Source organism: Gallinula chloropus (assembly GCF_964237585.1).
Source record: "Gallinula chloropus genome assembly, chromosome: Z".
In the NCBI taxonomy this organism is placed as follows: domain Eukaryota; kingdom Metazoa; phylum Chordata; class Aves; order Gruiformes; family Rallidae; genus Gallinula; species Gallinula chloropus.
The window spans coordinates 78622540-78688702 of record NC_140089.1 but is presented as its reverse complement, the minus strand read 5'-3'; the positions used below and the strand labels follow the sequence as shown (position 1 = coordinate 78688702).

The window sequence follows — 66163 nt, the reverse complement described above, 5'->3', positions numbered from 1 at the left end:
GGCTCCAGGCGGGCACTCACCTGGGCTGGGTTGGGCCCCATCCCCATCCTGCCCCGCTGGCGCTGGCTGCATGTTCTCGTAGGGGCTCTCTGCCTCGTCCATGCCGAGGGCTGTTGGAGGAAGGCAGGGGAGAACGGCTGAGCCCACAGGGCCAGGCATGGCGGGGGCAGTGGTGGGGGGGGGTCCCGCGGGCTCTCACCTGCCTCCAGTGCCTGGCTGGCCATGCTCCGGCCCCCCATCACCTTGGCAAACCTCAGGTCAGCATAAACCACGCTCTGGGCCATGTGGGCAAGCGCCTGACAAGCTCCCCCCGAGCCCTGCTGGCTCCTGCCCTTGAGGTGCCTTTCTGGGGTGGTTCTGCTCCCCAGCAATGGGTGTGCTGTCTCTCCGGGGTGCAAAGCAGAAGTGCCGCCAACGTCTGCCGAAACAAAGGTTTGGTCTGAGTGGCAGCAGATGGGACCAGCGAAGCACGGCTGTGGGGACCAGCACCCTCTCATTGGTCCCAGCACCACTGGCCCGGCCCCTCCCACGTCCTGAAAGTGCTCACCGGTTCCCCTGGGCATGCAGCAGGGCCAGGGCAGCGTAGCCTGAGGTCAGGGCAGTGGTAGAGGAAGGACACAAACCCCTGGGCTAAGGGAGAGCTGGAGGATAGCAGGGCCAGCCTGGATGCAGGAACAAGTTGTCCTGGGCACAGCGTTGAGGAGGGCTGGATGTCTTCATGGATGCAGATTTCCCCTCCTGGAAAATAGTAATTTCCCTAGGAAACAGCTTCTGTCTCTGCCTCTTGTCTTCTTCCTGGTCCCCTGCTAGAAGGCTCTGGCATCAGCATCACTCTGTTGGCATCCACCCAAGAGATGTGCAATGACACCTGCTTCTCCTTCCTGTTCCCTGACCGCAACAGCAGCACTCGCAGCATCTCCTCCTTGCTCCCAGCCCCTCTGGATCTCAGAGGTCTCCACCAAACCCCACCCAACGAAAGGCACATTTTGATGAAGGACCTGCTGGGCACAGGTGGTCACAGCTGGATCCTGAGTGAGGAGTGCTGCTGGTGGGGCACGGCACTGACAGACCACCCTGCAACAGCAGAAGTCCCCCGTCACCCAAGAAAGCAACCACTGCTGCCAGTGTCACAGGGAGCAGGAGCAAGGTTTGGAAAGCTGACAGTGGAGCAGCTGCCATGCAGTCCGTGGGAAGAATATGGGGCGTGTCAGCCTGTCCATGTAGTAGTAGTCCAGGCCCAGGGAGGACGTGCTGGGGAGCACAGCAGGATTTACCAGGGACAAATGGTGCCTGCCTTCTGCTGTAGGACCACGGGGCTGGTGATGAGGGAATAGTGATGGGGTCATTTACCATGACCCTTTGAAGTTTGGGACATAGCTCCCTGAGGTCTCCTCTCTGGCAAAGTGAGGAGACACGGCCAGGAGAAGGGGAGTAGAGCAAAAGCCCATGATGTAAGGCAGAAACCCCTTTCAGGTATTGGGGCAAACATTTTTGCTCTGCAGTGATACTCAAAGCCCAGAGCACAGCATGGGGAGGGGGAACCTCCATCAGGATGGGGCCAGCCCCAGAGCAACCCGTTCCCACATGGGAACCAGCCCCACTCCCCCATGCCTGAGAGATTTGGGTCACTTCTCAGTAGGCTGAGCCCTACGGTTCTACCCAGCACCCCAACCCCAAGCTGCACTAGCCCACAGCATCCCAGGGGACCCTGAGCAGCTCTGGGGTGTGGAAAGGGGCAGAGTGACAGTGACAGGGCCAATGGCAGAGCGCTGGTTCCTGTGACCGTGCTTTCCTGCTCCCATCCGCTGCTCAGCACAAGAAACTTCTGCTTCTGCAGAAACCACACTTCTCATTTACAGCGCCGAGAGAGGGGGGGGACAGTGCCGGAGCAGGAGCCATCAGGGCCCTTGGGGCAGCCCAAGGCATGGCCCAGAGCGTGGTCTATGCTGACCTGAAGTTTGCTGTGTCCCCGCCGCTCACTGCCCCCACCGGCCCCGCAGCCCCCGATGAGGATGACAGCCCCTACGAGAACGTGCCGCTGGGACCGGTGCCCGTGACACCCGGCCCAGGTGGGACCCCCCTGTCACAAGGTAGGCACCAGCTGCCGGGCAGCAGGAGGTGGTGTCCCCGTGGGAGCACGAGGCGATGCCCATGGCGCTCATCTCTTGCAGGGCGTTGGCCCCGGCGTTGGCTCATCCCCGGGGGGCTGCTGGCAGCCAGCCTGCTGCTGCTGGTGCTGCTGGTGGCCACCGTGGCCCTCGGGGTTTGCTGTGAGTTGGGCCGGGGGTGGCGGGAGAGGGTTTGGGGCTGGGGAAGGGCCTGGTGGTTGCTGGGGGTGGCTGGGCCGGGGGGTGCCGGGGCTGGTGGGCAGGGGGCAGCGCTGGTTCTTGCTTGGCCGCCCTGAGTCGCGCTCCATCTGCCAGCGCTGCCTCCCCATTGCTTCCCCATTGCCTCCCACTGCCTTCCCTTGCCTCCCCTGCCTCACAGAGCCTTCCCGCTGCTCCCGCCGCCCCCCACCACCTCACACTGCTCCCCACTGCCCCTCATTGCCTCCCACTGCCCCCCACCTCCCCCTGTTGCCCCCACTGCCTCCCACTGTCCACCCTTGCCACCCACTGCTCCCACTGCCTCCCACTGCTTCTCACTGCCCCCCACTGCCTTCTCCTTACCTCCGGGCCCTCCCCCCACCCCTTGCCACCACCACCACTTCCTTTCCCTTCCCACAGGCAGCCTGTGGCAGTCTCTGCCCACAGTTGGGCACTTACCCCTCTCCCTCAGCCAGGGCCATGCTCTGAGCAGCCCTGCGCCCACGTCCCCCTGCCCAGGGCATCCAATCCCCGTGCCCCCGCTCACCCAGCCTGTCCCCAGACTGGCAGGTGAGCCGCAGGCTGCAGGACACCTCCCGGGATCACACGGCCGAGCAGGGCCGGCTCTCGCAGGAGGTGAGCGAGCGGGAGCGCAGCCTGGAGCAGGCGCGGCTGGAGCTGGCGTGGGCCCGAGCGGAGCTGCAGCGAGCGTGGCGGGAGGGCAACAGCAGCCAGCTGGAGCTGGGCAGAGTGAACACGGAGCTGGGCAGCGCCAGGCAGGAGCTGGCTGCGCTGCGACAGCAGGTGCAGGACGTGCAGGGGGAGCTCAGGGCCAGCCAGGGCACGGTGAGCAGCCTGCGCGCCTGCGTGAACACAGGTATGGCCGTGGCAGGCTGGGCGGTGGGCAGCCATCGATGCTGCCAGGGATGGCTGGGGGCACATCCCGGCCAGGATGCAGCCCCTGAGCACCCATGGGTGGGTGAGCGCCTGAGCCGTGCCCCTGCCCCCAGAATGCTGCCCCTCGGGCTGGGTGCTCTACAGGAACAAGTGCCTCTTCATCTCGGTGGAGAAGAAGAACTGGTCAGACAGCCGTGATGAGTGCAGAAAGAAAGGCGCTCAGCTGCTGGTCAAAGGCGACTGGGACTTATGGACTGTGCCGGTACGGAGCAGGGGGCTGTGGCACCCCAGGAGGGTGGGGGCATCGGTGGGGCTGGGCAGACCCCCGCAGAGTCAGTGGCAGCTGCACCTGCAGAGGTGCGGAGGTGGCACCGCAAGCCCGGGATTCCCGTCCTGGCAGGTTGTGCATCACAGCTGGCCCCAGGGCTACCAAGCCCCAGGTGGGTCCTGTGCATGAGGACAGGTGGTTGGCAGCTTCTCTCTCCTCAGCATTTTGTAGAAGCGTCTTATACCTCATATTGGGTTGGAGTACAGTTTTCTCGTGATACAAAGAAGACTCCTATATGGCAGGACAGCAAGCAGTCCAGGTGAGTGCAGCAGTCCTCAGCAGAAGCACCTGACCTGCAGGTCTCCCCTTTATCCCTATCACGGTGATGCCATTTCACCCTGTGAGACCCGTTCCTGGCAAATGGGTGCTGCTCCAATGAGCCCCAGGAGAGGGAGTCCTGGGCAGAGTTAAGGTGTAGTGCCAGATCTCCACATGACAGAGCAGGAGGCTATGGGGAGGAGCATGGCCCTTCCTCAGACTGGTCCCAGTGCCATGTGCCCTGCTTGCCCCAGAGCCACTGGCACCTGTGGGAAGGGGTGTCCACCATGAGGATGCTGCCACTGCCCCCTAATTTTTGCCCTCTCTCCTAGGTACAACTACCTTGCAGACTGTGGGCTATTAACTAACAAGAAAATAGAGAGTTCAAAATGCTGGATAAAGTACCAGTGGATCTGTGAGCAGCCACCAAACCTGAGCAGCACACCTGAGACCCTCCATCCCCTCCTCAAGGCCTGATTGCGCTGCCACCCTGCACCATTCTCAGGACCTAGGGGCAAGAGCAGGAGACCTGAGACCACCTTCCCATGCGTGCATCGCCCACATGGCAAAGCTCTGGGAAAAGGTGTTTGTATTTTAAAGCCAGACTTGTGGAAAACAGGCCTTATTTCCCCCTCTTGCACTCAGGCATACACTTACACCACCTTGCACTGGACCTCTGCGTGTGCCTTTGTGCCCTGGCCAGCACGGCTCACGACTCCCAGGCAGAGCCCAGCTCTCACAGGCTGTGCTCCCCAGTGCTGTCAGTGGTGCTGCCTTCCAGGATGTGTCACTTGCATCTTTTTGGAGCTTGGGGATGATGGCACCATCAGTGTCCCTGACCTGTCCTCTCCATAGAATCCTGTGGATTTACTACCTGTCCCTTTCCTCAGCATCAACAGCTCCCATCCTGCCCTTTCTCCTGCCTCCATCACCTGCCCAGGGCTTTGGGCTGGGCCTTGTCTGGGGGGATCGTGTAGACAGTGGTGCCACCAGTATGAGACCCTGCTGGGAAGCCCTGACACTGTGTGGGAAATGGGGAAGCACTGGGGAGCCCTAAGACACTGGGTGAATGAGTGAGCCCTGAGACTACGGGGGAATGGTGGTGCAGTGAAGATCCCCAAGAGCATGGAAGGCAAATGAGAGAGACCTGAGGCCGTGCGAGGAAATGGGGGTGCAGCGAGAAGCCTTAAGACAGTAGGAGATAGGGGGGACACTGAAGAGGCTTGGGAACACTGGAGAAAGGGGAGACCCCTGCTACCACAGGGAAAAGATCCCTAAGACTATGGTGGGACCTGAGCTGTGAGGAGGGTGCTAAGAGAGCCTGTCCTCAAGACACAAGCCCTCACCCAACAAACCTGCTCTGGTGTGAGCCTCTTGCTCATCTCTGTGTCTCTGTCTCTCTCCATGGGTTACAAGTGCTGGCAGAGGCTTGTTCCAATGCAGGTCACAGCGTCTTGTGCGTGTCTCCCCCTGCTCCAGCGTGGGGCCTCTCCACAGGCTGCAGGTGGGGTCTCGGCCTTTTCCATGTTATGCAGGGGGAACCCCGCTCCACCATGGGTTTCTCCATGGGCTGCAGGGGCATCTTTCTCTTGGGCACCAGGGGAGCGTCCTCCCCGCTTTCCCTGGCCTTGGTGCCTGCACAGCTCCTTACATCTTCTCACTCCCTTCTCTGGGGGCAAGAAGTGGCTGCTTGGGATTTTGTTTTTCACCTAAATGTGACTCCCAGAGGCGCTGTGACCGTCACTGATGGGCTCAGCCTTGGTCAGTGCTGGGTCTGGCCTTGAGCCGGCTGGTGTTTGCTGTGTGGGGCCTGCAGAGAGATCCTGGCTGCTTCTTGCAGGAGCCACTCCTGAGCCCCCTTCTCCACCAGAACCCTGCCATGCAGAACTACAAGAGTGGGTGAGACCAGGGATGACACTGATCCTCTCTATCTCCCTCAGAGTTCCTGCAGAGAGGAAGATGAGCTAGGGACCATCTTGCTAAGTTGGATGCAGGGAACTCCTGGTATAGGAGGTGTGGAGAGAAGCTGGTGGAGCCAGCCCTCAGAATGGCAAGGCTGGCAGGTCTGGGGCAGAATTGCCAGAGGTGCCTGCAATCTCAGCTGTTGTGCAAAACAAAGACCTGCTCTGTCTGGCTCGTGCCCTGGGCACTGTCTTCCTGGTACCCACAGGTGGCCCTGAGATCCAGCCACCACTGACCACAGTGTCACTGGGCTCTGCCACCACAAGGACATGCTGCTGACTCCTGTCCAGCCTCTGGTTTGTAGCCCCCACCAAGCCAGTTCATCATGGCCACTTGCTTGTGTATCTTGACATGTAGCTCTCCTTCCTTCCTTCCTTCCTTCCTTCCTTCCTTCCTTCCTTCCTTCCTTCCTTCCTTCCTTCCTTCCTTCCTTCCTTCCTTCCTTCCTTCCTTCCTTCCTTCCTTCCTTCCTTCCTTCCTTCCTTCCTTCCTTCCTTCCTTCCTTCCTTCCTTCCTTCCTTCCTTCCTTCCTTCCTTCCTTCCTTCCTTCCTTCCTTCCTTCCTTCCTTCCTTCCTTCCTTCCTTCCTTCCTTCCTTCCTTCCTTCCTTCCTTCCTTCCTTCCTTCCTTCCTTCCTTCCTTCCTTCCTTCCTTCCTTCCTTCCTTCCTTCCTTCCTTCCTTCCTTCCTTCCTTCCTTCCTTCCTTCCTTCCTTCCTTCCTTCCTTCCTTCCTTCCTTCCTTCCTTCCTTCCTTCCTTCCTTCCTTCCTTCCTTCCTTCCTTCCTTCCTTCCTTCCTTCCTTCCTTCCTTCCTTCCTTCCTTCCTTCCTTCCTTCCTTCCTTCCTTCCTTCCTTCCTTCCTTCCTTCCTTCCTTCCTTCCTTCCTTCCTTCCTTCCTTCCTTCCTTCCTTCCTTCCTTCCTTCCTTCCTTCCTTCCTTCCTTCCTTCCTTCCTTCCTTCCTTCCTTCCTTCCTTCCTTCCTTCCTTCCTTCCTTCCTTCCTTCCTTCCTTCCTTCCTTCCTTCCTTCCTTCCTTCCTTCCTTCCTTCCTTCCTTCCTTCCTTCCTTCCTTCCTTCCTTCCTTCCTTCCTTCCTTCCTTCCTTCCTTCCTTCCTTCCTTCCTTCCTTCCTTCCTTCCTTCCTTCCTTCCTTCCTTCCTTCCTTCCTTCCTTCCTTCCTTCCTTCCTTCCTTCCTTCCTTCCTTCCTTCCTTCCTTCCTTCCTTCCTTCCTTCCTTCCTTCCTTCCTTCCTTCCTTCCTTCCTTCCTTCCTTCCTTCCTTCCTTCCTTCCTTCCTTCCTTCCTTCCTTCCTTCCTTCCTTCCTTCCTTCCTTCCTTCCTTCCTTCCTTCCTTCCTTCCTTCCTTCCTTCCGACTCATCCATCAACAGCAGGCTTCCATCAGCTAGTTTCTCCAGGCGTCCCTAAACATCAGTCCTGCCCCCTGGTATACCCAGTACTACCCAGTTTGGTATTGCCCCCCAGCTGGCTGAGGCCACCCTGCTCCCATCATCCAGGGCACCAGTCAAGTCTTCAAGAAGCAACACCCTACAGGGATGCCACCAGCTCAGTGAAGGCATTGACTGGGAGAACAAAGCTCAGCCTTGGGACAGGCTGTGGCTGAGGGCAGGTAATGGAGGGAGGAGAAAGGGCAGGGCAGGAGCCAGTGGCAGCCAGCAAAACCAAAGGACTCCCTGATGGGGAGCAGCTGGAGACACAAATAGCACCATCATACCCAGCTTCACAATGGGCAAGAGGCACCTCCCAAACCAGCCCCAGTGGAAGGCAGCAGAGGTGAGCAGGGCTGGGTACCAGTGTCCTGTCCCTGAGTCACAGGATCCAGGGCTGGAGGGCAGGAGCTGAGGGTGTAAACATGGGCATGAGCGTGAAACACAGAAATGCAGTTTATTTTCCAAAAGGCTTGGTTTAAAATGCAGGCACCTTCGTTCCCAACCAGTATCCCCAGAGCTTTGCAGTATGGCTGAGGCAAAGGTGTGCAACGACGTAGCTGTGCAGGAGAAGGATGCCTCTTCTCAGCACCCCCAGCTCCTATCAGTCCTCTGATAAAGGTACCGGGAGTGTCTCAGAGTTCACCCCGCGGCTGAGGGAAGAGAGAGGGTCTAGGATGGGCTACTCAGGTCTGGGAACTTCTCACAGACCCACGGTAGACCACGGAGACAGTAGGTGGAGATTATCTCCCCACTGAATGTTGCTGAACATGACCTAAAAGGAAAGGAGCATGAGAGGTGCCACCACCATTCTCCCAGCTCGCTGCCAGCCCCATGGTGGGCCCACGCAGCTGCAGTCCCAGAGACCCTTAGCCTGGGCAGGAAGACCAGAGCACTGCCCATGAAAGAGCATCAGTTCCTTGACTGGGAAAGACACTCAGGCAATGCCCCGCATCACTACCCATGAGTGGTAAAGGTGGGAGAGATGAAGTCCAAGACGGAACAACTTACGTTTTAAAAAAATCCCAGTGCTCCTTAGAATGGTAATCTCCTACCCAGTATGAGAAACGAAGTATCTGCAAAACGAGGAGGGAAGCTGCCAACCACCTGCCCCATGCGCAGGACCCACCTGGTCTGCCCAGCCCCACCGATGCCCCCACCCTCCTGGGGTGCCACAGCCCCCTGCTCCGTACCGGCACAGCCCGTAAGTCCCAGTCGCCTTTGACCAGCAGCTGAGCGCCTTTCTTTCTGCACTCATCACGGCTCTCCTCCCAGCTCTTCTTCTCCACCGAGATGAAGAGGCACTTGTTCCTGTAGAGCACCCAGCCCGAGGGGCAGCACTCTGGGGGCAGGGGCACGGCTCAGGCGCTCACCCACCCATGGGTGCTCAGGGGCTGCATCCCGGCCGGGATGTGCCCCCACCCATCCCCGGCAGCATCGATGGCTGCCCACCGCCCAGCCTGCCACGGCCATACCTGTGTTCACGCAGGCGCGCAGGCTGCTCACTGTGCCCTGGCTGGCCCTGAGCTCCCCCTGCACGTCCTGCACCTGCTGTCGCAGCGCAGCCAGCTCCTGCCTGGCGCTGCCCAGCTCCGTGTTCACTCTGCCCAGCTCCAGCTGGCTGCTGTTGCCCTCCCGCCACGCTCGCTGCAGCTCCGCTCGGGCCCACGCCAGCTCCAGCCGCGCCTGCTCCAGGCTGCGCTCCCGCTCGCTCACCTCCTGCGAGAGCCGGCCCTGCTCGGCCGTGTGATCCCGGGAGGTGTCCTGCAGCCTGCGGCTCACCTGCCAGTCTGGGGACAGGCTGGGTGAGCGGGGGCATGGGGATGGGACAGCCTGGGCAGGGGGACGTGGGTGCAGGGCTGCTCAGGGCATGGCCCTGGCTGAGGGAGAGGGGTAAGTGCCCAACTGTGGGCAGAGACTGCCACAGGCTGCCTGTGGGAAGGGAAAGGAAGTGGTGGTGGTGGCAAGGGGTGGGGGGAGGGCCCGGAGGTAAGGAGAAGGCAGTGGGGGGCAGTGAGAAGCAGTGGGAGGCAGTGGGAGCAGTGGGTGGCAAGGGGGGACAGTGGGAGGCAGTGGGGGCACCAGGGGGCAGTGAGGGGCAGTGGGAGGCAATGAGGGGCAGTGGGGAGCAGTGTGAGGTGGTGGGGGGCAGCGGGAGCAGCGGGAAGGCTCTGTGAGGCAGGGGAGGCAAGGGAAGGCAGTGGGAGGCAATGGGGAAGCAATGGGGAGGCAGCGCTGGCAGATGGAGCGCGACTCAGGGCGGCCAAGCAAGAACCAGCGCTGCCCCCTGCCCACCAGCCCCGGCACCCCCCGGCCCGGCCACCCCCAGCAACCACCAGGCCCTTCCCCAGCCCCAAACCCTCTCCCGCCACCCCCGGCCCAACTCACAGCAAACCCCGAGGGCCACGGTGGCCACCAGCAGCACCAGCAGCAGCAGGCTGGCTGCCAGCAGCCCCCCGGGGATGAGCCAACGCCGGGGCCAACGCCCTGCAAGAGATGAGCGCCATGGGCATCGCCTCGTGCTCCCACGGGGACACCACCTCCTGCTGCCAGGCAGCTGGTGCCTACCTTGTGACAGGGGGGTCCCACCTGGGCCGGGTGTCACGGGCACCGGTCCCAGCGGCACGTTCTCGTAGGGGCTGTCGTCCTCATCGGGGGCTGCGGGGCCGGTGGGGGCAGTGAGCGGCGGGGACACAGCAAACTTCAGGTCAGCATAGACCACGCTCTGGGCCATGCAGGCACACGCTGCTCCAGGCAGCAGCACTGTGGGCACTCAGTGATATCTTTCTCCCCCACAGTCATGTGAGAGACTGTGGTCATGGGCATATGGGGTGGAGCCACCCTTTCATGTGAAGAAAAGCAGAAGTAGTTGCCTTATTTGAAAAAGTGGGTTCTATTTCTGAGGATGCTCTCCTTTCCAGGGGTTGCATGGTGAACACTCTCTGCGGGGAGCCCCGAGGGAACGTGTGTACCAGCCACAGAGCGTCACCCTCTCCATCCCAGCCCCTGCTCAGGAGACAGGACGCAGTGACTGCCGAATCTTGGTCCTTCACGTGTGCCAGGAGGGAATCCAAGGGATGTCCCTGCCAGAGCGTGTGCTGCCCCCACATCAAGGTGGTCTGAATCAAAGGCATAGCAGTGCCCAGGACCAAATCCCTCCAAGCCAAGCCCCAGCAGGCCTTTTAGGCTCTTACACATCACCCGGTTTCAAAGCAATGCGAGGGTGTTTGCTGTGACCTGACAGGGCAGGCACCGGGACATGGGCTGATGTTCAGCCAAAACCCTCCATGGAACCAGTGAGACACTTCTCAGCTTCCCTTCCAAAAAGCACAAACCCCAGGCGAACACTGCCATGAGAAAGCCCAGTGCTTGGGGGGACCAGCTCCACCCTGCACAGGACCTGTGCAGGACCTGGCCTTGAGGATGCGTGGAGCGATGCTGGCTCCCAGACAGTCATGTCAGCACAATGTCACCTGTCACTTCCCACCAGGCAGCGATGCAACTCAGCCTGTGAAATGGAGGATGCGCCTCCATCATGCCACCTTCATCCCCCAAAGCCAGCCACAGCATGCAAGCACAGGAGTTTATTGGCAAAGTGCAGAAATCTGCAGGGGTGGGGTGCTGGGGAGGGGTCTGAAGAGGCCTTGGGGAGCAGGTGGTGATCCCCAGGGATGCCCACGTACTGGCGCTGGGCAGGGATTGGGGTGATGGGGCAGCCAGGCTGGAGGTCCCCGCAGTCACCAGGGCCCCACACAGGTGTAGGTGGTGTTTCTCCAGAGGAAGGCGGGTGGTGAGGACCGGAGCCACTGCAGGGCAGCTGCACTCTGCTCGCAGACCCAGCCAAGGGCTTCCCTGCACAGGCCACTGGACAGTCCCGAGCCTGACACCCTGCCACAGGCCAGGAAGGAGCTGGTGGAGCGCTGGATGGGGAAGAACCTGCGGGGAGAGGGAGCGTGATGAGATGGGATGGGCAGGATGGTCTGGGCTTGCCCCATCAGGAGCTCCCCCAGCCGGGGAACAGAGGCTGCAGGGATGCTGTGGGAGCAAAGCTCACTCTTTCCTGTTTAGGTCACTCACTGTGCTCCCCTCTCACCCTACCCCTGCCTACTTGCCATGCAGCCCCCAGCCCCATCATGCACACAGCATCACTAGGTCCTTTCTGGCAATGCACCAAGCAAAGCCCCATGCTGTGCCCCTGCTTTTGGGCACACCCCCAGGCCCTCGTCCAGGCAGAGTGCAGCAGTAGGTAGTGCCTCTGCAGTCCTTCCCTCCCTAAAATGTCCCACTGCAGCCCTAGGAAGACAAGAACTGTCCACAACATGGAAGCATGTCCCTCCACACCGGTGAGCTGCCTGTCCTTCTGTCACCTCCCTGAGCCCTGGGGCTGAAGCCTCCCTCAGCAGCCTTGGCTGGGAACAAGCTGATCGCCTCACCCCTTCAGCGCGGTGCCATCCAGCCACTTCCAGTCAGACCAGGAGCCGTCCCGCTTCAGCCCCACGTGGAAGGTCTCCGTGTTAGCCGTGCGCACCAGGAAAGCCTAGCGCAGGAGAGGACCTGCATCAGCTCCCCAGGGGGACGCCCCAGCCTCAGCCATGGGGTGAGCGATGGGCACAGCATCACCAGCTCTCTGTCTGGAGGCTTGGATAGGCTTTGGGCCCAGGGGCCAGGGAGCAGAGATGATGATGGTGATGGCTGGGTGACTGCTGAGGGATCTTTAGGTGGTCACAGATGCAGCCCGATGCCCATGGTGGGGGTGGAGGGGCCAGGCTGGGCACACTTACCAGCGTGGTGTTGGCTCGGATGGTGACTAGCTGAGCCCCTCTGGACCTGCAGTCCTCTCTGCTCTGCTCCCAGCTCTTTCTGGCAGAGGAGAAGTAGTAGCACTGTCCTGCTTCCCAGAGCCAGCCGTCCGGGCAGAACTGGCATGGCCCTGCACACCAGAAACACAGCCTGCAAGAGCAGCCAGGACAGGGCAGCAGCAGGGCTGCCCCCAGACCCCAGACAAGGGGGTGACAAGGAGCAGCCAGGGTGCCAACAAACCCAGTGCACACCTATGGCTGCCCTGCAGAGATGACTCTTCTTGCCCTTACTCTGGAGCCCAGGTCGTACATCCCAGTCCCAGGGCTGGGGGATGGGTTGGTTACATGAAGGTGCTGACATTGGGCAGATGGACCAGAGAAGGGAAGTCCAGCTCTGGGGCTGTGACACAAACATCACTTTGTCCCCAGAAGCACTGGGAACGTGGTGGAGATTTCAGCTCCACCACAGACTGGTTGAAAAGGAGTGCCCAATGCTGTCCAGCACATGGATGCTCATGGCAACCATGAGCCTGGTGCTGGTGGTATGCCAAGGTGATGCTGAGCTGCGCTGGGTTCGTCTCTTCCAAAGAGGTCCCAGCACTGCAGCCTGTCCAGCGGCGCTGGGGCAGCTGTCCATGCCATGAGCCAGGGGACAAGCAGCAAGGGAGACTTGGGAGGGGGGCACGTTCTGGAGTAGAGACAGATCCTGCCTCTTGAAAGGAGCATCCAGGCTGTCTCCAGACCTCATCCAGGAGCCTGCCAGGCACTCTTACCTCGCAGTGTCTCTTGTTCATCGCTGGGGCTCTCCTCTAGGCCCTTGGAACCATAGGTGCAGCTCATGTGCTGTCCTACATCTACAGAAGAAGAGCACAGGAGTGTCCCCACCAACCCAGGGCTCCTGCTCCCACCAGTGTCCAGTGCCCGTTCCCACGGGCCAGCCCTCAGCTGTGGCTGAGGGCATCCCCCTCCTTTAGGTGACCTGTCAGCAAAGTCCAAGGAGGTCCCTGTGGCTTTTGCTCTGCTTGGGAGCCCATGACAAAATAGGCTTTCGGGGAAAGTGCTTCTGCATTTCAGTTTCAGTGTCACCGCTCTCCCTCCTGACTTCATGTTGTTGTTACATGACAGGAGTGGGATGCCCCGGTACTGTCCCGAAACCCACGCTATCCCCAGTCTTCCTCTCTCAGACAGGCATGTGATGTCTCGACTCCCCAACCTTCCCGCTTGGCCTTGGCCCCAAGCAGGAGGGCTCAGCTCCCTGAGCAAGCTGCCCACCCTGACCCCAGGACCCCAGCTGAGTGATCCAGGCAGGAGCAGGTACTTACACTGTAAGCTCAAGATGATGAGGGCGACTTGTGCCAGCAGGAGCAGCATGGAGAAGAGAGCCAGGCTGAGGGCTGTCCAGCACCAGGGCAGCCTCATCGGCTGCTGGGGAGCTGAGAAGGGAGTTAACCCAGGTCCTAGAGGTTTGGTGGGAGTAGTGGGGACCCCCCAGCTGGGAAAGGTCTGTGAACCCAGGGCAGGGTCTCAGAAGGCAGGAGGGAAGTGCAGGAAAATGGAGGGAGAACCCATTTGCAGCACGTAGGAGTTGTCTCCCTGCAGACAGCGCTTGGCACAGGATAGGGAGAGCAGAGCAGAGATTGCCAGTGTGACACTGGGGTGCAGGGGGTATCCCCTTCCCTTGACCCTCTCATGCCCCCCACTCCACCCCCCCTCCCCCTCCCCCAAGAGCAAGCAGTCTGCAACAGGGCTGCTTGGGAAAGGATGCCCAGAAGAAGGGAGCAGGGGGAAACAGGGCTGGGGGAACAACTCTGCAGAGGGCAAGGGGATGCGGGGGGGCAGGGGACCCACCTGGATTGCTGGTGTGACAGGCAGGGAGCAGCGTGCCATTACCTGGTGGGGGGGGCAAGCGCAGATCGGCGTATGTGACCCCCTCTTCCATCCTTCCCTCAGCTCTGTGTGCCGCAGGGGAGGCGGCAACCCCTCGTAGCCCCCCTTCAGCAGCTGGGTGTGACGTGAAATGGAAAATGTCACTTCCTGGCAGCGTCCCCAGAGGCACCACCTGGGTCACAGCCCTGGGGGATCCCGGCACTGCTGACAACCAGGGCAAGGGGAAGGCCTGGCTGGGCCAGCACCCAGAGGTTCCCAGCATGAGGGAACCCCTGGCTTTGGGGCAGCAAGCGGGGGGCCATGGTGGCCAGCTCAGATGTGGAGTCAGGGCTGGACTGCACGGCCATGCCCAGGCTGTTTTCACAGAACTGTAGGGGCTGGAAGGGACCTCAAGAGATCATTCTGTCCAACCCCCCTGCCAAAGCAGGTAACCTAGGACAGGTAGCACAGGGACTGGACTACTCCAGAGAAGGAGACTCCACACCCTCCTGGACAGCCTATTGCGTTCAACAGGTCTGTCCTATGGACTGTGCAAGGGACCTGAGCTTCCCTGGGAAACTGGGCATCCCTGGGGAGCTGGGACATCCCTGGGGAGCTGGGACATCCCTGGGGAGCTGGGCACAGGGCCCTGTCCGGGCTCCGCGCTCTCACAGCAGCGAGGCCATGGGGTGTTTGCTCAAAATGTGGGTCCTGGTGTCTTTTTTTTTTTTTTGCATGAGGCTGCAGCTGCACCTCAGGCCTGGAAAGCAAAGAGGGCCAGGGTCCTCCTTCCCCTCCCAAAGCCTTGACGATTGCCATGACGTCTATCCCTGCTGTGTGCTGGGGGATGGAGCCCTCCCCGCCACGGGTCGGTTCTGTCCCGGGCTCCCAGCCGCACAGGCCGGGCCGGCTGGCGGGGGGCTGCCTGCGGGCAGCCCTCCCCCTCTCCTCCCAGCTGCCGGGCGATGGGGGATGGCGCGGCCAGGACTACGTTTCCCAGCGGCTCCTCCCGGGCCCGCACATGCTCGGTGCGGCTCCGGCGATTCCCGGCAGCTCCCGGCGCGGCGCCCGATGCGGCGCAGGGCCGGCCGGTGCGGTTCGTGCTGCGGCCGCCGCCGCAGCTCCCGCCGGCCCCCGCTGCGGCCCGGTGCGGGTCCCGGTCCGAGTCCCGGCGGCTCCCCGCGCAGCTCCCGGGGAGGCTCCCGGTCTAGCTCCCGGGGTGGATCCGGGCGCAGCTGCGGGCGGCTCTCAGCGCGGCTCCCGGTCCGGTTCGCAGCGCGGCGCGACAAGCTCTCGGAGCTCCCCTCGGGAGCGCACGGCCGAGCTCCGAGGCTGAGCCCCACGCCTCCCAGCCTCCCCGCCGGCCCCGGGGCTGAGCTTCCCCCCGCGGCCGGCAGCATGCCCCGCGGGCGAGCCTGGACGCAGGCGGAGGTCAGCAGCCTCCTGGCGCTGGTGGGGGGCTCCGGGGAGGCCGCCCTGCTCATGGCCTCCACGTCGCGACCCAACGAGGCCCTGTGGCGAGAGATCTCCCAGGGGCTGGCGGCGGCCGGCTACGGGCGCAGCGTGGCCCAGTGTCGCTCCAAGTGGAAGGCGCTCAAGCAGGCTTTCCACTCGGAGCGGGAGACGCGCCGGAGGGCCGGCTGCCACTCGCCCCGCCTGCCCCCGCACTACCGAGCCATGAAGAGCATCTGGAAGGCGGCTGGGCGGCCCGTCTTCGGCGAGCGGAGGATGCCAGGTGGGTGCCAGGGGCGGGCAGGTGGGCTCGGCAGGGTGGCTGGATGTGGGATGCTGGATGCTGTGCTGCCACCCAGGGCCCCTCGGTGATCTCCTTCTTTCCCTCTAGACCTGGTGAAGTTGCCCTCCAGGAAGCGCAGGTCAGCCCATGCCGCCCGCTCGCCAACCTCACCAGAGCCACCAGGTACCCGTGGGCTCTGGCAGCCAGAGAGGAGCTTGTCCTGGCTGTGGGGTGGCTGGTACCCCTCGTCTCCGGTTATTGAAACTCTTTTCTGCATCCCCTCGCCCTCCTTCCTTAGAGCAAGACATTCGCAGGGACACCCCAGGCATGCTGCTGTCCCCGCTGCCGCAGCGTGCAAAGGATGAGCCAGAGAGCTGTAAGTACCAGTCTGCCCCGCTGCACCGGGCTGCATGGCCATGGCTCCAGCCCACACCCTGCCAGCATGATGGGAATGAGGGTCTTAGAGGGTTGGGGGGGGGCCCTGACAAGTGTCCTGGCAGGGATGCTCACCAGTGGGGTTGTTGCGACTTCTCTCTCCAGAGGCTTTGGCTCCAAACCAGCCCCAGAGCGTCAGGGGATAGAGATGACCAGGGTGGGACAGGAGGGGATCCCTGGCTCTGACCCAGCCTGGGGGCATGGCAAGGCTGCTGGCAGCCTCCGTTGTGAGTCTCAAGGTCTCTAAGGGACTGTGGCCCCGACATGCCCCAGGGAGCTCTCGTGGCTACGCAGCACTGCAGGGCATGTGACTCCCCTTCCCTCAGCAGGCCCTGGCTCATGCCTTCCCCAGTAACGCCACAAAGCTTTGGGTGAGATAGGACCGGGTATGAGGGCCAGAGGTGCCTGCAGCTCCCCTGCCCTGCAGTGCTCCCCGGGGCAGGTCCTGTGCCCCCCTTGCTATACACAGGCATTTGGCACTGCAGTGACACAGGAGACGTGAGTGTGGGCGCCCCAGCCAGCATCCGCAGTGGGTAATTACCTTCTATCTCCCTAAATTCCCCCTGCAGTTACAAGTGGATGTGGGATTCTCCTTCACTTCCAGTCCTAATCTGTTGTGTAGCGTTGCTGCGCGCTGCTATGCCGCTGCTGCCTTCCAGCCCAGAGGTGGCTGCATTGCAGCGGTGGGGTGAGTGACTCCTGCTTTCGTACCTAGCTCATGAGATGCTTTGGGGCCCAGCAGGGCGCTGTGGAGCTGTGGCTAGGGCATGTCGGGCTGTGGGGCTGGCCGGGGCAAAGCCAGGCAGACCCTGGGCTTGGTGGTGATCCCATCAGACAGAGCATCTCTCCTCTTCGCTCTCTCCCCAGCAGCTGGTGGGGACCACGTCGCTGGAGTGCTGCCTGCTCCCCTGACCCTGCCACGTAAGGCTTTCCTTGCCCTTCTCAGCTCAGTAAACCCCCTCGGCTCCACGAGCAGGGTCTGATACGGTTCTCATTGCAGACACCGGCCACTGCTTCCCTAACCTTCCCCTCCTGGGTAAGTACCCCAGGCCACTGTGCTTGTGCAGCCCAGGGCAGGAGGCAGCCACAGCTCATGGTCTGTGTCTGCTGTCGTTCCAGACTGTCACACCACCCTGAAGCAAGAAAGTGGTGACCAAAAGGCTGGTAAGAGTCTGCAGCTTCGAGCAAGTCCGCCCTGCTCTGCAGTGTGGGGGGGAGCACAGCTTTGTCCTGCCCATGGGGACGGAGGACAGAGGTTCCCCCAGGCAGTGCCTGCCCAGGGCTCTGTGGCCAGGTCAGGCTGAGCATGGGGCTTGAGTGACTCCAGTACACTGGTTGTTCCCTCTGTGCCGAACCATTGTGTCGGGGAAGGCAGCAGGCCTGCTGGTGGCCTAGGTCTTCTCACCAAAGGCATAGGCCCTGACAATATCCTCGAGTTCCCGTGAGGCAGGAAAGCTACTCATGCTGACAGGATTTTGGTAATCACATTCTCAAAACACAGCAGCCTTGATGACAGGGGTACAGACTGCCCTAACCCAAAAAGGAGTTGTGGGAAGGTACTTGGGAGTAATGCAACATGTTAAGAAACAGCTATAGTAAGATGGTTCTTAACCATAATAACCAATCAGTGTGGTGTGAACACTGTATGTAACCAATTAGCAGTCTTTTAGCTTGCCACGGTGCAGTAAGAAATGTATATAATCTGTGTGATTTCACCCAATAAGCACCTTCACCTAAAATTCATATCGAATTGTGTATTGCCCATGGCTGATCTCCGCACCATTGTCACAGGTTTCCCTGCTGAACCATCCCTGGGGATGGGAAGAGGAAACAGGATGTTGCCAGTGGCCACCACAGCCCCCGGCTCCCCTGGGACGGCTGCTGCGAGCGAGCAGCCAGCCACAGGTGAAGAGGCGTCAGACTCAAGCCTGCACGGTGGGTCCCCCCTCACAGCACCCCAGCAAGCCTCCTGGGAGGCTCTCAGAGCTGTGGTGAGGTTTCACTGCCGCTGACCCCCCCCCCACTTCTCGCTGCAGGCTCCGGCGTGGCGAGCTTGCTCCAGAGCGTCCAGCAGCTGCTGGTGCAGATCCTGCAGACCTCACGGCAGCAGCAGGCGCTGCTGGAGAGCCTGGCCAGCGACACCGTCTCCCACCTCCACCTTCTCTCCCACAGCCTGGTGCAAGTGGGCGAGACCCTGCACCAGCTCCTGCTCCGACCGCAGATCAACCCCGGCCCCCTGGGCCACTACGGCCCCCACGTGCCCCTGTACGAGGGCGGCCCTGGGGTGCCCTGTTCCGCCGGCTCCCCCCACACCTCTCCGGATCACAAAGAGGAGCCTCGGGTGTCTCCCGCTGCCGGCTGCACCCCCCCGTGAGTGCCACCATCCCTCCTCGCCCCAGGGTCAGCAGCTTCGCTATGCAGCCGCAGCAGGAGCCTGTATAGCAGAGGCCACAGATATTTTGGAAGTTTATAGAAGAGAGACGTTTTAATAAAACTAAAAATAGCTTTTGTACCAGTGATGACAAGCGACCAATTTTTTCCTCCCCGGGGGATGTTCCCCTTCTCAGTTTCGAGATGAGCAGAAGGGGAACTCGGCTATTTACGGCCTCTGAGAAATTCCCAGGCTGCACAGCACGGGGTAGATGTACTTTCTCTGCCCCTGCCCACTTCCCGGAGGCTTCCAGGTGTGCTTAGGGCCAGCAGGACCCCGACCTGGAGGGTGTGCTGCCGTGCTGTGGAGGGGAGCAGGGCTGCCACTGAGGCTGGAGCGGGCAGAGAGCCCAACTGGGGCACAGGCTACGTCCTTCTGCAAGGGAGGGGGCTGGGGTTGGGGGGGTGATACTGGGCAGCACTGGGGCTAGGGAGGCAGCACATCCTGCAGCCGTGGTCCCTCTGTCATGGGGTCCCTGGCCGGCCCCTTGCAGTGGGTGAGCTGGGGGGCTTGCAGTGTGCTGCTGTGCGTCCGGTCCTGCCCCGTAGCTCAGGGTATGGATCGCTGCAGATACACCATGGCACGCTGTGCTTGGCAAAGCAGTTACTGGCTCCTACCAGGATCCACCCCCCCAGCTCCACCAGGATGCCCATATCCTCCATGGGGCTGGGACAGAAGTGTCCATTACCTCCAGAATCTCCTGGCCATGTCCAGGGTAAGGATGTAGCTGATGCTGCTGGCGTGGGGCAGGTAGGTGTCAGGACAGTAGTGCTGACTTGTGCTGCTTGCCAGAGGGCTGTCGGATGACCTGGTGCACCAGGTCAAGCCCAGCCAAGAAGGCGGGCAAGCAGTCCATCTTGAAGCAGTCATCATCTCTTTTGAGGTTGTAGCAGGCCTGGCACTGCTCAGGTGCCATTCATGGCCTTCAGGGTGAAGTTGCAGCACATGTCCCTGTAGCTCCCCAGGAAGATGTTCCCAAACTCCTGCCCTTCCTGCTGCCTGCCCTGCCCCACTGCTGCCTGCAATGCCTGTCCCACCAGAAACACTCCCTGCCAGGGTGTCTTTCCAGGACACCCCACACCTTGCAGATCACATGCCAAGCCTCTGCATGGACCACCATGGATGCCACCGGGGTGAGCACCCCATCTGCAGCCAAGCAATGGAGAGGGGCCAAGGGGCATGGCCAGTGGGGCCACCAGCGAGGTGGCCAGGGATGGCAGATGCTAGGACACCAGTGATCAGCGACGTTGCAGCCCAGCTGGCATCTGTCAGGGGAGCAGCATGGGTGAGCAGTGCTGGGAAAGCCCATTACCCCTCACAGCATCACCCCTCGTCCCACACAGCTACACGCACAGAGAGGAGGGCCATGCTGCAGAGCTCTGCCAGCCCCGCGGGCAGAGAGCAGGGACACGAAACCCAGGGGGATGCCGAGAGCAGGGCCAGCCCCCTAGGTGAGGACAGTGTTCCCACAGCTGCTCTCAGACTCTTTGTCTTCCCAGACAAGGGGCGGGATGTGGCCGGCTGCTGGGCAACACCCCTGGCCACAAGCCCCACATTGTGAGCCACTGTCTGCGAACAGCCTTGCCCTGGCTTTCGGTGCTGACCAGGCTGCCTGAGGGTCAGAGAAAGGTGCTGCCTCCCTCCCTGAGCCCTGCCCCTCCCAACCAGCGAGGGGAGGGCGCCTTTGGGTTGCCCTTGCCCATCATCACTCCTCCACACCCCCCATCACCCTTCCCTGCTTCCCACGACCCTGCCACGATCCCCTGAGCTCCCCACCACCCTGCCTTAGTCCAGGTCATGCTGCCACACTCTCCAGGGGGGATGCTGCAGCCTCCTCCCTCCAGCCCTAGGACGTCACGGCATCCCCCCCCCCCACCCCACCACCACCACCCCGAGCCCTGGGGGTGCCGGGGCGCCGGGTCAGGCTCTTGCCCTGCGCCGCGGGGGGCAGGGCCCTGGCAGAGGACGAGGCGCAGCGCGGGAGGGGTGCCCTGGGATGGGGTGCGGAGGAGGGCGGGTGCCCTGGGGGCAGCAAAGCGGGGGTCGCGGGGGGTGCAGCGGGACACGGGGGCGTGCCCGAGCCCGGGGTGGGGTGTGGGGTGTGCAGGGAGGTGCGGGGAGGATGCGGGGAGGTCACCGCGCCAGCGCACCGGTGCGCAGCAGGGGGCCGGGGAGGCTGCGGGGTGGGCGCGGCAGGGCCGGGCCGCGGGCTCCGGCGCGGAGAGACGGCCGTGCGGACACGACCAGGCTAGAGTGACAGCCCCACAGCCAATAGCAACCCAGAGAGGGGAGTTGGGGGCGGGGCCAAGGCGGAGCCCGCCTCTTCCCTCTGCGGCGTCTGCGGCGGGGCAGCGGCGCTGCGGCCAATCACGTGGTGGGACGGGGACAGGGCAGGGGCTTCCCCGTGACGTCACGGGAGGGGTTTCCCCACCCCCCCCCCACGCCTGGCGGGACGGTCCCCGGGGCTGCTGCGGGGCCCAGCCCGGTCCGGGCTGCGCGGGGCCAGGGGCCATCGCCACCCCTTGCAGAAGCGGGGCCGCAGCCGGGCTGCGCCTCTGCCATCAGCCGGCTGCGTGCCCGGGGCGAGGGGCCGGTGGGGTCCTGGGGCACCGTAACGGGAGCGTCGTGATCCGCCCCCCGCCTCTGCTCTGCCCTGGTCAGGCCCCACCTGGAGTATTGTGTCCAGTTCTGGGCTCCCTGGTACAAAAAAGACAGGGATCTCCTGGAGAGAGAGTCCAGAGGAGGGTTATGAAGATGACTAAAGGTCTGGAGCATCTCCCCTGTGAGGAAAGGCTGAGTGAGCTGGGGCTGTTCAGCCTGGAGACAAGAGACTGAGAGGGGATCTGATCAATGTTTATCAATATCTGAAGGGTGGGACACAGAGGGAAATGGGCAGCCTCTTCTCAGTGCTCTGTGGGGACAGGACAAGGGGCAGTGGCCTCAAGTTGGAGCACAGAAGTTCCACACCAATATGCAGAAGAACTTCCTGGTGAGGGTGACAGAGCCCTGGGACAGGCTGCCCAGGGGGGTTTGGAGTCTCCTTCTCTGGAGAGATTCAAGACCCGTCTGGACACCTCCCTGTGTGACCTGTCCTGGGGAACCTGCTTTGGCAGAGGAGTTGGACTTGATGGTCTCTGGAGGTCCCTTCCAACCCCTACAGCTCTGTGACTCTGTGATTCATCCCCTTCCAGGGCAGGGGTGCATAGCGCAGGCTGCTGGGCCAGTGTGGGGTGTCCTGCCAGAGACATGGGAACCACAGCCTGCTTTGGGCTGGAAGGGACCTTAGTGACTATCCAGTCCCACCCCCTGCCATGTGCAGGGACACCTGCCACCAGACCAGGTTGCCCAAAGCCCCATCCAGCCTGGCCTTGAGCCCTGCCAGGGATCCAGGGGCAGCCACAGCTTCTCTGGCAGCCTGTGCCAGGGCTGCACTGCCTTCACAGGCAAGAATTCTATGCCAAGTGTCCAAGTCTCTCCTCCATCAATTTAAACCCATTACCCCTCATTTTATCACTGTGGTCCCTGGTAACCAGCCCCTCCCCAGCTTTCCTGTAGCCCCTTCAGGTACTGGAAGGCTGCTGTAGGGTCTCCCCGGAGCCTTCTCCTCTCCAGGCCAAACAAGCCCAACTCCCTCAGCCTGTCTTCATAGCAGAGGTGCTCCAGCCCTCTGATCATCTCCATGTCCTTACTCCAACAGGTCCATGAGCTGGATGCAGTACACAGGTGGGGTCCCACAGAGTGGAGTAGAGGGGCAGAATCCCCTCCCTCAACCTGCTGGTCACAGAATATGACCCATGCACTGGCACACAAGCTGCACCCCCTGCCCCACCCCAAAAGCACTGCATGCTGCACCGATTGGGATGACTCCTGCCCCCAGTCCCCAGCTTGAGCACAGGGGGGTGACAGAAGGGCTGTGAGGAAGGGATGGACCCCAGCCGCCTTCTCATTTTCCCCTGGCCCCGAGAGGCACTAGGAGGCTTCAGCAAGGAGAACCTGAGCAGTCACAGAAAGGACGCTGGTGGGGAAGGGTGTGGGACAGCCAGAGCTGTTTCCTGTCCCTGGAGGTGCCTGTCTGAAATAAATTTTGTGACCCATGAGATTCCCTCTGCTCCAGACACAGACAATGTGCCAGTGCAGGCAGGGCTGGGGCAGCAGCCAGGAGAGCACAGGCCAAGCCTGGGAATGGGAGAGAAAGCTCCTTTTGGAGCCTTCCTGCTGGAAATGGAGGTGAAAGCACAAGATCTCAGCTGGGTTTCAGTGCTGCGGTCTGGTCATTCAGGGACCATAAGGGTCCTGCTCTGTGAAGCCAGGACATCCAGGCCCATCTCAGGAAACAGCCAGCAACAGGCGAGTCAAGGCACAGCTACCCTGCACCCCAAAAGCCATGTAACACTGAGGGTGGCTGGAACAGATCCCTGGGGTGGCGAGGGGTTTGTTTCTCCACTTTTATCCCACTCTGGAACAAGTTAATCATGCACCACTCTCCTCATCCTGCACAGCCTGTCCCAGTCTGGAGCCTGGAGGCTCTGGAGGAAACAATGTCCAGAGGAAATGAAATACTGAAAGGCTTTTACCTGCTGGTTCCATCCTGCAAAGCAGAGGCACCTGCAGTGTGACTCAAATACCTGCCCTGAGGGCAGCTTTGGGCTGTGGTTGGGTGCTCCTGCTGCTCAGCCCTGCGGCTTCCCCACTGCACTAGATTATCCTCTCTCCTCCCCTGCCCCAAAGGGTGCCCAGAACCTTGGGGTGGCCCCCTAACCATGACTCACCCCGCAGCACAGGTCTGTTTGGCCACACCGCCAAAGCCCCCAGCCATGGTGAACGCACTGGGTGTTGGCACTGTGAACAGAACCACACACACACACACGCACCCTTGAGCCTTGCCAAATCCTCCCCACAAGCTCCAGATGGAAAGGTTTTCCATGGGGTAGACTGGGTGCAGCATGCTTCCCGTGGGCATTTCTCCTGGGCTGGGGCACAGAGGCACCCCCAATGGCCCTTGGGAACTCCTCTATGGCACTTTCTTCTAAAAACATGATGTTTTTCAATGGGGAATGGAGGGACTTTAAGCAGCAGCCTTTAACTCTTTGTAAGAGGACCAGGAGGCAGTGCCAGAGCATTTGGGTTCGGGTTCATGCCCTGAAGGTCTCACACACTGCAAAGCAGCTCCCAGGATGTCCCCTCACTCAACCAACCACCCAGCTGGGATACAGGGCAGGACGGATTAGCCAGAAGTATAACTCCATAATCCAGAACTGAGCGAAACGCGAGAGGGTGTCTAAGGACAAGGAGAGGAAGCTGCTTTGAAGTGTATCAGGATGTTTATCTTAATGTCAAAAGCCCTAGTTCCTTTCCTAATGAAGCGGCTTCCCGCTTTGAAGTGGATCCTCCTTGCACTGCTCCTGGCTGTGGCTCAGGGAGCTCCTGTGCAGACTTCACCCTCGTCAGACGTTAATTTTTATCATGTAATTTGCCTGGGAAGAAAAAAACCCAAAAAAACAAACAAACAACAAAAAAACCCAACAAAAATCCCTCCAGATCGCAGCAAAGAGAAGGAGACCAAAGGGAAATCTCAGGGACGAGAGCAGCCAAGCTGCCTTCAGACCCACTGGGTAGGGGACAGGGTTGGGTGGGTTTTTGAAGGCATCCCTGGACTAGAGCACACCCAGGCTCTGAGGTTGGGTTTCAGCTGAAGGCAGCATGCAGGGAAATGCTCAGTGCCTGGGAGCACTCAGCACCTCCCCGCAGCAAAGCCTGCATCCCAGTCCTTGGGGTGCCTGAATGCTCGAGAGGAGCTGGGTGTCACTCCCAGTGTCCCCACAAACAGGCAGGAAGCCTCCAGCTCAGATTACCCATCTTCCCCACAGGAGATGCCTTCATTAGTTAATTAAAACAACAGTCCTCATGGGCTCGTCTGGGGTCTGTAGCTGCTGCTGGCAGGAGATGTGCTGACCGCAGGCAAGCCGTGGGGCGAAGCTCCACGGGAGGATGCGATGCCCAGAGCCCGCCAGGATTCACCTCCCCTCCTGCTGAAGCAGGAGCATTCAGATTGTTACAAGCCCGTTTAATTTTGGCCAAAACACTCCTCCTTGAAATGTGTCACCCGGGGTTTTATCCCTGAAGGTGAGGAAGCATCTTTATATCAAGCAAGAGTAAGCTCTAATGTCCCTCCTGGCGCAGGCACCGCTCGTGACCCAACGGGAAGGCTCAATGTGGGTTCTCTAATGCAGCTCCCACTGAGAGCACGGCTCATACTTGCCGACAAACTGCCTAGTGCTTGGCTGTCTCAAGGGAAATTTTGGTGGTGGTATTGGGGGGAGGGGAGGGGTGTTTTTATGAGAAAACTTTAATCTGAGAGCCGCAAAGGGAACAGTGGCTCTGCATTCCATGGAAAATGCTTTTCAGACTCCACTAACGCGGTTTTATCTTGCTTTTATCTTCCTCTGCAGGCTTGTTTTCTCGGATAAATTCATCCAGGATTGTGTTTGGTGCAACAGCCTGATTCCTGTGGGTGCCAGGCTGGTTTCTCAGGGGGGTGACTGCCTCAATTTCCCAGTGCTCCACAGCAAGCACAGCCACACTTGGTACTCACAGGCTTTGCTCTGTCAGTCACAGCCCACAGGAGGTCCTTCCCCTGCTCCCTGGCTGCGAGGCACCGGGGCTGCTTCCTCATAGCATCCCTGTTCTGCTACGTGGGCACAGGATGTCTGCTCCAGGGCTTCAAACTCTCAACCTTCTTGTACTAACAGAGGGCAAAGGCTTGCAGGAGACACAGGTCCTACCCCAAGATTGACCCTAAGAGATGCTCTGGTCCAGGTCACAGCACTCCAGCGTGCCCCTGGACACCCCCAAAGTGCCGTTGCCACAGCAGCACCTCAGAGTTGCCATTACAGAGTTATTTGCGGTTCTATGCTGTTGCCAACATCTCCCTCAAAGCCTTCTTTGGGGGGGGTCGCTTTGCTCTGCTGCTTTTTTATCCGTGTAATTTCATCCCCTTTCCCTGTGCCCTTCATTTTGACAGCCTCCCCTCCTGGAGGAATGCCCTTTCCCACACGTTCGCCTGCTCCTCAGCAGTGCTGGCCCTGCAAATCTCATTAAGGGACACGTTCATTTACTGGAAGTCTCCAGCATGGTTCCCTGAGCAATTCTCGTGCTGTCTGCAGGCGCTCTGCCCTCCTGGCTGCTCTGTTAATTTATTTTAGCGAGCTCCCTGGTTTCCTTGCAGTTCCCTTGATGAAGTTGAGCACGACTCGAGTGGCTTTTCCGCTCGGCGGGGCAGCTCTTCATCAGCCCTCTTCTAAACTGCCAGGGATAGAGTCCTGAGTCTGCCTACCCCCCATGGGTCACCCCCCCACCAGCATCCCAAAAAAACTCAGTTACCAATGGCCACAAATTTTAGCAGTACCACATTTGCCTGGTCTCCTGTGTCACAGCATTCCCTTTCCCTGACCACCACTCCCCTCCAGCCACACGACCACAGCAGCAGCTCCTTGTCCCTTGACACAGCCCCCCACCCCCGTGATGCTCCAGTCACTGTGGGTTCAGCCAAGATATTTGTCCCTCATCTTCATGGTCACTGCACCCATACCCTTGTGCAAACAGGGCATGCCCTGCCACCCTGCTTCTTCTTCACACCTCCAGGTGTTGCATCACAGGATGCTGCTGGGGCAATGCTGGCTCCTGAGGCCCTCAGTCCATCACCAAGTCCCTTGTCTCTGTTCTAGGCTGGTTTCGCCATGCTCAGCTCAGTCCCAGTTTCATGGGACAGGTACCCATGTAACAGTCGTACCCTGGAGCCGGGATCTGGAGAGATGCCCCACAGCAGGAGCAATGCAGGAGCATGCACTGGGGCTGGGCTTGCTCCATCCATGGCTGTATTTCCCTCTTGCAGGCACCTGGCTCCCACCTGGCCCTCAACCAGCACTCTGCAGGCTAGTGATGAAGCTTTGAGGGGTTCCCGATATGGGATGAAGGTTGGGGATGACAGTGGGGAGGATGAGACCTGCAGCTAGGGGATGGGGAAGAAGGAGGGCTGAGCAAGCAGGCATCTCATGGGTTGCTCCACAGGGAGCACAGTCCCTTGGGGTGCTCAGACCTGCTCCCCTGGGCTGTTTGAGGCTGAGGGGTGGCCAGGGACAGAGCAGGATTGGTGGTTCCAGCTCCTGCAGTCTGTGCAGCAGTGCTAACCAAGGGTGATGGATGGGCCTGTGTGGGGAGGGCAGTTGAGGCTTGATGAGAAAATCATCGAGCGGTTGTGGGGCGCGCCGGGCAAACTGCAAACGAAGAGAGCAGCCAGGCCAGTCTGCCAGCCTTTTATCATCCCCAGGGCAGCATGGTGACGGCCATCCCTGGCCAGGGAGCACGCTCTGGCTGCACCCACAGCATGATTTACGTTGGCTGCCTTGCTGGGGCCTGCCAGCAAAGTGAGCAAGAGCAGGGCAGGGACCTCCTAGGGCAGCCGTGTGGGATCTGTTGTCCCCAGCCATGGGGCTGCATGAGGCTTCAGGGAGAAAATCCCAAGGTGAGGACAGAGCAGGGTTGCACATCCCTTCCTACACGCCCGTCCCTGCACCCATGCTTAGAGATAATGCCATGCTTGGAGACCACCAACCTCCAGGTGACCAAGGTGGTGGCAACCTGCAGATCCTGGGGCTGGCAAGGGGCATGAGACCCTCCTGCACCCAGACAGACCCAAAAGGCTGGGACCTCACCCTGTGCACAGACAGGGAGCGGAGCAGGATGAGTCCTGCCCATGCACACATCCCACTGCAGGGCTCAATAATTCAGGCCTGACACATTAAAGTTGCATGGTGTATGATGGCAGTCGGCAGCGACAGACTGCATCAAGGCTCGGGCCTGGTCAGTCCAGCCCAGCAGACAGGGGCCAGCAGTGGTGGGAGGGCCTGGCAGCCCCACCGGGAGGGCAGGCTGGGGGCATCCCTGCCCTGGGAGCTAGGGGTGGGTGCAGGTTGTGGGAAGAAGCACGGTCCTGGCCCTCAGGATACGCATTTCCTGGGAGCATGTGCCAGAGCAGGGAATGCCGACTGAATGGCACTAATGGCCTAAGAGGTAGGACAAGGCAGGGAAGCAGGATGCTGAGCTGGGGCAATGGTGTCCCTGGGGACAGCCCCTTCTCCTGCATCACCTGTGTCCCCTGCAGCATCTCTGGCAGGACAGCGGCCACAAGGGCTTGTGATGCTCCAGCACTTAGCCAAAAGCCATCCCAGCTGTGTCTGTCCCCATATCCCTGCAGCAAGCTGGCCTGATAGGGCTCCAACCACCCCCCACCCCCAGCACTGAGGAAGCGAAGCTCTTCACAGGCTGTTCAGGGAGTCGGTTGCCATGGGGATGTCAGATGTACCTGGTTGTTATAGGGACATTGTTGCCATGGTGATGCAGTTGCTGTGCCTGGCAGAAGCAAGGATGGAGCATTAGGAAGGCTGTTTACACTGGAGGGGGTGGGAGTTGCAGAGACCCCAACCCTCTGAGCAAGGGGAGGAAGGCAGAGTCCAACCTTTACCCCAAACACCTCATTCCCACAGGGATGAGGCTGCAGACCATAGGGAATGCACTGCAAATCTCATCCAACCCTGTGGGGATGGACAGGCCCGTGCTCCTGACTGTGCAACAAGGGGAAGGTGGCTACAGGGATGTGGAGCCTGCCGTGGGGTATCCCAGCAGGCTCCCAGCCAGGCTTGGAGCTGGGTGTCCCACAGGACAGAGAGGCTTTGCCATGCCAGGTGCCAGGAGCACCGAACGAAAACCTCTCAGTCCTGTGAGGCACTGTGATGCCCCCAGGCTGTACCAGCCTCCTAGGCAGGGGGCTGGGTTTCTACCCTGGGGGTGAAATGAGGCTGGGGGGGTGAAATGAGGAGGAGGGTGAGGGGGATTCCCACCTCTCAGCGGGCAGCCTATGGGCCCCGGGGGACAAGCTGGGCTGGCAGAGAGTGCTTGGATCCCCTCCAGCACCGCTTGGCTGAGCTCCCTCCCTGGCAGCACGGTCGGCTGCTGGGCCTGTCCTTGAGATGAAAAATGCAGTTGCAGGTTTAATTAAAACGAGGGGGAGCAGCGAGACACCGCCGGAGCCTGGAGAAGCTGAGTCCATCAGAGCCATTGCCTGGCTCCTCTGGGCTTCCCCGGGCAGCTCCACCTGATAAAACCCCCTCCCACCTCTCTCAGGACCCCCCGGGGATCCAAACCTTCCCATGCCACCCGGTGCTGTCTGAAGTGGGGCGGGCCAGGGGATGGCAAGGGGAATGCACATCCCACCACATGCTCACCAGGCTCTGCTGTTGTAGGGTCTGCAACAGCCTTGGCAAGCAGCAGGTTTGCACTTGAGCCCGGAGGGTGAGAGAGGGGTGAGGATGCTGCACCGACACCTCTGTTAATTTGGGGTGCACTTGTCCAGGGCCACACATGGGGCTGGTGAGCACACTGCAGAGGCACAAGCCCCGTGCTCGGTGTGCACCACATCCAGCACGGTGCTGCTCTCACAGTTACAGCCGAGCTTCTCATTCCCTGGGGGCTGCCGGGGAAGTGATTGGACTTGGTGTAGTGAGTAATGTTTTTAATTAAAAAATTAATCCTTAATCAGCTGCCTGGCTGGACCAGACAGGGCATTTTGTGTGGCAGAGCCAGTGCCAGAGGGTGAGCTCTCAGGGGAAGGAAGGCAGGAGGTGCAGATTTCCCAGCCTCCTTGCACAGTGACCACAGCTCCTGCCCAGCCACCCTGGGCTGCGCAGCACACCTCACAGTCCCCCACAGCCACTGTCCCCTGCAAGGCCCAGAGACTGAGGTAGAGAAGTCCTGAACCCAACCACAGCCACTGTGGCCCTCCCCACCTCACCCCTCCTTCTACTCTGCCCACCCATCCCTGCTGTCCCCACCAGCCCCTGCAGCCCCCCATGCCCACCCTGCCCCAGCCAGCTGGGGCCCAGCTCCCAAGCAGCAGGTTTAATTAGATTGCAATCCTATTACATAGCTGCCTGCCCGCCTGCAGCTGCTAATCCTGTTAGGCATCCAGTAAATCTCCCTGTGCCCAGCTCTATCCCCAGGGTACCGGGAGGGGGTCTGCTGGCGGGTACAGGGGTTTGCCTGGGGACTCACCCCTGAAGGCCCCTGTGGGGCTGGGAAGAGCCCAGGGGATTGGAGCAGTCCCCAAAAGCATGGGATGGGTCAGTGGGGTTTCCCCTCTCTGGTCCACCTTGCCTGCTCTGAGCTGCAGGACCTGGGTGGGAAAACCAGTCCTGGGTGGGAATGCCCTGTCCTGAGCCACACACACAGAGCTGGGGTGGGTGCCACTACACCATGGTCATCTGTGGCTTCAGTGGGTGCTGAGCTCATGGGTCTGACCACGGGGCAGGACACAGAACAGGGCCTGAGACAGGCTCATCCCAACCCCATGGTGGGGTACAGTCCACACAGTGCAAAACAGGGCAGCTGCTCACGGCTGGTGGCAACAACAGGGATGCAGGGGCACGACGTCACTGCTCCTGGGTAGCTGCAGCAGGCGTAGGGCACCCAGGAGAGCTGCTCTGGCCTGGGGGGTCACACCAATGGGCTGTGGGCTCCTGGGGATGTGGCCCACACATGCAGGGCACTCCCACACCTGTGCATCGCCATGGCAGGCAGTATCAGCACCACTCCCTGGTGACAGTCCCCCCAGGGCTACAGGCTCCCCACAGTACTGCCAGATTTGGGGGGAGACTCCCCGACTCCCATGGGTCAGGCATTCAGCCACCCGGTGTGAGTGCAGTGCCGCAGCAAAGTCATCCCAGCCCTGCAGCCTGCCCTGCAGTGAGCTGGAACACTCTTCCCCTGCCCACCCCTTGGCACCTTGCTCTATGCTGTAGCTGCATGAGCCCCTCAGCAGCCCACCACAGCGTGGCAGCAGTTCTGCAGACCCCTGAGTGAGAGTCAGAGACCGTGTCCATTGCCACATCCCCACAGGGCACCTCCACGGCCAGGCAAAGAGAGGACCGTGACCCCAGCTCAGCCTTGAGCTCCCCACCCCCACCCCCAGCTCTGCACCAGACTGAGCTGCAGCAACCCCCAGAGACAAGTTCAACTAGGCTGTAATTGTCAGAACAGGGTGGCACGGGCGGCTGCGCTCCCGCCTGGAGGAGTCCTGGCATTCCCGGGGACAGGCAGCCTGCCAAGAGAGCAGGGGGCTGCCCGAGGGGCTGCTGTCCGTGCCGCAGGAGTCCGGGCTGCCGTCGGCATCAACTGGTACAAATACTGTTGATGGAGGCCACGGCTGGGTCGACCAGCCCCAGCTCCTCCTGTTCGTTGACGCAGAGCTGGTACCCGCAGCCCTTGCGCCGGGGCAGAGGGGGCCCCAGGCGCCCGCTGGGCTTGGCGCGGGGTGGCAGCAGGAAGCCCACGCTGCCAGCGATGAGCAGGTGCCAGATGCTGTGGATGTAGAAGTAGTTCTCCTCCGTCTCCACGAAGGCGTAGAGCAGCACAGCAGCCGCTGCAATCAGGGCTCCTGGGCACAGGTAGAAGGCCCAGCGCTTCCAGGTGGGTGGGTAGCAGTGCCGGCGCCGGATGGTGCGAGCTGTCTGCGATGGGGAAAGGGGGGGGCTGGAAGAGGCAGCCCTGACAGGCACAGGCTTGGCCCCTGCGCCGCAGTGCTGCAGCCCCCAGAAGCTGGGGGTGGGGAATGGGGGGATCATGGGGGAAAGGCAGGAGAGGGGAGATGCTGGATGGCTGGGTGGGATGTTGAACACAGCCAGGATGGGAACAGAAGAGGACAGGGACAGCATCTCCTTACCCAGGCGATAGCCATGATCCCTAATGCGAAGAGGCTGGGCCCCAGCAAGTTCCAGAGCCCATGGCGGTCCATCTGCAGAGCCATGGAGAGCAGCATGGCCCCCAGCAGGTACAGCACCTGCGAGGCAGCGGTACCCATCAGGATGGGTGCACTCCCCACCTGCCCCACACAGTCCCACACTTGCCTGTTTGACCACAGGCTGGAGCCGAGCCATGGCAATGACAGTGACCCAGACGGACATGAGGGACCCCAGGAAGTCACAGAACTGCAACACGTCGTAGTCCATGATGCAGAACACCACGATGCCTGGCTGGTCACAGGCGTGGTAAAACTGGGGTTGGGGGAAAAGGGGGGGTGAGAGCCACCTTGCATGGTCCCAGACCCTTGTCTGCCCCCCCCAGCTGCCCCCCCACCCCATGCTCACAGTGGAGAAGAACATGGTGAAGATGTAGACGGCAGCTTCCAGGAGATAGTGGCTGCGGACAGCAATGGCCACAGGAGGCACAAACATGACGTTGCTGAGGCACAGCAGCAGTGTGGAGAGGAGCTGGAAGCCATAGGAGAAAGCCTCGGCGTTGTCTGTGCAGCCCCAGCCATTCCAGCCTGTGGCCGGGAGAGCTCCCATCACCCTGCAGCACTCGCAGGGGCTGGGGAGGGAGCAGGGAACCCCTTGTCCAGCACCCTGCAGAGAGCTGGCACGGGGGGACTAACGGGGTGTACAGCCCCCAGGGAGAGGAGTGGGATGCCAGGGGCGGTCCCTGGGCGCAGTGGGTACTATGAGTGCCCCAGGCAGCTCTCACCAGCTTTGCACTCGCAGGCAGCATACAGGTAGTTGTTGGTGCGCAGCAGCTTGCACTGACCATAGATGCCGCAGTCGTTGATGCAGGGAGAGAGGTAGGCGCGCAGGTACACCTCTGCTGTCACGTTGGAGCAGGGCTCAAACCTGCGGTGCAGAGGAAGGGGGTCATCCCTCACCCTGAGTGCCTCCAAGCAGCTTCTGCCCCCCCTGAAGACCCCTGTCACACCCAGGCCTGGCAGGTGCCAGGAGACCCAGGGACCGGGCGACTGCGCAAATGAGCTGCTCTGGTGCTGTGTGTGGCAGCTGGGAGCTGGGTCCTAAGGATGCTGCGCGCTGTGACTGCCCACGCCACACCGGCTGAGCAGGAGGAACGTGGCCACATGTAGACCCACTTGGCCTTTAGCAGTGTGTTCAGCTGGCTCCCACTTCACGGGGACCTGTCTGTGCCAGCGCTGTGCCCTGTGGTGCTGGAGTGTGACCATCTCGCAGCAGGACCGGCTGCAACGGCAGCCGCAGGAACTAGAAGCACAACGGAGTCAGCGCGGGCACAGCAACACACACACAGACACAGACACCCCCACACCCCTCCCCACACACCCCCCTGGGCACACCCAGCACCTCGGCAGCTCCAGCACATAGCAGCACAGGCAGGCCCACAGCCCAGCAGCACACCCCGACTGCAGCCCGCCGGCGCGCAGGCACCCCAACACGCACCAGCACCCCAACAACACGCAGGGTGCTGCCTGCGCAGAGGCAGGGGGCTCCGCTGAGGGGCTGCCTGCTGTCCCTGCGTGGGCTCAGCAGGGCGCACACAGCCCTGTCTGCTGGCACAAACCCGAACGCGGTGCTGTCCGCACCCTTCCGCACCATCCCGACGCACGCACCGAACACCCGGTGCTGTCCGCACGGGTGCGCTGAACGTGCCCGCAGCACCGAGAGCCAGACGGGCTCCTGCGTGTACCCACACACGCACACAACAGCCCCGCTCCTCCCCGGGCGCTCAGGCAGCCACACGGGACGGGGGCAGAGCGGCAGATGAAGGACTGGTCCCTGGAGAGGCTGAGCGGAGCGGTGGCACAGCGGCTGGAGCAGAGATGCCCCCTCGTATGCACAGCCAAGCCCCGTCCGCGCAGTGACAGCCCAGTCCCCTCCCAGCACGGGTACAGATGGGCCAGGCAGGCACCACCAGACGCGCGGCGTTCGCGAGCTGACAGGCGCTTCCTAACCGAGAGACAGAGGGAAGAGCCGCGGGGACCCACAGATGGTCAGGCAGGCGCGAGATGGAGCCGTCCGTGCCCACGCAGGCACACACATGGTGACACCGCAGCCCGTGAAGCCACGTGCACACACGTGAGCGGTGACACGCAGCGCGAGGGCCAGGCACACCCGCAGACCCCCAGCACGCAGAGATGCTGCCCAGGGTGGGGACAGCCCCTCTGGGCATCAGGGCTCTTACCCGTGCTCCATGGCACAGAGCGAGCGCAGGCTCAGGTACCAGCTGCCCGTCTGTGGGTAGGGGATGCGCAGGCGGCTGAGGCTGGCCGTGGCATTGACGGAGAGCAGGAAGCCTGCCAGGGACTCTGTGGGCAGGGAGAGCTCCACGTGAGCAGGGCAGCAGGTAGCCCCTTCTGCTGGGCACAGCAGGGACAGGGTGCCCTGTGCCAGGCTCTGGGGCCAGATTCCCCCCACGGTCTCTGCTCTCTCCCACTCAGCCCCTCACCGGGCTTATGAAGGGGTGCAGCCCCCACGGCCATGGCAGGATGGATAGGCACAGCCCAGCCTACCTGTCTCACAGGTGACCGATGTGTTGTCACTGGACGTCAGTGGGACTTCATGGTTCAGACAGCCAAATACTGTCACATTCTCACCACACAGGGAGCTCTGATGGCAGAGGAGGAGATGGCCCTAAACCAGTGCCGGAGGTGGCTCCTGCTCTGACAGTACCTGGATCACACTACAACACCTAGCAGTGCCCTAACCGCTGCCTACCACCCAAGAGCACCCCAAATCCAAGCCAATATTCTGCCCTTGCAGCACCCTAACCTGTACTCCATCACCCAAGAGCTCCCAAACGATGATGCATGAGCACCCCGAAGCCAGCCCCTCACCCTGCTGCAGCCCTGACACCACCCATCTCCCTGCCTGCCCCCCCCGCCCCCCCCCCAGGCTCCCCTGCCCCATCCAAGGCACAGCATGGCCACCTCACCACGTTGAGCCGCAGCTCCAAGTTAAGCACCCCACCACTGTCCAGCACGGGTAGGAGGTTGATGACAAAGACAGCGGGGCGGTCCGGCGGCACCGAGACGTTGGGCCCGAAGAAGATGTAGAAGTGGACGGAGAAGGTGTCGAGCTCATTGCGCAGCGTGGGGCGGACCGGCCAGCACCGCTCACCGGCGGGCGAGGTGGCGGGAGCAGGGTCCGGGTTCTTGGTGCCGTTGGGACTGGCAGGGGGAGGGCTGTCCCCTAGTGCCAGCCCGCCCGCAGAGCCGAAGGAGTGGGGCATGTTCATGGAGGCACTGGAGGGCAGGAAGGGTGGCCGAGCCAGGCTGGGTCGGGAGCAGTCTGCGGGGCAGAGCTGTCAGCCTGGGCACTGTATGGCCCCTCCAGCCCCCACGTTCTTAGCTCCCACCTCTCCTTCTTGCCCACCTCCATCTGCAGCCCATCCCCAACACCTCCCAGCAGAGCTGAGCATTGCTCTGCACCCAGCTGGGGCCAGATCCTGCGAGCGTCCTTTACCTCCCCCGCCACACCGATCACCCACGCAGAGTGATGACCGTGCCCCCCACCCCTACCTCCCCATGTACCCTCACCTGTGAGCTGCACAGTGACCTGGAAGGAGACAGTGCCCGGCACCCCAGGGTGTTTCTCCACCAGCACGTAGTACCAGTGCTGCCAGAAGGGCAGGTCCAGCGCCAGCTGGCAGGGAGAGTGCTCCCGGCAGTCCAGGGCCGTGGAGTTGTGCAAGGGGGGTGCCTTGGCCCGCACCCGCAGCCAGAGTGGGCAGCCCTCGGCACCGCGGCACCGCAGCACCTCCACCAGCACTCGCGACGTATAGCTGGGCACAAACACCCTGCGGGACAGCCGTGTCAGGTCCTGCCCCTCAGCATGGTCAACAAGGGCTGGGGAGGCAAGCCAGAGGGACGGGGCACCCTAAACTCCCCACCCTGGGGATGCCCTCTGCTTAGGACGCTCTTCTCACACTCACTTGTAGAGGCAGGAGCGGTTGTGGGGGGCCATGCTCTGCTCAGTGACGTGGCCGGGGTACAGCACAGCGATGTTCACCAGGCGCTGCACGATGAGCTGTGGCTGGAAGAGATACTGGCACTCCTCGTAGAGCCCCTGCAGCAGCAGGACTGTCAGCACAGGGCCAGGGGCATGGGGCACTGTCCCCACATGAGACACCTGACCCAGGTGCTGCTAGCCCAGAGGAGTCAGGTGCCAGCAGAGCCCAGCAGTAAGCCCTGCCGCCCCACATTTCCCCCCCCCACACACAAGCCCTTCACCTTGACAGAGATCTTGCCCTCATCTTTGGGCAGGTGGGCAGCCAGGAACCAGTCCCCGGGCAGCGGGCTGGTGACATTGAACACGCCAGTGGTGCGGTTGGGCAGGGTCCAGGTGAGGGTCAGGGCGAAGGAGCCAGGGACAGCCGTGTCCCTGGGGAAGTGGGTGTGCAGCGGGTTAATGACAGAGGGAGCCCCTGAGCGGAAATATCTGCAAGACAGAGAGCAGTTGGTGGGGTGCAGGACGGGCATCCTGTCAGGGCCGGCCTGCCCTGCATGCGGGGCTCTGCTCTCTGTACTATCAGGGAGCTGGGAGACATCGTGGAGAAGCCGCCTGTTAGTTGGGACCTTGCTGGAGACTGAGAGCTTCCCGAGGTGGGGGCTGAAGCAAAACAGCTTGTGTACGAGGTGCACAAAAGAGTGGGGCCTGCAACGGCCCTGGGAAGATGAACCATGAGCAATGAGTGTGCATGTAAGTGTGTGTGCATGTAAGTGTGTCTCTGTGCACACGTGTGCCCATCTGCGTGTGTACACACACATCTGTGCGTGCAGGCAGGCAGCAGGCAAGAGCAGGAGGGCTCCAGGGTACGTCTGGGCAGGGGGCACAGGCAGGGAGGGGACAGGCAGGGCAGGCTGCTTACTCACACAGTGATGCTACGGTCTGGGCATTGATCCCCAAAGGTGCCACCCTGCTCCTTGAAGGTGATGAGGTTCCAGACGGCGATGACGGTGTCCTCAGGGATGTGGAAATGGAAGAGCTCGATGCTGGCAAAGGAGCGGAAGGGGCTCAGCTTGCGTGGCGTGCGAGTGAAGTAGTCGGTCACAAAGAGCCCATCTGCAGGGGAGACCCGAGTGGCTCTCATCAGGGTGGAGGGATGAGGTGGGGGGGGTGCAACACCCCACCCAGACCAAGCCCACCCACCCAGGCTCTGAACATGCCCCAAAAACAGCACCCTAGAGGCAGGAGGAGCTGGGACTGTGCCATTCCAGTGAGTCCCAGCCCTGACACAGTCTGCATGGCACCTGGATGAGCACCTGCCTCAAGCCCGGCTCCCCAAGCTGTGGGCGTTTGTCCTCTGGAGCCCGAGGAGCCCCTGGCCCTGGCTGCTCAGGCTCTGCCCTGGTGCAGCTCACCTCTTTCAACTCACTGTCCTCTCCAGTGCCAACCTGCTCCCTGCATTTTACCAGGGACAAAGGCACCATCCCTCACAGCCCCAGCCCTGCCCCAACAAGTCAGCTCCCACAGAGACACAGATCCCCCCCTTCTCTGCCTGCCAAAGAGGCCAGGCACGGCATCCATCACAAGCCACGGAGCCCCCAGCCTACAGCCACATGCAGGAGCGAGCAGTGCCCTTCCTGCACAGCCTCCCAGCTCCCCCCTGGTTTGTGGAGGAGGAATGGTGCACATATGTGTGCACATATGCACACGTGGGTGCCGTCTGCGTGCACGGCAAAGTGGAGGCGTGCACACCCACATGCACGGGCACACATGACTCTGCACAGCCCCATGTCTGCAAGACACTTCCTGCAAGCCCCCAGCACGCACTGGAGCCCCCTCCCCCTGCCCAGCTGTCTGACAGTTCAACGTCCAGGGATTTCCAGGAGCCCCAGCAGCGGAGGGGCAGCCACTTCCGTGGCGCAGCAGGGACAAGGGAGACCTGATCTCCAGACAGCAGCTGTAACTTCACTCTACCATTGCCACGCTTCCTCAGTGCCAGCCTGGAACACCCATCCATTATTCTCCCCAAGATGCACCAAGGAAGAGCACCACCTCCACACAAGCTGTTGGCAAAGGAGGATGCCAACAGAGGATGAGCTGGGAGCAGGGCTGTGCCCAGGAAGACTCGTCCAGAGGGGAGAGGGGTAGCCAAAAAGAAGGGCTGCTCTGCACAGCAGGGAGCTGACTGGGAGCACGCGCATGTGCTTGTGTGCACGTGTGTTTTTGCTGCGTGTGTGCAGCCCCAGCTGGCTGTACGCTGACATGCATCTGCTCCCTTGTCTGGAACAAAGGCAGCTCCCCCTCCCCTTCGCTGCCAGCTGACACGAGCCGGGCCTGAAATACCTGTCTCAGCGCAAGAGCACCCGATCCCAATTTCCCCACCGTGAGCCATCAAGACACTCCTCAGCTTCCCTCCCCACGTGGAGACAGTGACCTGGCAGCAGACCCCAGGGAGGAGGGTATGTTGAATGCAATTCCAGGAAGATGGCACGGAGGGAAGCACTAGGAGCTTTCCAGCTCCACCACGGTTGCCCATACCCTCGGGCCCGGGGTAAGGTGGGGGGGAGCCAGCTGCAGGCAGAGGGTCAGGGTGAAACCCCGTGGCAACGTAGCCAGAGCTCGGAACGGGGAGCTTGCTGGAGGATGAAGCGGGACTTCCTATCCATGGAGGCGGGGGAAGGAGGAAAGCCAGTCCCAGCCCAGCGGGACCCCCACCCCAGGACTACGGCCCCAGGTCGCGGCCGGAGCTCAGCACTGCGAACAGCTCCCGCGGCCGGCGCTCAGCACCGCGGACAGCTCCCGCGGCCGCCCCACCGCTGCCCTATGGCGCCCCGCGGCACCGGCAGCCCTCGACCAGCTGTCCCCCTCTTCGGGGAATGCCTCCTGCGACCCCCCTCCTCATCCCCGTCACCAAGCCCGCTCCCGCGCCCCACACTTGCGCACCGCCTCGCACAGTCCCGCCGGTGTTCCCCGGCACATCCCGACGCCTCGCTGGGCACACATTCCCCTCTCTGCAGGCTGTCCGTTCCCCCTGCCCCACAGCGTGCACACCGCCTTCCGCCCCATATCTGCAGCCCCTCGGACCCACCGCCCACGCACCTGTCGTGTCGTTCCCCCCCCTCGCCTCAGGGTGTCCCACTGTATGTGCACTGCCTGCATCCTCCTGCTGTGCATACCTCTGTGCCCCACCGCTCGCCGATCCCCATGCCCCGCTGCGTGGGTACCCACTGCCCCACAGCACGCGCATCACCACTGCACGCACACCCTTGCATCCCATCGCATGGGCAACCGGGGACCCCCTGCACAGGCAGCCCCACGCTCCATTATGCCAACAGCCCGCTGCACACACCCTCTCCGTGTCCCCCCACACACGCACGTCGTGCCCTATCGCACGTGCAGCTCCTGCCCCACTGCACACCCACCCCACACCCAATCCGGCACACCTCCGAGCCGTGCTGCTTACGTGCCCGCACCACCAGCGGGTGCGCACCCCATCCCTCGCTGCACGGACTCGCCATGTCCCACCGCACCCCCATCCTCAACCCCACAGCGGGCAGAGGCTGCGCCCCGCCACATACGCACCCCTGCGCCCCACTCTCACCCACCCCCCTGCCCCACTGCATGCCCACCCACACCATGTCCTTCATTCCTACCACAAACTCGCCCCCCTGCCCAGCAAGGCGACCACCCTGTGCCCCGCCCCACACCCCCCCCCAATGCCCCACAGCGTGCAGACCTCCCACCCACTGCACACACACAGACCCCACAGCAAACGCGCCCCACGGCTTACGCGCCCCATCCCCGCTGTGCATCGCCGTGCCCCGCCGCACACGCACCCCACGCAGGGGGCCTCCCGCGCCCCGTCCATCCCCTGCCCGCCCCCGGTGCCGCGTCGCGCCTGTGCTGCCCCACACCACCCCCCCTACCCCGCGCCCCACACCCCCCGCGCCCCCGGGACTCACCGGCGGGCGGCGGCAGGAGGAGGAGGAGGAGGGGCAGGAGCAGCAGGGGGAGGCGATGCGGGGGGGCGAGCGGCCGCCCTTGCCCTCCGCCCCCACCGCCCCGCCGGCCCATGCCGCCGCGCCGGCTGCCGTGGGGCGCCCGCCGCCAGCAGCCCCGCCGCGCACCGGCGCCCATGACGTCACTCGCCCCGCCCCCCAGGGCCGCCCCCCCCTCGCGGCCATTGGTCACCGGGAGCGTCACTCGGCGGCGGGGGCCACCCGCCCCCCCCCTCCCCGCGCGACCCGGTGCCCCCGAGGTTGGGGGGGAACAGCTGCTCGGGGCGCCGGGGCTCGGGGCCGTGGGACTGGGGGGCGTGGGGACAGGGACACGGGTGGGGACGGAGGAGTGAGGCAGGGGGACACGGACGTGGGACTGGGATACAGAGCGGGGACAGGAGCTCGGGGCTCCTGGGAAGCTGGGGACGTGTGGCTGAGCTGGGGCAGGGAGAGGGAGACGGGGACATGGAGCTGGGAGACAACTGCCCGTGGGGTTAGGCTACCCAGGGGACAGGCAAAAGGGGCCGTGGGGCTGGGGTGTAGGGGGACAAGTGGGCTGTGGCGCTGGGGGTAAATGGGGCATCTCGTGGAAAGGGGATGAAGGGCAGCAAGGGCTGCTTATGGGGAGGAGCGGGGCTACCTATGGGGGCTGCTCGATGGGGGTCGGGTGGTTTCCTGACAGTGGCTATCGTCTTGCCCCAATAAACCCGAGTATTTACCTTGCTGAGGTGTCCGGGAGGAGGGGTCTGGGCAGGGACGAGGGTACCCCGGCTGGAAGCGATGCCATCGCACCCTCCCCAGACTCCCCCGACATCATTCCCGAACTGCGCCCACACCACCTTCCTCCCGGGGCACGGCACAGGCGGCTGGGTCACCAACTGCGAGGCGTCCCCTGCCCCGCGTAGCGCCGCTGCCAGCTGCCCCCACAGCAGACCACACCAGGAGCCGGGGGTAATGGGGACCCGACACAGCCACCCCCACTCCCCCCGCCCCACGCCGGGCCCACCCCGACGTGCCTGCGGGGCGTCCCCCAGCGCAGACATCAGGGGCGCAGCTGCGGGGCCGGCCCGATGCTCCCGCTCCCTCCGGGTGCCACCTGGCTCCGCTTCCCTCGGGAGCGGCACAGGGCAGCCCGTGCCGCTCCACCCCCGGATTCCCCACACGAAGCTCCCCCTGAGCTCAGCAGTGGGGTGCGGGTACCTCCCTCCCCATGGGGGGGGCCGGTCACGGCGAGACCCTCACGGGGACCCTGCGTCTGCCCGGGTGAGGGAAGAGGGGTCGGAGCCGGGGCAGGACGGGGGTGTCCGGGGCGAAGCCTGTGCGGGGCCACCCGGGTAAGGGTTGGGGGGGCTGGGACGGGCCCACATCCACCGACCCTCGGCCCCACACACACACACACCCCGCCTCCGGGGCGCGGCACCGGGGCCGGGCCGGCCTGAGGACGGTGCCCGTGCCCGGACCCCCCCGACAGCGTGTCCCGGCCCCGCCGCTCCCCCGCCAGGGGGCAGCAGCGCCCAGCAGCGCGCTGGCGGAGGCGCCGCTCTGGCCCCGCTCCTTTCCCGGACACTGATTGGTGGGAAGAGCTTCCGCCGGCGGCGCGGTCCCCTCGTGGGCACCGAGCGACCGGAGCCCGCGGGCTCGACCCGGCCCCGCCGCACCCCCTGAGCTCCCCCCCTCCCGCCACCGCCGCCCCCCCCCAGCCTCGGGCCATGGAGTTCCCGGCCGCTCTCTTCCCGGCCTTCTTCGGCGCCGGCCCGCCCCGGGAGGAGGGCGGCCCCGCTCCGGTCGCCGGCTGGGGCGAGCACGGGCAGGTTCTGGAGGACGGGCCCTTCCGACGGCAGGTGAGGCCGCGCTCTGCCCAGCCCGGGGGCCGGGCCGGCGCCGGGCAGGCGGAGGCGAGGCCGCCCCCCCCCTCACCTCCCGCCTCCTTTCCCCGCAGGCCGAGACCACGTTCGTTCCCCGCCGCGGCGGGAGAGGCGAGAACTGGGAACCCGCCAACGCCGCCGCCGTGCCCATCCTGCCTCCCAACGCGAGTGAGGGCTGCGGGGATGAAGGGGCGGGACGCGAGTGCGCTGTGCGCCCCCGGGACACCGGGGAGGGGAGTGGGGGGAACACGTCCCGCTCCGCACATGCCTGCCCCGTTGCCCGGCGGCTCGGGATCCCCGCCGGTGCCGCCACGGGGAGTTCTAGCAGCTCTCCCCGAGGGTGCTCGCACGGAAGGAGCAGGGACCGGTGGTGACCCATCACCCCGTGGTGCTGCAGCAGCATCCCAGGAGTTGTGCGGTACCGATCGGCTCCTGCCCTCTCTCTGCAGCCTCCTGGGTCCCTTTGCTCGCACCTCAGGACATCCTCTACCGCGGCGTCCTGCGCAGGAAGCTCCGGGCAGGCAAGTTTGGAGCCTCCCTGGACTTCACCAAGCAGGTAGGACATAAGGGACCTGGAACCTGCCAAGGCCCTGGGGGGATGGCACAGGATCCCTACGCATCCCAACCCTTCCCTGTCCTTCCTGCACAGCTCGGCCACTTCTTTGTGGATCACCCAGAAGATGCGTTTGGCTCAATGGGGTGGCTGCTGCACAAGAACTTCTTCCTGGGTAACTCCAAGCTGAAGGTCAGTGTCTGTGCAGGGGCAACAGTGGCCGTCCCCTGCCCCTGCCCTTGTAGCTGCCAGCCCCAGCCTCTGCCCCTTCTTCTCCCTGCAGAGACCAGCCCGGAATAGCACCATCCGCATGACGGCCCTCATGGAGGAAATCGAACGTCTGGAGTCCAGGCGGTAAGTGTCCCCAAGTCCCCTGCCCTGGAGCAGGTTGGGAGGGACTCCTGCTTTCTCCCCACCTGACACTGGCTGTCCCCCTCCCCCCTGCAGCGGTTGCCGCCAGCAGCACATTGCCGCCCGCCTGCGCTGGTTCTCCCACCTCTGTCGTGACTGGCTCTTTGAGGTGCCGTTGGGGCTGCTGGCAGAGTGTGTGCACGAGGAGCTGCTGCTGCAGTGGGCCGGGCTCGTCTTTGATGACAGCTTCACGGGGGGATCCCTGGCCTGGCTGCCCCCCAAAGACGTGGGGGCACGCACTGGCCGCCTCGTGTATCCCGGAGGGCAGGCCATGAACCACCTCTGTATCCTTTCCTTGTGGGGTGTCTCTGGGGAGGGAATGGGGAAGTTAAGTTGCACTGCCCTTATCCAGCACCCCAGATTTCCAGAATGTGGTGCTGGAAGACCTGCCCCGTGCCCAGGGCTCCCCAGCACAGTTTGAGCTCAATGGGCGCATCCGGCAAGTTGCTGCCGCCCAGGTGGATGGGGAAGGTGAGCAAGCCCAAGGATCCATACCCCAGGATCTGTCCCTCCAGCTGGACAGAGCGTGGGCTATGGGGTTGGCAGGGAGGCCACAGGACGCTGCCACCTCACGTGCCCTCTCCTGTCCCCTGCCAGATTTCGTAGGTGTCCGCTCGGACTATCACTGTGGGGTCTGGAGGGTGCCGGGCAGGGTGGGAGCAGCACCCACCCCACTGCAGGTGATCCGCACCAGCGTGCCTGCCACCTGCCTCACTGTCAGGTAGGCACCAGGGGGGCATGGAGCTTTGCGAGGAGGGGGCTCCACTGCCCCTGCAGCACCCCCCACCCCGTGGCAGATGCTCTGAGTGATGCTGTGCCACTCATCCCACAGCCCTCACCTACCCGGGGAGCTGTCCGTCTGTACCCAGAGCGGAGCTGTCTACCTCTGGAGCGTTGAGACAGGGTGAGATGGGGGACTCGGGGCTGGGGGGAGGGGCTCATGCACATTCCTGGGTCTCAAGGGGGTGGGGGGGGGAACTCAGGTGAGCAGGGTGGTTCTACCTTCTCCCCACAGGCTGCAGCGGCTCCGCCACGACCCCCAGACCATGTTTTTTCTGGACCACTCACCCTGGCGCTGGAGCGACTTCACCGCCCACCCGCGGGTGCTGAGCTGTGCCGACCGCACCGGCCTGCAGTGCCTGGATGCCCGAGTGAGCCCGGGAGGGTGGTCAGGGGGCTGGCAGCAGGTAGGGGGGAGGGTTCCTCATCCCAAAGCTGACACCTCTCCCCTCTGCTGCTGCAGGCCCCTGAGAGGTGCCACTTCGACTTGTTCAAGGTGGGTGAGGAAGCCGACTGCCAGCGGGGCGAGCGCGTGGTGCTGCCCATGTACCTGGGCAGGGCTCACCCTTCCCAGCACCTTGTCACCACCCAGGTGAGTCTCACCAGAGTCAGGAGGGACAGCTGGGGGCCAGGGAGGAGACCCCAACACAGCCCTGGCTCCTGGTGTCCACAGGGGAGCGGGACCCAATGATCTCTCACGGTCCCTTCCAACCCCTACAATTCTGTGATAACCCAGCTAAAGGGGGCTCCCACAGTGTGTTTTGGGGAGCCCCACTGAGCCGTGCCCCCTGTCTCGCAGTTCTCTGTGTACGTGGTGGACGAGCGGTTGCCGCTGGTGCCCGTGCTGAAGTGGGCGCACATGATGAAGGCCCCCCCTCTCCTTGCCCACCTGACGCCGGGGGGTCCTGGGAGGAGCCATAAGCTGCTGCTTGGTGCATCCTGCACCCAGGAGCTCCTGCTGCTGCAGTACCGGGGTGAGACTGGGTTCAGGGGGTGCTGCAGGGCCGGGTCTTCTCTGTGCCCACATCCCGCCTCCTCGACGCTGGGACACGCTGCCACCCCAGCGTCAATGCTCTCCAGCCAGTTTTTGGTGTGTCCTTCCACAGGGGGCAGCCATTCGGCCTGCCAGCTGGCCGGACCACCACAGAAGCTGCACAGCATTGCGGGCTGCCTGCAGCACATGCCTGCCCAGCTCCCACACCGTCACCACCTGCTCCAGCAGCGCCTCGGTGCCCCGGTTGCCGGTGGGTGTCCCATGCCGTCCTGTGGTGCGGGTCCTGGGGGACAGGCTGTGGGCTGAGGGGAGGGGTACAGCCTTCACTGTGCCCTGGGGTGGCGGATGAAGAAGCAAAAGCAAAGCCCTGAATGACAAGGTGAGAGATTAATAACCTAGAAGAGGGGAGTGCGCAGGAGCCAGGAGTGAGTGTGTCCGTGGTGGGGTGGGGGCAGCCCCCACTACTGGCTGGGCCCCAGGGCTGGGACCTCTCTGGAAATGTCCTCCTCTCCCGACAGGGCTGGCTGCCACGCTGCAGGAGGATGGGCCACGAGAATCCCTGCTGGTTTTCCAGCTCTCCGAGGCTGGGGATGTCTTCTGCCAGAGGCTGAGCCATGAGGCAGCTCGGCCCCCTGCTAAGGCCCCTGCTCCCACCTCAGGGGATGAGCCTGCAGCAGCCCCTGGCTCTTCCCCTCTCTTCAAGGCACCAGCCAGCAGCCCGCTGGGATCAGGCAGCGATGATGAAGAAGAAGAAGAAGAGGAGGAAGAGCAAACCTTCTACTTGTCCAACCTGGAAGTGATTATCAATGAGGATGAGGAGGAGGAGGGGACACCAGCGGCTCCAGAGGAAGTCGAACCGCCCCAGGAGCCTTGTGTCAGCCCCCAGCCCTCCCCAGCAGTGCCCAGCCCAGCCGAAGCCCTGCGGTACCGCCGCTGGTTGAAGGCTCTCTCCAGAGGCTGTGGGGAGCCCCGCCGGCACACCTGGACCCCCGCCCTCAGCCAGAGGCGCCTCTTCACCCGGAAAGATCTGGAGACCCCGGTGGGCCCCAGTGCCCTGCACAGGCAGGCCCGCCAGCGGCTGCGCCAGGCCATGCGGGAAGGGAGCCGCATCCAGTGCTGGGACACCCCAGCCCCGCAACCCCCTGCCCTGTCGCAGCCCCAGGAACCGTGCGGAGCTCAGGACCCTCTGAGCGCCCGTCTGATGGCGGCCTGGGCCGGGGACTGGGAGCAGTGGTGGGAGGACAGGACGAGCTTCAGCCTGGCGCAGCGGAAGCGGGCGCTGCGGGAGCGGCGGCAGCAGCAGAAGCGGGCGCGGGGCCGGCGCAGCCTCTCCTCCAGCTTCGTCTCCTCTGTCACCTACCAGTCCGAGCTGTCGGAGATGAGCGATGTGGGCCCCCCGCCGCTCTCCCCCGGCCCCCCATCCGCTCCTCCCCGGGAGGCCTCCCCGCTGCCACCCCAGCGCCCGGCGACACCGGTGCCGGACGAAGACCTGCTCTCCTCCCAGAACCTGCGCTGCCGCGGCATCCCCAAGGAGCGGCGGAAGACGCTGCGGGACTACCTGTCGGTGTGGGCCGAGGCTACCACCGAGACCCCGGAGCCCCTGGGCAGCCAGGCCAGCCAGCTCTGCATCCCCTCCTCACAGAGCCAGCTCTCCTCCGCCTCGCAGCCCCGCCGCAAGCGCCCGCGCATGGGATTCTGAGGCGCCAATAAACGCCCCGGGGTCCTCAGTGGGGCTGCTTGCCATGATTTTGGGGCGGGGGAAGGTGCAGGGAGGGGAAGGGGAGGACGGCAATGGCTGTGTCCCCATGACACCCGGCCCTGGAGGCTGGCGGGGGGGGGGAGTGGTGGCATCCCCGTGGGCTGATGGGGGGCGCGTCACGCGTGGGCGCAGGGGGATGTGCGGGCGCTTTAAGGCTGGGAGGGTGTGTGGGGAGTGACGGGAGCGGCAGCCAATGGGGGGGGGGCGGGGCGGGGCGGGCTCGGCGGCCATGGCGGCGGTGCTGGCGCGGGGCCTCGCGCGGGGCTGGGTGGCGCGGGGCGTGCTGCGCGCGGGGCAGGTGGGCGCGGGGGGGGGCGGGCGGGGGGAGGGAGGGGGAGGAGGGTGGGATCGGGGCGGGAGGGGAGGGGAGGGGGGACACCGGGCCGTTGCTTTCGCCCTGCGCCGCTCCCCCCGCGCCTCGGGCAAGGTCCGTGGTGGGCGTGAGCCCCGTCCCGCGTGTCCCCACCCCCGCGTGTACCCCCGGGGGCGCCCCCTCCCATCGCCCCCACTGGCGTCACCCCCTCTGCGTGCACCCCATGGTGTGACCCCCCGCACCTCTGCGTGCATTCCATCACCCCCATGTGCATCGCCCCCCCACAACCCTTACCCACCGCGCACCCCGTGTCCCCCCATGCGCCTCCCCCCATCGCACCCGTCTGCGCGTGTCCCCCCCATGCGTACCCCTGCCACCCCCAACTGCGTCCCAATCACCCCCATGTGCAGCCCCCCACCCCTTACCCACTGTGCACGCCATGCCCCCCATGCGCCCCCATCACCCCCGTCTGCCTGTGTGTCCCCCTATGTGGACCCCTGGCCCCCAGTTGCGTCCCCAATCCCCCTCCATGCGCCCCCATCACCCCCGTGTGCACATGTCATGTCCCCCCACCGTGTACCCCTGCCCCACCCAACGGGGTGGGGGATCAGGGTCCCCGTGTGTCCCAGCCCTAAGGCGCTGTGTCCCCCCCCGCAGCGCTGCGCGGCCGGCGGGCAGGACGGGGAGGTGGGCAAGGCGCGGCGGGCAGCGGCGGCCGCGGAGGAGGCGGGCGAGCAGCCCACCATCTTCAGCAAGATCATCGCCCGCAGCGTGCCTGCCACCATCCTCTACGAAGATGAGAAGGTAACAGGGCAGCGGAGGCACGTCCCCGATGGGGCAGGGAGAGCAGTACCCGTGGGTGTGGGGCTCACCCTGTTCCACCCTCCCCCTGCCCTGGCAGTGCCTGGTCTTCCGTGACGTGGCCCCCCAAGCTCCCGTCCACTTCCTGGTGATCCCCAAGCGCCCCATTCCCCGGATCAGCCGGGTGGGTCCTCAGGACACCGAGGTGAGTTTGGGTGGGTGCCTGGGATGTTGAAGGGGGAGGACAACACACATGGTGCTGACCCTCCTGCGTGTGTCCATCCCATCCCCTACGTCTCCCCCTCCCTGCCCCGCAGCTCCTGGGCCACTTGCTGGTGGTGGCATCACGCGTGGCGCAGACGGAGGGGCTTGCTGACGGCTACCGCCTCGGTGAGTTGGTGTCCCCTACACATGGTGGCCCTGGGGGGTGGGCTGGTGTGGGGGTGACCTGACCCCTGTCCCTCTCCTGGCAGTGATCAATGACGGGAAGCACGGCGCCCAGTCCGTCTACCACCTGCACCTCCACGTTCTGGGGGGGCGGCAGCTGGGCTGGCCCCCTGGCTGAGTGCTCCCCAACACACCACACCCCCCCGCCCCAATAAAGCATCTTCATGGCAGTGCCTTTGGTGGGTCTGTGTTAGGGTGTCCAGTCTTGGCAGGGCTGCCCTTGGGTGGCAGTGGCAGTGTAGGGACACCAGCAGGACTCAGGATGGGGACACAAGTAGGACTTGGTGACCCTTGCATCATGGAGGAGGGGTCTGGGCTCCCCACATCCCAGCCTGCCCATGCTGGAGATGCTCTAGAGCCCCCCAATTGGAGCCAGAGATTTTTGGGGGTGCCTATATCCCACAAGTCAAAGTCCAATCCTGGGGCTGGGCTGGGGTTGGGGCGGGGGGGTGTCACCGTCTAGGTGCTGCAAGGGTCTCCCCAAGCTGGGGAGTGTCCTGGGGGCACCAGCAGCGCCACACATGCACTGGGCTGCCCACCCAGCCCCACCACCCCAACACAACCCTAGCACCCCTGGGCATGTTTCTGCAGGGCCCTATGCTGGGCATTGGCCCTTCTCTGCCATGCAAAAGCCAAATTTCACTAAAATTGCGCATTTACGCCTTCCCACACCAGAGGGCCCCGTGGGACCTCCCAGGTGGTCCTCAGCCATGAGCTAAGGGCAGCATCGGGCAGGATGCCCCCCACACACGTACACACCCCCCTGCACCCCCTTGCTGGCCGCTCCGCTTCAGGCACGTGCCACTGTGCGAAGCACACCCCATGGCACGTCACACACCCCCCCCACCCCCGGACACGAAAACCTGTTGTACACACCAGGCCCCTGCACTCTGCAGGCCCTTCGAGCACCTATGGCTGCCCGAAACACGTGGGGTGTGCACACGCGTGGGGGTTCACACACACACACAGACCCCGCTCCCTCGCCCGCCGGCGTGTTCCCTGCCCCGTGCCTCCCGCTCCCGCTGCACGCCAGGCCGCGGCCGGGCGCCATGGCTATATTTAGTGGCGGGGGCCGGTGCTGGCGCGGCACGCGTCCCACCTGGCACCACCGTCGGGGCCGCCCGGGCCCCCACCAGCCGTGCAGGGAACCGCAGCCCGCTGGGAAGAATGGCGGCTCTGTTCGGCCTCCGGCTCGGTGGCGCTGGAGGCGGGGGCCCCCCCGGGAGCAGCGTGGGGCTGCGGCAGAGCCCAGCGTCTTCCCCACACACAGCCGGTACAGCACAGCCATGGGGAATGTTCTGGGGTGCAGATGGACCTTGGAAATGTGGGATGCCGCTGCTTCCTGGCTCCCAGACCTGCTTGAGCCTCGGCACAGGCTGGGGCCTCTCTCGAGTATGTGACAGCCCTGACCTAGGGCTGTGGACCCCAAAACGGGGCCAGAGATCCCTGGTGCGTCGTCCCTCGGGGCTCGCCCAGAGTAGTCGTCCCCCCCCACCCCCGAGGGACGACGTGCCGGGTGGAGGGTGAATGCTGGCACGCGAGGTCGGGGCCCAGACGCCTGCAATTGCTTCTCTTCCTGTGCCAGGTTTATTTTGTCAGTCCTGGAGCAGCCTGGAGGTCATGGCCCCATGGGGTGGGCCAGGGTGGGGGGCCAGGGCTGAGGGCTGTTTTCATTCCTCAGCCGGAGACTTGTCATAAATGAGGCAAGTTCCCAAAAGAGCCAGGCAGGGGGGTGGCGGGGGATGTGTCAGCTGGTGGGCGGCAGCCAGATGTGCTCCAGTTCCAGCTCAGGGGCTGCTGCCCCATACTAGTGCAGCCAGGGCGCAGCCCCATAGCAGTGCCCCATAATGCCACCCCAAAGAGTGGCCTGCCCTATGGCGAATGCACAGTCCTCCCCGGGGGTGGCATGGCCAGGGTCCCTTGTCCCATGTTGCCTTTCGTGTCTCCTTGGTGTGTCTGCCAGCTTTTAGCTGCCTCGGGGCCAAACCCGCGTGTGTCTGGCGAGAGAGCAGGGGTGCAACCTGGGGTGTGCTGCCCACGCTGCCCCCCCAGCACGATCGGGGGATCCGGGTGCACCTCAGGAAACACCCCCGGGCCCGGAGCTGAGCGTGGGGGGCCACAACCAGCAGCCCGGACCTCCAGCACCCTTACAGCAAGCGCCCAGCCCTCGGGGCCCCAAGCACCCACCACCCGCAGAGGTGGCACGGCCCCAGCACTGGGGGGGGGACCCTGCGCTGAGGCCGAGCGCCGGGGCGCGTCCCCCTCCGCCTCCTCCTCACAGCTGCGCAGCAGATGGGCTCGGCGGAGCCCCGGCTTGGCGCTCGGCAGAGCGCCCGGGGGGAGGAGCGGTCCCTGCTGGGGGGCCCCGGCCGGCTGAGGCCGGAGGGGCCGGGCGCATCCCCGGCCAGGACAAACAAGAGGCCCCAGCGCCGGGCGTGCGGTGGCCCCGGCGGCGCACACCGCAGAGCGCTGGAATAACAGCCCCTGCGCCGCACGCTATCAAAGGGCCCTTCTTCTGCCCGGGCTCCGCGGGGCTGGGGGCCGGGGGCCCGGCGAGGGCTGGCGGCGAAGGGAGCCGTTCCACGCCCTGCGGGTGACCGGCTGCGCCCAGCCAGGCGCCAGGCCCGTGTCGTGTCCCCCCCCCCACCCGTCATCCCGGGCCGGCCGGGGGTCCGTGGGGCAGCCGGGCGCGCCGAAGGGCCAGGCCAAATCGCCGGGGAGAGGTGTCAGCTGGGTGAGTTACGGGGAGCAGCGCGTCCCCGGGAGCACGGCACGTCCCTCCCGCTGCCCCAGCTGGGACGCGCTGTCCCTGCCCGGGCACGCTGCCCACCCGGCTCCCTCCCGGGGCCTCCCCCTGCGAGCTCTGGCCGGCCCCGGCGCTCGGCCCGGCCCCTGACAGCGGTGGCTGCGAGGCGCCCGGCGCCCCGGCTCGCAGACAAGCCGAGCATCTCCTCCCCCCCGACATCGCCCCCCGCCCCCCCCCGCCCCGGGGCCGCTTGCCCCGCTCCCGCCTCTCGTCCCCTCCCCGGGCTGGCCCCGCCCCTCCCCAGGCCCTCCGCCAATGGGAGGCGCGCTCGCGCCCGGCGCCGCCAATGAGATGGCGGCCGCGGGCGGGCCGATGGCGGTGTTTACCGTCTCCATGGAGACGGAGCCGCTTCGCCCCACTCGGGCGCCACGGAGCCGAGGCCGCGGCGGCGGGGGGCCGAGACCCCGCGAGGGTGGGGCCGGGCCGGGGGCGCGGGGCGGGCACCCATGGGGTCACCCCGGAGGGAGGTATTTGGGGCAGGGTCCCGGGGAGCACTGAGGGGACGGGGGCATGGCCTGGGAGGGGTCACGGCCGGGAGGGGAGGGGGCGCTGGGGCATGGAGAGCCCCGGGGAGGGGCACGGGGCGCTGGGGCATGGAGAGCCCCGGGGAGGGGCACGGGGCGCTGGGGCATGCTCTGGCGGGCAGACCCTGGGCTGGGGACACTGCGGGGATGTTTCGGGGTGGAGGGGGAGAGTTTAGGAGGGGGACACCCCCCTGGAGTGCAGACCCAGCAGGTGACGGCACTTTCAACCCTCTCCAGAAGGAGAGGAGTCCCTTGTCCCCTGTCCCGGGGTGCGGGTGATGCTGTGGGGGACACGGAGCCCCTTGCCTCAGGGCCCTGCCCACGCTGGTGGGGGCTGAAGACAGGGTGGGCAAGGTGCAAGCGGAAGGATTTGCCTCAGGCACTGTGTCCTCACCCACAGGATGGCTCTGACAGGTGACTTTTCTCCCGTGCAAGTCGGGGAGAGGCCACCGTGTGTGGTCAGGGACCACAGTGAGGTCTTCCTGCCTGAGGTCCCCACGGAGAAGCCCTCGTGCCGTAAGGAGACACTGGCAGCCAGGGCCAAGATGTCCCAGGAGATGTCAACCATGGAACAGATGCCCCAGGAGATGCCACCAGCCATAGCTGAGCTCCCTGCTGAGGTCCTGCCAGCCATGTCCACTGTGGAGCCACCCACTGGGGCTGGGAATGATCCCAATGGGGTCGAGCTGCCACCCCACCCTGGAAAACGGGGAACATGCCCCACGTCCCTGCAAATTCCAGCAGAGCAGCCCAGCGGACTGGTGCCTGAGGGGAGCTGCTTGATCCACAACTCTAAGGAAGAGGTAACCTCCAGCCAGGGAGCCCCTCAAAAGCTACCCCACTGCATCCTACATACAGATCCCATGCAGCCCCCCCAGCCACTGGGCAGCCTGCTCTATAAATAGGTGTCCTTGGCCAAGCTGGAGCTCCCTGAGTGACCTTGAGCCCAGCAGGATGGAAAGGGGATGAAATTCAATAGTGGGGGGAGCTCGTTGCTGGGGCGGTGGGAGCTGAGTGTCGAGGCCCATCACAGGGATGTGGGGATGCCGGCACCTGCCTGGGCAATCCGGGCTGGGGGGTGACATAGGCCAAGCTGTGCCACAGCCTGAGGACCCCACAGCTTGTTCAAATGCTGTAAAAATCGCTTGCTCATTTGTAGGGGCAGCCTGGGGGGTGGGGTGGCCGTACGAGGCCAGCTGATCCCCAGGCAGGCAGGAGAGGCCACCTTTGCCCAAGCCACAGTGCCCCTGCTCTGCCTTTCCTGGGGTCACAGCTGGAAGGACTGTCCCCCCTGTTTTTCAGCTTGTACCTCTGGGTCTGCTCCCAGGGCTTGCGTTGGGCATCTGCCTGTGTAGCATGGCCTTAGGTGTGGGACAGTGGCTCATCCTCTGGGACCCATGCGACCATCAAAAGCCTAAAAACCAGGAGTGGGCATGGGGCACTACAAGGTGGACTCCTGCCCTTGTCCTACAGCCCCTCCTGTCTGTCCCCAGAGAGCCATGAACCACCTGGACCCTGTGCTGGGGCAGGAGCCGGGCAGCGAGGGCTTCATCCACCAGCACAGCCACCACAGGCTGCTGGTCCACCAGCTCCCCTCCTGCCCCACCAACAGCACCACCATGAAGGACGCCTACCGCCCACCACACAGGGTCCATCTGCTGGGGCAAGGTGAGGCTGAACCCCCCTCTCCCCGAGCCATGTGCACCCCCAAATAGGCAGTAATGGGGGAGATCCCCATCCCAGCTGAGGGGCTGATGGCACCTTTCCCTTTGTAGGACAGCGGAAAGCCATGCTGGAGTCCATGCTCTACCAGAAATACAGGCAAGCCCACACCCCCATGTGCCACCCACCCCCAGAATGATGCCCCAGAGGAGGAGACCCTGCAGCGGGTGCCTGCCCAGGGCAGGGGGTACCCCAGAGCTGAGGGGTACAGGGTCTGCTCTGCTCTGCTGGCAGGGAGGAGATGCTGGAGGAGATCCATCCACGCCGTGTGCCCATGGAGTCTGTCTCCACCACACACCAGGACTACTGTGCTGGGGGCTACCAGTCCACACCGCTGCCCACCAGCCAGGTACTGGCATGGGGCATCCTCTCCCAGTCTGTGGCAGCCCCACACAGCTCCTGTGTCCCACCCCTCCCTGGGCACACAGTTCCTCCTGCCCATGTCACGTTACTTCTACTGGCAGCCTCACAACTACTGCACGGACCAGCCCTGCAGCTTCTGGCTGGAGCAAGCCCGTGGGCTGCTGGTAAGCCCCCCCTGGCACCTTGCCCTAAAGGCACCTGGGGGGCTTGGCTTCTGATGGGGACCTCTCCGCTTCCCTCCCATACAGGGTGCCACCAGCAACAGCAGAGGGGACAGTGCGTTTCGAAGGAATGCTGCCTTCTCCACTCCCATCACCGAGTCCCTGGAGCAGCCCCCACCCTGTGCCTCCCCGGGCAGGCGGCTCTGGCCCCACAAGCAATAAAAAACAGTGGGGCACAGGTGGTCCCAGTGTCCTTGTCACCCCGGGGCTGTCCTCAGGCTGCGTGTTTTGAGGGGTTGCACCATGTCCCCAGCATCCCACTCCCCATGGGGCCATCTGGCGGAGGTGTGGGGACCCCTTACAGTCCCTCTGCAAGTCACTGCTGTCCCAAATCATGCTATGGCCCCAGGCCTCCCTCCTTGGGCATGGAGAGAGAGCCCCTGACACAGCTCCACTCCCTGGGATGTGCCTTCTCCCAGTGCCCGCAGCAAGTGACAGGCAGCTCCCGTCCCCAGGCACAGGTGGGTTCCAGTAAGGGATGGTGGCAGCGAGGCCAGAGCAGGAGCTCAGAGGAACATATCACAGCCCTTGTGCCAAAGCAAACCCAGCACAGCCACAGCTCCCCTGCTCTGGCTCCCCAGACCCGCACCCCAACCTGCGGCCAGCCCCTGGGACAGTCACCCTGCACTGGGTCTCCAGACCTACACCCCAGGCTGTGGCCAGACCTCTGGGATATGGTGCCATCCGATGCTCCAGGCAGCTGTCCCCAGCTCAGGCTGAGCTCCGGGTTGGGATCCCACCAGCTCCCCCCACCCCGCTCGCCGCTGTGGGGCAGAGTGAAGCAGAGGCTGGGGGACAGAGGGGTTTGGGGAAGTTTGTATTTCAACAAAATAAGTTTGCAGCGACTCCTATATTTACACCCGGGGTAGGGAGGGGTATTTACATGACCCAGTTGGGGCTATATACAGGGGAGTGGGAGACTGGGGAGGGGGGGGAGCCGCGGCATTGAAGCCTGCCCTGGCCAAGGGGTCAGTCCCAGCAGGAGCCCCCATTTCCTCCCCCGGGGAGGGGGGTGACTTGGGCACTTCTGCCAGGGGCCAGGTATGAAAAGAGACAGCAAAGTGCCCTGCGGGGCAGCCAGGCCCTGGGAACAGCTCAGAGCCAGCTGAGCCACAGGGGAAGAGGGCAGGGGCAGCAGGACCCCAGAGAGGGGAGTTACAGGGTCCCCTGGGCTGGATCGGGGCCAGTTCCCCCACTTCAGCAGAGGCTGGGGGTGGGGGAGGTGGGCTTTGCTGGTGCCGATGGAGGGGGGCAGGTGGTGCTATGGCCGCTGACCCCCCCCTGTGCCTGAGCCCTGCTGAAGCAGGGAGGCTGTGGTGTTGGTGGGGGCTGCGGTAACGGGGGAGGGGTGCCCGGTTGCATCCTGGGGGTCCAGGCACTGGGAAGCATGGCGGCCCCCATCAGGGTTGGGGGCTCCACCACTGTCATCAGGCTCATATAACTTTGGGGTCTTTCCTCTCACCCAGCAGCCAGTACGTCCGCATCTTCCCCTTGCCCTGGGGGGGGGGGGGCAGAGGGGGTTGGTGAGACCCTCCCTGTTCCCCGGCACTGCTCCTTGGGTGCCGTTCCCAGCACCGAGACAAGAGGTCCCAGCCCTGACCCAACCACCCACCACACACCCCTGGGCAGGAAGGGGGTGGCACGCCACCGAGGTCCCCACACCCTCACCTTCATCTCCACATCCCCACGCAGCTCCAGATCGAAGCAGCCAAACTCATCCAGCACTTCCTTGGTGGTGGACGAGACGTGGATCTTCAGGGCTGGGGTGGCACAGAGAGGGAAAAGGGGTATATAGGGCTGCATCCAGGAGTGGGGCACGACCCATAGCACCGGGGGTCGGCTGCCAGCCCCATGGCTCACCCTGGCCGTTGGACTCCATGCGGGATGCGGTGTTCACCGTGTCCCCGAACAGGCAGTACCGCGGCATCTTCAGACCAACCACTCCAGCACATACAGGGCCTGCAGGCAGAGAGATGCCGGGGGTGCTGCAGGGCGAGTGGGCAAGCACCCCCCTTCCCCCCCACCCCCCCAGCCATGGTGGCATGCAGGGCAGGGCTCACCGGTGTGCACGCCGATGCGCAGGCAGAGCTGGTCGTTGGGCCGGTGACGGATCTTGAAGGTTTTGACAGCCTCCAGCAGGGCCAGGGCCATGCGGACGATCTCACGGGCGTGCAGCTTCCCGTTGCGCACCGGCAGCCCCGACACCACCATGTAGGCATCCCCAATAGTCTCCACCTGCGGGGTCAAGGGGAGCAGGTAAACCCCAGGATCCTCGCTGACCCACTCTCTTTGGGAGCCTGGGCTTGCTCACACGCCTGCCACCCACCCCCCCTCACCTTGTAGACGTCAAAGTTGTCGATGATGGCATCAAAGCACGTGTAGAGATCGTTCAGCAGCGTCACCACCTGGGTGGAGCAAGGATTCGGTGTGGGGCTGGGGGTGGGCACATCTCCCCCAGCCTCAGGGATAGCAGTGTCAGGGCATGAGCCCACCCCACCCCACCAGCCCTGCGAGGGGGCTACCCCCCCCTAAGCCCTGTTCTCACCTGCATGGGGGTGCTCTCTGCTGAGAGAGCAGTGAAACCCACGATGTCACTGAAGTAGATGGTGACACTGTCAAAAGCCTCAGCCCTCACTGTCTCCCCGCGCTTCAGCTGCTCCGCCACAGAGCTGTTAAGGACAGGGGGAATGGTGGTGAGCTCCAACCTCAAACTCTCTGCTCCCCCTGCATCTCTCACCCTCCACAGGTACAGAGAGCAGGCAAGGGACTCATGCTTACACAGCAGTGAGTGCCTGCTGACCCTGTGCCAACTCCCACCCCACACGCTCCCAACTCACTGGGGCAGGATCTGGTAGAGGAGGTTTTCTGCCTTGCGCTTCTCCTCCAGGTAGGCTTGTGTCCGCTCCTCCACCAGCTTCTCCAGGTTGTTGGCATACTGCTCCATCCGCGACAGCAGGTTGTCCAGGATGCTGGTGCTGCCCTCCCTGCCAGGGCACAGGCAGCTGGCACCGCTGGCAGAGATGCCCCCTCAACCAGACCCCTCGCCACGGCTGTCCCTGCCCAGGGCTGCCCTCCCCACTCGCATGCCACTCACTTGTTGAATCTACGGATGAAGATCTTGATCTGGCTGAAGTCAGGGCGCTCGGCGGGCTCCTGTGCCCAGCAGCGCTCCATCAGCACCGCCAGCTCCTCGCTGTGCAGCCCGATGTCGATGGAGGGGCGGAAGAAGGGCTTCTGGCTGTTCCTCACCTTCTGCACGATCTCTGCCGGGGTGGGGGTTGGGCCAAGGGTGGGTGCTGGACATCCCCAGCAGGCAGGGAACCACCCCAGACCTGCCCCCCACCCTCACCTTTGGGGCTCAGGTCCATGCCCTCAATGTAGAAGGGGCCATTGCGCAGAGCCACCTCCTGCACGATGATGCCGAAGCTGTAGACATCGGCTTTCTGCATGCCTGGTGTGGGCAGGCGCCCCTTCTGCAGCAGCTCTGGAGCTGTCCACAGCTTCTCTGGAGGGAAACAGCCATGGAGGGGGGTGAGGAAGGGCTACCTCATGCCCCCCAGGCCCGCTGAGCAGGCACTCACTGGCATAGAGGGCGTGCGTGTCCTCGCCGTCGCAGGGCGAGCGGAAGCTGGCCAGCCCGTAGTCAGTGATCTTCAGCACGAAGCGGCTGTCCACCACGCAGTTGGATGACTTGAGACTGCCATGGTGGCCGATGATGCTGTTGTGCAGGAAGGCCATTCCCTGGGACAGATGGACAGAGTGAAGCTGGTGCCCCTCAGGTACCCTCCCCAGCCCCTTGTGCCCCTCGTTTGGGTACCTTGACGATGTCGTTGATGAGGGAGTAGCGAAACATCCAGTCCAGGTTGATGCTCTCGTTCTCCAGGACGTCCTGGGGCAGCACATTGAGGGGACCCCACCAAACACCCGGGGGGGTGGTGGCATCAGCACGAGCCTCACCAAGCCCCCAGCTGCGGGCTCAGCTGCGGCACCCACCCCCTCCCCTTGTACCCGCCTCCCATGCCTCATGGGCAGCTCAGCTGTGAGTGTTGTGGGGCTTGGGTGGTCACCAGCATCTACAGCCCTGTCCTCAATGCCCAGCCCACCCAGGTCACCAGGACTGTCTAAATGTCACCCCACAGCACCCCAAAGCCCCCCTACCTGCAGGCTGCCCCGTGGGCAGTACTCGGTGACAATGCAGATGTTAGGGGGGTCAATGCACGCCCCAATGAAGCGGGTCAGGTGGTTGAACTGGATGTCCCGCATCTAGAGGTGGAAGCAGGGCTTGAGGTCACGGGGGATGCGCTGCTGCTCCCACCAGCCCTCAGCACTGCCCCCAAGCAGGGTTGCCCATCCGAGCCTGGAACCCAAACCTACATGTTTCAGCTCGAAGAGCACCTGCCGCGTCAGCTCGATGCGTTTCTTATTGATGTGCTTGATGGCCACCACGTTGCCCTGGGGTGCCAGGGAAGGGGAGGAGGTCAGCTCCACCCAGCAGGGTGGGGATGCAGACACAAAGGAGCACTCCAGCAGGGCTGGGGGGTTTCAGGGGGAGGGCTCGGCTCCCCACCTTGAAGTGGCCGGTGTTGGCAAAGATCTGGTACTTGCCGTGGGTGGTCATCAGGGAGCCGTAGCTGGACCCGCGCTGCAGGGGAGGAGGAGGTTATAAATGGGGACCCCGGGGCAGGGGGTGACAGGCATCAATGGAGCAGAGCAAGGACACGCAGGGGAGTGCAGGGGATGGTGCAGGACAAGATCTGAATGGCCAGCACAAGCTCTGTGGGGTCTGTAGGGAGGGCGATGGCTGTAGGGTGAGGGATGGTGTGCTGCAGGGGATACAGGGGGCGTAGGGGGTAGATGAGGTGTGGCCATGTAGGGGATGGGTGGCCTTGTGGGGGCTTGATGTGGAGTGATGCTCTCTAGGGGATCCAGGGCTGTTTATCACATGGATCAAGAGTGGCTCTGCAGGGGATGGAAAGTCACACTGGAGACGGATGAAGTGTGGCTGTGTTGGGGATGGAGGGATGTGGAGGGGGGAAGAGTTCTGTAGGGGACGGATGTGATGGGGTTGTGGCTCTGTAGGGGATGGAAGAGCACGCAGGAGATCAGCTGGGTGGAGTGTCATGCAGGGAGGGGTGACAGTGTGGGGACAGGGGTGGGAGGAATGTGGTGCCCCAGGGCTGGCAGCTCTCACCAGAGACAAGGTGAGACGGCTGCCTGCTGTCTTGTGGTACCGCTCAGGGCTCCCAAATTGCAGCTCGTCCCAGCGTATCCTCCAGAGCATGCTGGCGAGCTCCTTCTCCAGCATCAGCTTCCTGGGGGGGAACACTGGGTCAGGCCCCACGTCCCCGCACCCTAATTGCACCCCCCCACCAGACTGAGAGGTACCCGGTTGCCCAGGCAGAGGCTCCCTGGGTCCCAACTGACCTGAAAATGAGGAAGCTGGAGATGCCAAACATGACGAAGGTGAGGCCAGTGCCCAAAGCCACGATGGCCAGCATGGAGAGGGGGGCTGCAGGAGGCAGAGGGTGTCAGCATGGCCTAGCTGGCCACAGGTACCGGGTTACCATGCACCCACAGGGAAGGGTGCTGGGGACCAAGGGACATGGGGACCCAGTACACCCACTTTTATCGCAGGAGGGGTCATCCACGTCAAAGACACAGGGTGGGTTGTCCAAGGGAGGGGCACCTTTCACCCAGGGGATGGGTCGTCCCAGCCAGTGGATCTGCTTCTCCACACCTGAGTAGTGTCCCACCACCTACAGCAGAGAGAGCTGAGGCCCCCCCCAGCCCCTCATCCCACCCCCCAGCCCCAGATGCCAGTAGGATCCCAGAGCTGGCTCCCACCTCATACTGCCCGCTCTCAGGGTCAGCCATGGCCCACAGGTTGAAGTCGGTTTCCCGGTCGTTGTTGCTGTCCATGCTCACCAGCCCTGTCACCCCTGCGGGGAGACCCAGACTGGATGAGGAGCAGGTCCCAACATCCCCGTGGCACACCCATCCCAGCCACCCCACCCCTATCCTTACCCTGGAACTTGCGGTCCCGCATCTTCTCAATGATGTGGGTGGCGTTTTTCTTGGAGCCACCTTCCTGCAGGGTCTCGTTCAGCACCATGGCGTACAGCAGCATCCCATCGTAGAAACACCCCGCCACCAGATTCATCTGCCAGTGGTGGGGGGGGGGCTCAGCACACCTGTGGCCAGGTGCACGGGGGTACCCCCACCACAAGACCCTCACTCCAGGACCATGCACCCACCCACAGCCCCATGCCATGGTGACACTCACACCCACGGCCCCAGAGCTCCACTCTGAGGTCAGGTCCTCACCCCATGAGGATGGCCACTGCTGCCACCAGGGACGGCCCCTCTGGCATCACCCAAGGCAGCATCCTCACCCTGTGGTGAGGTGCCACAGCCCCACAGGCAGGGTCCTCACCGCCCCACCACGTGGGGTGACTTGCTCACCAAGGAGTAGTTGAGCTGCACCCCAAATTTCTGCTTGGCTCGCATGATGAGTTGGGTTTGGAAGTGCTGGTACTCAGGGTTTTGGGGCTCGTAGTAGGTGATCACCAGCACCATCTGCAAAGGAGCACAGCACCCCACTTTATGCATGGGGGCCAGGCTGGGGAAGTCCCCGTCCCTGTCCCCAGGCAGGCGAGCAGAGCTCACCTGGAAAGCCTCACGCAGCCCCGAGTCCTGGCCTGGGCTCTGCTGCCAGGGCTTGAAGGGGTCACGGGCAGAGTCACCCCGCAGGCTCTCCCCAAAGACGTCCAGGTAGAAGAAGACGTAGTCGCCATTGGTGAGGTTCTCCCTCTGCGCCAGCTGCATGATCTGCCGCAGCATCTCCGGCGGCCCGCAGAGATACACCACTGCCAGAGAGACACGGGGCGTCAGGGGGGCAATGCCACCCCACCCCTGGGCACCCCGGACAGGAGTGGGGGAGGATGCTGTCCCTCAGAGCGATGGGGTACAGCAGCTCCCGGGTTGTGCTTGGTGCCTGCTGGAAGCAGCGGATGGAGCAGGCGGATGGGGTAGAGCTCAGCTCGTGCCACGTGCCCCACAGCCACAGAGCCTGCCTGGTCCCCCCACCTCACTGGCCCTGACCCACTCTTACACCATCAGCCACAAAGGGCTGAAGGGGCTAAAAAGACAACAGGGGACCCTTTGCTCCAAATTATGGAGCAGGCACCCCACACGCAGACCCACAGGCTCCGCTCCAGCACCCACGCACACGCTCCTCCAGCCAAAGCCGCATCTCCCCCCAGCATCAGCTCCCCAGCTGCTTCCCGCCAGCCCCAGCCAGAGGGCCATGGGGCCGGGAGAGGCGTCGGGGCTGTGCGCCGGAGGCCCCTGGGGAAGGCGGGCTGGGGAACGGGACAAACCCATGTTTGGGTTCGTGGCCTGCCGGCCGTGTGGCAGGAATGTGCAGGTTCCCGGATTCCAGCACCTTCTGCGGCCGCCGGCGCTAATTGGAAACAGAGCATCTCGCTGCTGCGACCCACTCAGCAAGGGGGTGCCTGGGCCCCAGCCGGCCGCCCCGCACCCCCCCCCCCACCGCTGGGGGCTTGGGCAGCCCCAGTGGGACGCCCACCCAGGCGCTGCACAGGGGCGGTGTGGGGCTGGCACGGGGCACCGCGGGCCGTGGGGACAGACACCCGAGAGAGTCTGAAACCCCCCCGAGCAGGGGCCCTCCTCGCCCTCATGGAGGATCCTGCCACCGCCTCCTCCCTCCCCCCGGAAAACCAGGGCCCCCGCTCCAGCCAGCCTGGCTGGGAACCCAGGATTGAGCAACGGAGGAGGCGGCGGGTGCCGGAGGAATGTCACGCTCAGGCTCTGGCCCCAGCACACAGCCCTTCTGCTTGAGGCCCCGTGCCCCGGCCCAAATCGGGAGCGCAGGAAGGGCTGGGGAGGGCGATGAAGGCCCGTGCCCCACGATGGGGTCCCTGCTGCTGCCGGCCACCCGGTCACACCGTGGTCACACATATGGGCAGTGAGGCAGCCCGTGGTGGGGAGAAGAAACCCATCCCAGCCAGCACAGGAAGCCCACAGGGACGTGGAGAGCTGCTCCCCGGCACAGGGGAGAGGGAGAGCGCAGCAGCTCGGGCTGCGCCTGAGCAAAAGCCCGTTTCAGGGTATGAAATGGTTTCCCTCTGAGTGCTGCAATACCTCACATGAGCACTCTGCCCCCCCTGCTTCTCTAGTCCTGCGCCCAGAAATGGGCTGACTCCCGAATTTCTTGGCCAGGATAGGCAGTTCAACATCTCCCCAGCATGCAGAAGCTGAGGGTCTCCCGATGGGGGCACAGCAAGGGACACAGCCCCCTGGCCCCCCCAATCCCCTCGCAGGCATCAGGAAAAGAGCCTGTGGCACCGCAGAGGCTGGGGAGCCACAACAGCTGGTGGCAGATGGTAGGACACCCCGAGCAGCCGGCCCCCAGAGCGTCAGCAGCAAAAGCCTGCCTGGTCAAAGGCCACTCAGCAAGGAGATGGATGGCGCCTGGATGGCTCCCTGGGGACAGGTTGCAGGAGCCATGCAGAAGGGAAGGGTCAACACTCAGGGCTCTCCATGACGCTGGAAGCTGCCTCCAGCTGGGAGCCTCCTGCCTGGCCAGCAGCACCCCTGCCTCCTCACACACCCCCCACCCTCTCAGAGGTCAGCTAATGGCCGAAGGCAGTCCCAGCACCACCCAGGATAAGGGGGATGGGATCTTGCAAGGCTGGGGTGGATGCATCCATGTACTATTTAAAGGGTGCCTGTAATGCAGGAGGCAGAGCCCACAGTCCCCCGGGACAGGCAGGACCCCAAGTGTGCAGACACCATGGCAGGACATCATCTGACCTCCACATGATGGAAAATAACCCTAAAGTGAGGGCAGATCCCCGTTTGGGGCAGCAGATCCTGGTTTCAACCAGCCTCACCAGCACAGGGCACTGCAGCACAGAGACCCTCACCCCAGCCAAGCAGCTGCCCCTCGCCCAAGGGGATTGTGGAGATGAGGACCAAATGCACTCCCCTTCTGGCAGCAGCATCCAGCCATCTTTCCAGGCAGGGGACCTGGGCTTTGGAGGCAGATGCTCCAATAATTCTCTCAACCACAGCTCTAATTATATCAGCGCTTTTGCAAGTGGCAGGAGAGACGTGGGGCCCCGCACGTCTCCCAGGCACCGTTGAGAAGGGCAATGGGAAGTGCAAGGCAGCCATACACAGGACTCACATCCCTGTGCCCGTTGGACATCAGCAGCTTTGGGGGCACAGAGCGGGGCAGGAAAGCGGCTTCCCCCAGGAAAGCTTTACCAAACTCCTGCCCTGCACATGGGAGAAGCAAGGTGACACCAAGAGGGATGACATGTGGTGTCATTGCAGGGCATGGACGTGTATGTGGCTGCGGACAAAGCTCCTGCTTCCCTCTCTGTGCCATGGTACACAGGGGGGATCACCCCTGGGACAGCCTGGCAGGGTCCCCAATCCCTGCCCCACACCTCCAGGTTAGGAAAGCCCCTATCAACAACATCGCAGCCCTGAGCACCCGTACCCGTGGGGTCACACGTTCAGCCCCACACCCTGCCCCTGCCTCTGGGCTGTCGCCAGAGGTGCCCAGAACTCCCCACACTGTGGCTCAGAGGGCTCCCAGGTCTCTGCTCATGCCTGGTATCTTCCCCCAGCCCTCAGCAGCCAAGACCCCTTGGCCTGCACCAGGGGGGACACATCCCAATTCCCTCTGGGGTCATTTATGGTACCAAGCTGGAGACGTTGATAGGAATTGCTGGTTTCAGCCATTTATCCTTTCCCCCGTCCCATGAGAAGCTCTACACCCCATGGCGCACACAGGGAGGCTCCATCTTCAGCTCCTCAGTCAGGAAAATGGGAGGGGCAGCCAAAATCTGCTCATCTCCAACAGCCCACCATAGGGTGCCCAGCCCCGTAGACCCATCCCCACTGGGCTCAGTACCAGGGGAATCTGGTCCAGCACCCCAAAGTGCCCCAGCTGTGTGCCCCCAGCCTGGTCCCATGCAGCCTCAGCCACATCTCCTGCTACCCATCTGGCTCCACTCGTCCCAGCTCGATGTCCTTCTTAATGACACAGCATCTCAGGATCCATTAAGAAGCATCATGGAGCGGCTGGCTCTGGGATCGATACACTCTGCTCATCAATAATGAAAGAGCACCAGGCTGCCCTCACTCTCCAGCTGCCTCCATAAGCCCCTCCATTTCCTCCTGCTCCTGATATAGCCTCTCTCCTGGGGCACTCACGAGGCACCAAATTGATTTATCCCTCCATCAGCAGGGTGGGGCCATCCCCAGCTCCGTCCCTGGGGTGCAACGGGGACAGGCACAGCCCAGGGCAGGCACCCAGGTGCCAGGCTGGGGGGTTCTGCCCCAGCATGGCATGGCCACCTTGGCATGCCAGCACCAGGCAGCTCTGGGCACGTAACCACAGCTGGCACTGCCCTCCAGACAGCCACGTCCACACCGTCACCTTCAGCCTCTGAGGAGGTGGCTGGGTCCTGCCTGCCACTGGGGACACCCTGACCTCACTAACACAGAGGGTGGGGCGGCCCAGCACCCACTGAGGTAAGGATCCACTTTGGCTCTCCCCTGGCACAGGATGATGGGGCTGGGGGGCAGGGAGGGAGACCCTATGGTACCCCTGTCCTACCCTGTAACCCCCCTGGACCCACCACACCCATTGGGGTGGCCTAGGGGTCCTGGGTCTTGCCTTGTCCCCTCTGCACCCACCTCCCCGTTACTGGTCCCACTGCTCCCCCAGCCCCACTGCAACCAAATGCCCCCCATCCTTGACTGTGCCCTATGTGCAACCCACTTTTCTCTCCCCTCCTCCTGCCCCATACAAGTCCCACCATGCCCATGGCCCCTCGCTGTGCCCCACATGGGTCCCATCGCGTCCTTGGAGCCTCATGGTATCCCACAAAGGTGCCACTGTCTTCTTGGTCCGTTGCTGCGCCCTACAAGGATCCCACTGTGTCCCAGTCCCTCTGCTGTGCCCCACGCGGATCTCAGTGGCCCCCCTAAACCCTTGCCAGCCCCTCAGACAGGTCTTACTGCCCCCCAAAACCTTGCTTTGTCCCACATGGGTCCTACTGCGATCCTGGCCCCTCACAGTGCCCTTCATGTGCCCCACTGCATCTCTGTCCCCTCGCCGTGCCCCAGACAGGTCCCACCGCACCCCCAACCCCTCGCTGTGCCCTATGTGCGTCACACAGCACCCTCATTCCCCCACTTCTCCCCACACGGGCTCCACGCCTCCCCCGTCCCCCTCGCTGTGCCCCGCGTAGATCCCACCGCCCCCTCGCCCCCCTCGCTGCGCCCCACGGAGGATTTTGCTTCCTCCCCCCTCCCCGAGCCCCGCGCGGTTCCCCCGCGGGGAGCCCCCCTCCGCTCCCCCTCCCTCCTCAGGGCGCTGAGCCCTGTCCCACACGGGGTCAAGCTGCCCCGTGTGTGTGTGTGTGTCCCCACCCCGCTGCCACCCCGCGCCACGCCGCCCCGCTCACCGCGCCCGTTGGCCTTGATGAAGTGCACGGCGGTGTCGGGGCCGCCCTCGTCGGGGGAGTAGATGTGATGGCGCACGGTGAGGTTGCTGCCGTCCTGCAGCTCCTGGTAGACCCCCTCGACGGTGAAGTAGTAGGGCCGGTCGTCGGTCTTGCGGTCCACGTAGAGGAGGACGGCGCGGGCGCTCCAGTTGAAGTGAGCGTGGAGGTGGGAGACGAAGGCGCCGAGCTTCGGGGCCGAGGGCCCGGTCCGCACCGTCGTGCTGTAGTGCTCCCGTTTGCGGCTGAAGCCGGCCGCCACCGCCCCGCCGGTGATGAGCGGCAGCCGCCAGTGCGAGGCGAAGCGCCCCACGGAAGCGGCCGGGTAGACGCAGCCCGGCCCGAAAAGGACGTCGGGGTCGTGGTAGAGCTTCAGGTCCACGGCGTTGAGCGGTGCCACGTACTCGGAGCAGGCGCCTTCCAGCTCCGAGCTCATGAACTCGACGCGCACGGAGAAGGGCCGCGGCAGCAGCGGCGGCTCGCCCCGCTCCAGCGCTTCCAGCGCCAGGCTCAGCGCCGGCCCCACGCGCGGCCAAGCCCACGCGTAGCTCACGTTGCGCTCCGGCAGGACCACCGCCACCGTCAAGTTGGCGACCGTCCCGTCGGGGGTCGCCGCACGCCGGCCCCCTCCCGCCGCCGCCGCCGCTGCCGGGACCCGCGGCACGGCCGGCAGCAGCAGCAGCAGCGGGAGCGGCAGCAGCAGCAGCAGCAGCCGCGGAGCCATGGGCCGCGCTGGCTCCTCCGCCCCGGCCGCCGCCCGCGGCTCCTGCGCCCCGCCGCGCCCCCTCCCCGCAGCCTGCGCCCTCCCCCGGGCGGTACCGCCCCGGGCCGGCCAAGCGCTCTCAGCCGCCACTCCCCGCCCGGCCGGACGGCACGGGGATGGGCGGCACCGCGACGGTGGGGAGGGGGGGGACACGACACGGACACCCCCACACCACAGAAGGACACGCACTAGTGGGATGGGGTGGTTGGAGAGGGGTGCAGCGGTCCCAGGGGGTGGTGGGAGGCTACTCGCCTTCTGGGTGTCCCCAGTCGTAAGGGTTGGGAAGGGAGTTTGGGGGTCCTCACCGCGGGGGTTAGGGAGGGGTGGATCTCCAGGTCTGGCTGGGATTGAGGAAGGGGTGCCCAGGGTCTGGACGGTCCCCAGTGGTAGGGGTTGGGGAAGGGTTTGGTGTGTCCTCATTGTGGGGGTGGGTTATTGAGGAAGGGGTAGCTCAGTTCTGGGGAGGTCTGGTGACGAGGGTTTGGGAGGGGGTATCCAGATTCTGGATGGTGTCCCACTGTGTGGGGATTGAGCAGCGGGCACCCCGTCCTGAGGGCCCTACCAGGGCTTGGGGAAGGCACTGTGTATGGGGTGCAAAGGATGTTCTCAGTGGGAGGGTGGTGGTGAGGGGGCAGATGGCTGTGAAGTGCTGCCAGCTGATAAGGGAGAGGACATCTTGGGTGTGGGTGTCCCCACCAGGGATTTCAGAGAGGCCTGTGGGGTACAGAGGGAGTTGGGCTGTGGAGAGGGGTTGTCGACATCTGTGTGTATTCTTGGGGACATCCAGTGCCCTGGACGTGGGTTTCCCCACTGCAGACAGGAGATTCAGATGTTCCTGACACCCAGGATGTCCCCCCAGCAGTGGGGAGCCGTGTGGCAGGGATCCGGTGTCACTGCTCAACACAGGGCCTGACGACCGCAGGCATGACCATGATGGGGAATGTCTGAGGGAAGGGATGCCGTGGGGCTGGAGGCAGTGGCCATGTCACCCTTGCGGGTTTTAAGGCTGCAACCCCTGTGCAGGTCTGTGGGGTGGGGTAAGGGGGCTGCCA

At 63.7% G+C, this 66163-nt stretch overlaps 9 protein-coding genes across 9 annotated transcripts in view; 4 read left to right on the top strand and 5 right to left on the bottom strand.

Moving 5' to 3' along the window:
- LOC311203774 (B-cell differentiation antigen CD72-like) overlaps positions 1-284 on the bottom strand; it is a gene marked incomplete at both ends in the record, with an annotated part of 3227 nt that extends 2943 nt beyond the window's left edge. Inside the window, 2 exons of the mRNA XM_084278532.1 lie at positions 21-110; positions 200-284. Of these exons, the coding sequence (XP_084134658.1) occupies positions 21-110; positions 200-284 (175 nt within the window). The remainder of the gene's footprint in view (positions 1-20; positions 111-199) is intronic.
- A 1640-nt stretch (positions 285-1924) lies between these two features.
- Positions 1925-4266, top strand: LOC311203773 (uncharacterized protein; the record flags this gene model as incomplete). The annotated part of the gene is made up of 6 exons (XM_084278531.1): positions 1925-2069; positions 2172-2270; positions 2869-3183; positions 3317-3465; positions 3693-3790; positions 4122-4266. The coding sequence occupies 6 exons, from the start codon at positions 1925-1927 to the stop codon at positions 4264-4266; spliced, it is 951 nt and encodes a 316-aa protein (XP_084134657.1).
- A 3445-nt stretch (positions 4267-7711) lies between these two features.
- On the bottom strand, positions 7712-9926 carry LOC311203858 (uncharacterized protein; the record flags this gene model as incomplete). The annotated part of the gene is made up of 6 exons (XM_084278629.1): positions 7712-7967; positions 8204-8268; positions 8386-8534; positions 8668-8982; positions 9581-9679; positions 9782-9926. The coding sequence occupies 6 exons, from the start codon at positions 9924-9926 to the stop codon at positions 7865-7867; spliced, it is 876 nt and encodes a 291-aa protein (XP_084134755.1). The 3' UTR covers positions 7712-7864.
- A 1003-nt stretch (positions 9927-10929) lies between these two features.
- Positions 10930-13930, bottom strand: LOC311203771 (killer cell lectin-like receptor subfamily G member 1; the record flags this gene model as incomplete). The annotated part of the gene is made up of 6 exons (XM_084278529.1): positions 10930-11128; positions 11626-11729; positions 11974-12122; positions 12765-12845; positions 13314-13424; positions 13882-13930. 6 exons carry the CDS (start codon positions 13928-13930, stop codon positions 10930-10932), a joined length of 693 nt encoding a protein of 230 aa, XP_084134655.1.
- An 892-nt stretch (positions 13931-14822) lies between these two features.
- Positions 14823-18544, top strand: LOC311203770 (uncharacterized protein; the record flags this gene model as incomplete). Its single annotated transcript, XM_084278528.1, has 10 exons — positions 14823-15004; positions 15093-15592; positions 15701-15775; positions 15891-15968; positions 16650-16715; positions 16895-16948; positions 17028-17063; positions 17147-17191; positions 17819-17962; positions 18064-18544. The coding sequence occupies 10 exons, from the start codon at positions 14823-14825 to the stop codon at positions 18399-18401; spliced, it is 1518 nt and encodes a 505-aa protein (XP_084134654.1). The 3' UTR covers positions 18402-18544.
- An 11972-nt stretch (positions 18545-30516) lies between these two features.
- Positions 30517-39385, bottom strand: TMEM8B (transmembrane protein 8B; the record flags this gene model as incomplete). The annotated part of the gene is made up of 13 exons (XM_084278527.1): positions 30517-31018; positions 31231-31347; positions 31415-31561; positions 31655-31833; positions 32031-32173; positions 33486-33609; positions 33814-33910; positions 34236-34591; positions 34840-35099; positions 35235-35368; positions 35533-35740; positions 36175-36364; positions 39211-39385. 13 exons carry the CDS (start codon positions 39383-39385, stop codon positions 30680-30682), a joined length of 2469 nt encoding a protein of 822 aa, XP_084134653.1. The 3' UTR covers positions 30517-30679.
- Positions 39386-40955: 1570 nt separating this feature from the next.
- TAF1C (TATA-box binding protein associated factor, RNA polymerase I subunit C) lies at positions 40956-45561 on the top strand (the record flags this gene model as incomplete). Its single annotated transcript, XM_084278747.1, has 14 exons — positions 40956-41087; positions 41186-41279; positions 41561-41667; positions 41761-41856; positions 41948-42018; positions 42112-42359; positions 42436-42546; positions 42673-42796; positions 42908-42979; positions 43091-43226; positions 43319-43447; positions 43655-43829; positions 43962-44099; positions 44368-45561. 14 exons carry the CDS (start codon positions 40956-40958, stop codon positions 45546-45548), a joined length of 2814 nt encoding a protein of 937 aa, XP_084134873.1. The 3' UTR covers positions 45549-45561.
- A 268-nt stretch (positions 45562-45829) lies between these two features.
- Positions 45830-47344, top strand: HINT2 (histidine triad nucleotide binding protein 2). Its single transcript, XM_084278621.1, has 5 exons — positions 45830-45906; positions 46579-46725; positions 46823-46927; positions 47040-47112; positions 47196-47344. The coding sequence occupies exons 1-5, from the start codon at positions 45838-45840 to the stop codon at positions 47285-47287; spliced, it is 486 nt and encodes a 161-aa protein (XP_084134747.1). The 5' UTR covers positions 45830-45837; the 3' UTR covers positions 47288-47344.
- A 6273-nt stretch (positions 47345-53617) lies between these two features.
- NPR2 (natriuretic peptide receptor 2) lies at positions 53618-65072 on the bottom strand (the record flags this gene model as incomplete). Its single annotated transcript, XM_084278833.1, is given in 23 exon segments — positions 53618-54301; positions 54474-54565; positions 54666-54786; positions 54789-54790; positions 54866-55040; positions 55142-55210; positions 55351-55474; positions 55643-55789; positions 55900-56068; positions 56155-56310; positions 56387-56546; positions 56623-56694; positions 56964-57068; positions 57180-57257; positions 57373-57447; positions 57997-58117; positions 58230-58314; positions 58429-58561; positions 58650-58744; positions 58830-58965; positions 59268-59381; positions 59472-59671; positions 64313-65072. Coding segments are annotated over 23 exon segments (3252 nt in total). The 3' UTR covers positions 53618-54238.
- Between the last annotated feature and the right edge of the window lie 1091 nt (positions 65073-66163).

Bases quoted from the DNA above. Each gene is read 5' to 3' on its own strand.
- HINT2 (XM_084278621.1), top strand. From the start codon at position 45,838: ATGGCGGCGGTGCTGGCGCGGGGCCTCGCGCGGGGCTGGGTGGCGCGG. The intron at 46,726-46,822 runs GTAACAGGGCAG...CTGCCCTGGCAG, and splicing joins TCCTCTACGAAGATGAGAAG to TGCCTGGTCTTCCGTGACGT. The intron at 47,113-47,195 runs GTGAGTTGGTGT...CTCTCCTGGCAG, and splicing joins TGCTGACGGCTACCGCCTCG to TGATCAATGACGGGAAGCAC.